The 72089-nt window shown below is 40.1% G+C and overlaps 1 long non-coding RNA gene across 3 annotated transcripts; it reads left to right on the top strand.

Moving 5' to 3' along the window:
- The first annotated feature begins 14982 nt into the window (after nt 1–14982).
- On the top strand, nt 14983–60777 carry LOC132400693 (uncharacterized). Of its 3 annotated transcripts, none has more exons than XR_009514340.1 (5): nt 14983–15407; nt 18249–18296; nt 35756–35824; nt 44362–48359; nt 60347–60777. It is a non-coding gene; the product is annotated as an uncharacterized LOC132400693 (long non-coding RNA). The 3 variants fall into 3 exon arrangements; XR_009514339.1 differs by lacking the exon at nt 35756–35824 and having other exon boundaries at nt 15002–15085; nt 15239–15407; nt 48295–48359; XR_009514338.1 differs by lacking the exon at nt 35756–35824 and having other exon boundaries at nt 48295–48359.
- Nucleotides 60778–72089: the final 11312 nt, after the last annotated feature.

Raw genomic sequence — 72089 nt, 5'->3', positions numbered from 1 at the left:
CAGTCAGAAACAGGTGAATTGATCATAGGGAACAAGGACATGGCAGACCAACTGAATAACTACTTTGGTTCTGTCTTCACTAAGGAGGGCATAAATAATCTTCCGGAAATAGTAGGGGACTGAGGGTCTAGTCCGGGGGTCGGCAACCTGCGGCTCCCGAGCCATTTGTGGCTCTTTCACCTCTGTGCTGCGGCTCCCTGTGGCTTTGGGAAATAATTGGTCAGTATTTAATTAAAATGTATTTTATGTTAGTTTGTTAGCTTTTGAAATGTAATTCTAAATTTGAAGATTATGGTGATCTTGTACAATGTAAGTGTGGCGACACATTTTCTGACACATCCGAAACGGCTCTCAATTAGCCAGCATTCCGGCTAAGGGAGATTGCCTACGGGGGTTTGTGAGTACGTGTCTTTTGCAGCATCTGCGTCCATGGGGGCTGGGTTGAGGGAGGCTTAGAAGCAAGGCTGTTTAGTTCGAATAAAGTTATTCGACTGCAGTTTACTGACTGCCTGAACACACCGCTGCAACGTGTTTTTATCGCTATTAATATACGTCAACACTGCCAATACCTGACACCCGCCAGTGCGCGATTTCTTTAATTTTTCGATCCAAGGTAAGCCAACTATGGAGAATTCTAAAAAAAGAAAAGTGACTGAAGAAAACAGAACGTTTAATGATACGTGGACAGATTCATTTGCTTTCACTGTTGACGAGACTGGTTTACCGGTATGCTTAATATGCAATGAGAAACTAGCAAACAACAAAAAGTCAAATGTCGCAAGGCATTTCCAGAGTAAACACGCAGCCTTTGCTCAAAAATATCCGGATGGAGATGAGAGAAAAAAAGCCGTTTCGGAACTGATGCAGAAGGTTGATCTGAGCAAAAATCATTTCCAGAAATGGATGAAGTCAGGAAAATCAACGACATACGCCAGTTATATTGCCGCTCAGGAAATAGTCAGGCACGGGAAGCAGTTTACAGATGGTGAATATATAAAAGAATCTTTCATTAAGATTTCAGAACATCTATTCACGGACTTTAAAAACAAGAGTGAAATTGTGCAGAAAATCAGGGATATGCCCCTCTCTGCAAAGACTGTCAAAGACAGAACCATAAAAATGGCAGAAGACATCACAAGACAGCAAATTAAAGACATCAATTCAGCTGTGGCCTACTCGATTGCCTGTGACGAGTCTAAAGACAAAGGCGATATTGAACAAATAGCGTTGTTCTGCCGGTATGTAAACTCTGCCGGGCCACAGGAAGAACTGATTGAGTTGATACCTCTAAAAGACCAAACACGGGGGGAGGACATCTGTGAGGCTGTCTTGAATTGTTTAAGAGCCAAAGGAATAAAGACCACCCATCTGGTGTCAGTAGCTACTGATGGGGCTCCGAATATGACGGGAACGCACAAGGGATTTGTGGCTTTACTGCAGAAGTCGCTGGACAGAAAGCTGCTGACTTTTCACTGCATCTTGCACCAAGAGGCACTGTGCGCTCAAACATTTCCTCCGGAATGCACAGAAGTAATGGATGTTGTCATTCAGATTGTCAATAAAATAATGGCAAAAAGTTTAAATCACCGTCAATTCCGTTTGTTACTGGACGAGATGGAAAGCGCATATTCTGATCTCCTGCTGCACAACAAAGTCCGGTGGCTGTCCAAAGGGGAGGTGCTGAAACGCTTTGTCGCGTGTCTGGAAGAAGTGAAAACTTTCCTGGGCAGCAAAGGGCTCAACTTTCCTGAGCTGGAACAGCCAGAGTGGCTGGAAAAGCTACACTTCATGGTAGACATGACAGCGCACCTGAACACGCTGAACACAGCTCTTCAGGGGAAAGGACGCACAGCCCTGCACATGTTGGAGGATGTCTTGGCATTCGAGCGCAAGTTGACAGTGCTTGCCAGAGATTTACAGAAAGGCACTTTGTCTCACTTCCCCAATTTGAGAGAGTTCAAACAAGGTCACGACATGATAATTTCGGAGTATTTACATTCTGCAATCATCGCAATGCAAACATCGTTTGGGAAACGCTTCTGTGAGTTCAGAGAGGAAAAAAACACATTATCCTTCCCGGTCACTCCCTTAAGCATCGATCCTTCCCTACTGAATACGACTGCATTGGCAGGTGTGAGTCAACCTGATCTTGAGATGGAACTGGGCGACATAGCCGACAAAGACATATGGGTGTCCAAGTTTAGACGCTTGACAGCAGACCTTGAAGATGTTGCCCGTCAGAAGGCCGTTCTTGCTCAGAATCACAAATGGAGTGATAATGAAAACCTTCCAAATCCGGACCAACTTGTGTTTGAAACATGGAATGCTGTGCCCGACATTTATGTAAACATGAAAAAGTATGCGCTTGGAGTCCTGTCGATCTTTGGATCCACATATGTATGTGAGCAGGTGTTCTCCAACATGAACTTTATTAAAAACAAACATCGCGCATGCTTCACAGATGACAGCTTGCGATCCTGTGTAAAGATGAAGGTGACGTCATACAGCCCTGATGTGCAGACGCTGTGCGCTGAGGTCCAGGAGCAGAAATCCCATTAACCAAGTATGATAAATATTTTAATTGCCTATTATTTTATGTATATTCATATTTTTTCATTGTTCAGTGAAATAGTCCTTTTATTTTTCAGGCTGACAGCTGGCTGATGATATTTTTGGTTTGCTGCTGGCGGAAAATTTAAGTTCGGCGTTTTTCATAAATACAAGAAGGACTCAAATAGACATTGAGTATTTTACTTAAAAGTAACTTTCAACCCAACGTCTTTTTTTCGGAGTTCAAAATGTTTTTGTTGCATGCAGAAATGTAATTTCGTTTTCTCTGCAGGAGTTCATCAATTTCATAAATGCAACACATTATAGTTTGTTTATACATAGCATAAAGGCAAAAAAAACGTTGTATGCAGTGTTATTTCATTTTAAATGTCAAACGGGTTTTGCGGCTCCCAGTGTTTTCTTTTCTGTGGGAAACGGGTCCAAGTGGCTCTTTCAGTGGTAAAGGTTGCTGACCCCTGGTCTAGTCAAATGGAGGAACTGAGGAAAATACATGTTAGTAGGGAAGTGGTGTTAGGTAAATTGAAGGGATTAAAGGCAGATAAATCCCCAGGGCCAGATGGTCTGCATCCCAGAGTGCTTAAGGAAGTAGCCCAAGAAATAGTGGATGCATTAGTGATAATTTTTCAAAACTCCTTAGATTCTGGATTAGTTGCTGAGGATAGGAGGGTGGCTAATGTAACCCCACATTTTAAAAAAGGAGAGAGAGAAAAACTGGGAAATTATAGACAGGTTAGTCTGACATCGGTGGTGGGGAAAATGCTAGAGTCGGTTATCAAAGATGTGATAACAGCACATTTGGAAAGAGGTGAAATCATCGGACAAAGTCAGCATGGATTTGTGAAAGGAAAATCATGTCTGACGAATCATGGAATTTTTTGAAGATGTAACTAGTAGAGCGGATAGGGGAGAGCCAGTGGATGTGGTATATTTAGATTTTCAAAAGGCTTTTGACAAGGTCCCACACAGGAGATTAGTGTGCAAACTTAAAGCACATGGTACTGGGGGTATGGTACTGATGTGGATAGAGAACTGGTTGGCAGACAGGAAGCAAAGAGTGGGAGTAAATGGGACCTTTTCAGAATGGCAGGCAGTGACTAGTGGGGTACCGCAAGGCTCAGTGCTAGGACCCCAGTTGTCTACAATATATATTAATGATTTAGACGAGGGAATTAAATGCAGCATCTCCAAGTTTGTGGATGACATGAAGCTGGGCGGCGGTGTGAGCTGTGAGGAGGATGATAAGAGGATGCAGGGTGACTTGGATAGGTTAGGTGAGTGGGCAAATTCATGGCAGATGCAATTTAATGAGGATAAATGTGAGGTTATCCACTTTGGTTGCAAGAACAGGAAAACAGATTATTATCTGAACTGTGGCCGATTAGGAAAAGGGGAAGTGCAACGAGACCTGGGTGTTATTGTACACCAGTCATTGAAGGTGGGCATACAGGTACAGCAAGTGGTGAAAAAGGCAAATGGTATGTTGGCATTCATAGCAAAAGGATTTGAGTACAGGAGCAGGGAGGTTCTACTGCAGTTGTACAAGGCCTTGGTTAGACTGCACCTAGAGTATTGTGTGCAGTTTTGGTCCCCTAATCTGAGGAAAGACATTCTTGCCATAGAGGGAGTACAAAGAAGGTTCACCAGATTGATTCCTGGGATGGCAGGACTTTCATATAAAGAAAGACTGGATTGACTAGGCTTATACTCACTGGAATTTAGAAGACTGGGGGGGGGTGGATCTTATTGAAACGTATAAAATTCTAAAGGGATTAGGACAGGCTAGATGTAGGAAGATTGTTTCTGATGTTGGGGAAGTCCAGAACGAGGGGTCACAGGTTAAGGATAAAGGGGAAGCCTCTTAGGACTGAGATGAGGAAAAACTTCTTCACACGGAGAGTGGTGAATCTGTGGAATTCTCTGCCACAGGAAACAGTTATGGCCGGTTCATTGGCTATATTTAAGAGGAGGTTAGATATGGCCCTTGTGGCTAAAGGGATCAGGGGGTATGGAGAGAAAGCAGGTACAGGGTTCTGAGTTGGATGATCAGCCATGATCATACTGAATGGTGGTGCAGGCTGGAAGGGCTGAAAGGCCTACTCCTGCACCTATCTTCTATGTTTCTATGTTTCCACGGGCTTGTAGCTTGTTAAGGCACTTTGCCAAAAGCTTTCTGAAAATCCAAATGAATAACATCAACCAATTCTCCTTTGTCTATCCTGCTTGTTACTACTCAAATAAATAGATTTCCAACAGATTTGTCAGGCTAGATTTTCCCTTGAGGAAACCATGCTGACTATGACATATTTTATCATATGCTACTAAGTTCCTGAGACCTCATCCTTAATAATCAACTCCAACATCTTCCCAACCACTGAGGTCAGACTAACCGGCTTATGGTTTCTTTTCATCTACCCCTCTCCCTTCTTGAAGAGTGGAGTGTCATTTGCAATTTTCCAGTCTTCCGGAACCACTCCAGAATTTAGTGTTTCTTGAAAGATCATTTCTTATGCCTTCACGATCTCCTCAGCCACCTCTTTCAGAACTCTGGGGTGTACACCATCTGGTTCAGGTGACTTACCTACCTCCTTCTCTCTAGTTATGGTAACTTCATACACTTCATGCCCCATTTCACCTGGAGCTTCCACCATACTGCTAGTGTCTTCCACAGTGAAGACTGATGTAAGATACTTATTCATTTCATCCACTATTTCATTGTCCCCGCATTACTAATTCTCCAGCATCATTTTCCTGTGCTCTGATATCCACTCTCACCTCTCTTTTACATTTTCATGTTTCAGAAGAAACTTTTGGTACCCTCTTTAATATTATTGGCTCGCTTACTTTCTTATCCCATCTTTAACTTTTTAATGACCTTTTTAGTTGACTATTTTTTGGTTTTTAAAAGCTTCCCAATCCTCTAACTTCCCACTAATCTTTACTCTGTTATATGCCCTCTCTTTTACATTGGCTTCAGCTTCTCTTGTTAACCAAGGTTATGTCATCTTTCCCTTAGATACTTCTTCTTTGGGGTGCATGCTAATCTGAAACTGTGCTGCAAGTTCATCTATCTTATTCTGTATACTGTGCAGATTCAGATACAACACCTTTAGTCCAGTATTCACCCTGTTTGATTTAGTTGCACCATGCTCAACCTTTTGATTCCTATCTTTGTCTGAGCTCTGACCAACTCTCAACAACCTCTCCACTAACTGTTCTAGCATCACTATGATATTAGTCCCCCTCCAGTTCAGGTGCAAACCATTTCTGTTGTACAGATCCAACCTTCCCTCAAAGGGTGACCCATGATCCAAAAATCTTATATCAACTCCAATACCAACTCCTTAGCCATGTATTAAACTGTATAATCTTCCTAGTTCTAGCCTCACTAGCATGTAATATGGGTAGCAATCCTGAGATCACAACCCTAAAGATCCTGCCATTTAACTTAGCACCTAACCCCCTGAACTCCCCATGCAGAACCTCATCACTTGTCCTATTCATGTAATTGGTACCTACATGGACCACAACTTCTGGCTGTTCACCCACTGTCTAAGAATGCAGAGGACTCAATTTGACATAAACCAGACCCTGGCACCTGAGAGGCAACATACTATCCAGGAATCTTGTTCTTGCCCACGGAACCTCCTGTCCATTCCCCTAACTAACAAATCCCCTATCACCACACCTTGCCTCTGTTTCCCCCTTCCCTTCTGAGTCATAAAGGCAGAATCAGTGCCAGAGATCTGACCACTGCAACTTTCCTCTGTTATGTCATCCCCCTCCTCCTGACAGTATCCAAAGTTGAAGGGAATAGCCACAGAGGTACTCTGCCCTGGCTCTTTAACCCTTTTCCCCTTCCTGACCATCACCCATTTTCCTATGTCGTGTACCTTGGATGTAACTACCTCTCTATGTATCCATCTGTCACCCCCTTCGTCCTACCGAATGACCCGGAGTTCATCCAGTTCCATCTCCAACTTCCTAGTGCGGTTTGTTAAAAGCTGCAGCTGGATGCACTTCTCGCCGTTGCCATAGTCAGGGATGCTGGAGGCCTCCCTGCTTTTCCACATCCCGCAAAAAGAGCATTCCACTAACCTGCCTGGCATCTCTATCTAACTGAGCAGGCATAAAGAAGAGAAGGAAAAAAAATTGAGCATTTCTTTCCTGTGCTTTCTCTGAGTGAAGCCTCTCTTCACAAAAGCTTCGAAGAGATTAAGACCACCACTCAGACGACGGTCTTGCCTTCCTTTAATTTGCTCTTGCCAATTAATCCCAAATGCTGATTGGCTACTGGTCAAAGATCTATTATGCGGTCATGAACTGCTTCAGCCATTTATCCTGGGGCAGTGGATCTGATGAAAGTCCCCTCCTCTCCAAACTCTGATGACCAGATTGACTGCTGGTCAAAGCTTTATGTGAATTCTTCCTCAGTAGCAAGGGTACTTGATAGACAGCATCGGTGAGGTGGCTAAGGGAACCCTTTTCAGTGCCGGATGCCTGTGTGACAAAGGCATTGTGACATGTTGCATTTAGTATGTACATTAGGTAAGGTCTTCTAGAATAGTAAGAGATGCCTACAAAGTTGTTGATAGCCCTGTAGGTTAACTAGAGATAAATCCTGGGTATAATTTGTGTACTGATCTGTTGTACTTGCCTGCCACCTGCCAAATGCGTTTTGCTGTTAGTGATTTACAAATGAGCTTATTCAGATAAATTGAAACATTTCCTCTTTACATCACTGCTGCAAGTGAGCCTATTATTCTTTTGCATCTGCAGATTCTTTGGATCATTTTAACCCACAGAAGGGGACAGGAGAGGAATCTCATTTTTACTGATCAATTGCTTAATCATTAAACATTTGCCTTTGTTTGAGTCATGAAGGAAAAAAACTAGGTGGGATTCAGAACTTCTAATATTCAACTTGCTTGCTTGCAATAGGCGTTTAATTCAATTGTGATTAAATCATACTTCAGAACACTCTTCTATGTGTGTTTTTCACAAGAATACCATGGTTGATACAGTCTGAGTCAACCCGGCATTATTGCACGTTTGGTTGGTTATGTAATGTATGTGAGCAGCTATATTACACTGCTATGCAAGTCTCTGAGCAGTGGCTGAGACTTTGGTACAGTTGTGCATTTCTGTTGACATCTTTGCTGATTGACAACATAGATAACATCAAAATGGAGATGAGAAAAGCTGTCACCCCACAATACCAGCTTCACTCTACAATTGAAGATTGGTACCTCCTGGATGCCTGTAGAATGCTTCGCACCACCAGTGCGGGTAACGTGACCCAAGACTTTGCATAATATATGGTGCAAAAGATGGTAGATTAGGAGGTAATCTTTCAACTGGGTGATAATCTATTAGAATGAAGCTGTTTGCAAAATGCACATTATCAACATCAGTGGGATAGAGAGTAGGCAGATTCTGCAGCTGGTGGTGAATTAGCCCGATATGAATGAGTACCCCAGAATGAAGATGCAAATTGGGCTAGTATATATAATTGAATTAAGGACATTATCTGAAATAGATCAATGTCATCAGGCTCCTGAACTAGCATGGATAGTTTCAACTCAATATGGAATGGATTTTATAGCTTATGGACTCACTTTCAATGACTCTACAACTTACGTTCTCAGCACTTTTTAGTTAGTGGTTATTATTGTGCTTTTGTTTCTTTTTTCAGCTCAAGCTGATAAAACCTGAGGCACGGACAGAGCCAAACATGCTCATGTCTCATTTGCCTGGTTAAGTAATCAGATTGAGCTAAACTGCTGCAGAATCCTGCAATATGTTGGATTGTTTTTGGCTTCTCTTGGCATTTTCTGCATTTATTGTCTTGAATTTTAGGTCCTTTATTGTGTATATTTGATCATGTTTTTTGTGTTAACTACCTGGCTCTGTATTGCCAAAAGGAACCCCATTGTTGCTGGGAAGAGATCTGCAACTCTGAGCCAGGTGTTTGACACTTCCTCATCAACATTTCGTCTGCTCAGATGATGAGGTTGTCTTCCATGGAAAGCCATGCTCCTCTATTGCTAACTTTTTTCTTCTGTAATGATAACTTCATTTTTCTTGGTTGTGCTTTCCTTTAAGTTTAGTGGTGTTTACTTCCTATCAGAATTGCATATGCTCGCATGGAGAGCTGAATCCTGTTTTCATTGATGAAAATATGTCCTTAGAAGGTTTATTTGATTTGTATAAATTCTTAATGTCTGTTATTCTTCTTCTTCCTTATTATTATTTTTACTTGTCATTTAGATTCCAGGAAGTGAGCACATAGTTGGATGGCCTCGATGTGAAGAAACTTCAAGATGGGCGCAAGGAGATGTTCGACTCCATTTTGCTGTTTAAAGTATCTATTAATTGCTGATTAAAGTGTCAAGAAAGACTGAGATACTGAGGCAAATGCAGCAGGCGAGCGGGAGTTTCAGTGCCGATTGCCTGCCTTTTGATCACTGCCGGAGAAGGAGCCGCTGAGCCAGGTGAGTAGGCCTCTCTGCCTCACGTGGTGTCCCTCTCCACTGATGACTGTCAGTGATATCATAGGATGGTATTGTACTTCTGCGTTTATGGACTGTGGACATTTTCAGACTTGTGGTTTTTATATTCTGTGTTTTTCCGTTTAGTTGTGTGAATGGAGGGTGTTTGGGGGTTGCTGCTTCGGTAGGTTCTGTTAGTTTTTTGTGTGGGGGGAGAGTTTTTTGGGGGTTGATGTTCCTGTTCTGTTTTTGCAGGGTGGGGGGTTTTGGGGTGGTTGATGATTGGGGTGCCATTCTTTTTTGTATGGGGAAGGTGTGTTTGATAGTTCACTCTGAAGGACTTTCACATTCTTTCTTTGTTTCGTGGCTATCTGGAGAAGACAAATTTCAGAGTTGTGTAAGGATACATGCTTTGATAATAAATAAATTAACCTTTGAGCTTTTAACCTTTATTTTTTCTCAGCTCAAGCTGGTAAAACTTGAGGTTTTGGCATAGCCAAACGCACTAATTTCTCAAATGCAAAGAACTCTTGTTGGAGTATTCTAGTGGTGTTTAATATTGTGGCTTTCTGGAAATTTACATAAATATTGCTGTGTAGGCCTAATTGTTTAATGCTATTGTTAGTAACTTTGGGATGATACCAATTGTAGATATTACTATTAGGACAATATAATGGGACCGGCTGGTGGTGCAGTGACATCTGTGCTGGACTCCAGAGCAAAGGTCCCTGAGTTGGAATCCAGTCAGGCTGATCCCAGACACGCTTTCCATCCGTGGCAAGTTGAGTGTGAAGCTCGCAATACAGCCTTGTAAAAAAAGCACTGCGCTGTGAGAAGGACGTGGGGGACCACTCACAGAATCTTTCCTCCAAGACAACCACTTGAAAAAATAAGTGGTCGCCGAGGCTCTGGCTGAGTATGGCACATGAAAAAAAAACCCTGTTCATGTTCCATAATCCCTCAATTTCCTCCTTTAATTCTGGTGTTTTTCACTTATTGACTTCTGTATGTTATGTGTGTTTGGAATGGCTATAACTATGATGCAAGTTGTTCCGGCTTATACCTGGACTATTATTGTGGTTTGTCCTCTCTGTAATAATGGTTCAGCTGTAATATAATTTGTAGGACTCTGACTTCAAAACTGGAGCAAACTGGCATTTATAGTAAGGTTAGTGTCTCATATGAGTTTGTATTTTAAAGCAAGATTTTGGGAAATGATGTTTGCCACTTGATTGTGCCTGTGTAAGTAATCAGATTGAGTTAAACTGCTGCAGGATCTGGTGTTGGATTGCTTCTGGTTTCTCTTGGCATTTCCTGCATTTATCATGTTGAATTTGTTGGTCTTCTATTATGTATTTTTGATTTATCTTGTGTATTAACCTCCTGGTCCTGTACTGCCAAAAGAACTCCTCTGTTTCTGGGAAGAGATCTTCAACTCTGAGCCAGGTATTTGACATTTCCTTATTGACATCTTATCTGCTCAGATAGTAGAGACGTCTTCCATGGAGGGTCATGCTCGTCTATTGGCTAACCTTTTCTTCTATAATTATTATTATTATTTGGTTAACTTTTTGTTAACCTTTGGTTAATTTTTTATTCTATAGTTATTATTAATATTACTTATTTTTTTCTCAGCTCAAGCTTGTAAAACCTAAGGTACGGGCATAACAAACCACACTTATTTGCCAATTGTTGGCAACTTTCGGACTACTCTAGTGATGTTAGTAATGTCTCTTTCTGAAGATTCATGTAGCTATTACTGTGTAGTCCAAATGGTTTAATGCTATTGTGTAGTGTGTTTGGGATAACACCAGTTGTAGATATAACACCTTGACCCACAGTCTTTCAATTTCCTCTTAATTCAGCATATTTCTGGTGTTTTCCACTTATTGATTTCTGTAAGTTATGTGTGTCTGCAATGGCTAGATCTATAAATTAAGTTGTTCTTGCGTTTTTTCTGTATTATTATATCCAAACAGATATTATGGATTGTTCTATCTGCAATAACTGATCAGTTATAATATAATTTGTAGTGTTCTGAGTCTAAAGCAGGATTAGGCTTGCATTTATAGTAAGGTGTGATTTCGCTTATGTGTTTGTATTTTAAAGCAAGCTTTTGATGACTTATGTTTGCCACTTGATAGTGCTTGTGTAAGTAATCAGATTGTGTTAAACTGCAACAGGATTCTGTAATGTGTTGGATTGTTTCTGTATTTTCTCAGCATTTCTATATTTATCATCTTGAAATTGTTGTCTTCCATTACGTATTTTTGATTTTTTTTAATGTTAGCGACCCGGTCCTCTATTGTCACATGGAACCCTTCTGTTTCTGTAAAGAGGTCTCCAATTCTAAGCCAGGTGTTTGACGCCTCCTTGTCGACATCTAATCTGCTTAGATTGTGGTCATGCTCTTCCTTTGGTAAATTTTTTCTTCAGTAGTGAATATGTCTTCATTTTTCTGGGTGTGGTCCCATTTAAGTTTAAGTTTTTGCTTGTTTGTAGTTTTTCATTGATTCGATTGTATTTCTTTATTTTACTGAGAATGCCTCCAAGAAAATGAATCTCAGGGTTGTGCATGGTGGCATATACGTACTTTAATAATGAAATTATATTGAACTTTGAACTTTGAAATGTAGATCTACATAATCCATTTGAGATAAAATAAGAAATTGAATTGGATAATCTGGAGCAGAGTTCACTTTCAATGGTATTTTTGAGTACATTATTTGCTTCTAAAATATGAGCACTTACCAGGAGCACTTATTAATTCAAAAAGCATCTCTATGGATATTATTCATGTATAGAAACTCACAAGTGGTGGTCAACAAATTTACAATAAGCATAACACCTGGAAAAGGTTTGAAGTAGAAAATCTACCCCTTAACAATTTAATTACCCCATCCCCAATCCAAGGAAACCAGCCCTGCATTTAATCCTATGTTATGAGACTTGGTGCAGCTGAGGGGTTGGAAAAGCAATTTGGAGGGCTTGTGTATTCCTGAATACTTCAGCTTGTGCCATATCATTTGTGAATTAAATATGATGTATGTATTTAACACTTATATTGCAAAGAAAACTTTCAAAATACAAGGGCAATCTGTGAATTATTTTAAACTTATAGAAGGTCGTAAGGAAAACTTTAGGCACATTTTCTTTCATTAATCAATGTATCGAAGACAGGAGATGTAATGTTAAGTTGAAGTTGTATCAGACGTTGGTGAAGCCTAATTTGGTGTATTGTGTGCAGTTTTTGGTCACCTACCTACAGGAAAGATGTAAACATGGTTGAAAGAGTATAGAGAAAGTTTACAAGGATGTTACTAGGTCTGGAGAACCTGAGTTATAAGGAAAGATTGAATAGGTTAGGACTGTATTCCTTAGAAGGTAGAGGATTGAGAGGAGACTTATTAGAGATATACAATATTATGAGGGGTATAACTAGGGCTAAAGCAAGCAGACCTTTTCCCCTGAGATTGGGTGGGTGGAGGTCATGGGTTAAAGGAGAAAAGTGAAAAGTTTAATAGGAAAATGAGGGGAAGCTTCTTCACTCAGTGGTTCATGAGAGTGTGGAATGAACTGCTAGCACAAGTAATCCATGCAAGCTTGATTTCAATGTTTAAGAGAAGTTTGGATATGTACATGGATGCATGGATGTTAGGGATATGGAGGCTAAGGTCCTGGTGCAGGTATTGGGAGTAGACAGTTTAAATGATTTTGACATAGACTAGATGGGCCAAAGAGCCTGTTTCTGTGCTGCAACTCTAAGGAATTCTGTATGGTTTATAATTAGATGGTTACAAAGTTTCTAACTCAAAGCTGCTTAGGACATTGTTTTGATGATGCAAATCCCCAAAGCACATAATTGTTCATTTTTTACGCTGTGGATTATTGGCTTTGTCACATTACCATATAACACAAACACAAATACTGATAACAGCATTGAATGCCTATGATCATATGGAGGCTATTTTAAAAAGTCCTAAAACTTTGATCTCACTTTAAGGACTCTTTACCTCATTATCTCATGTTCTTGTTATTTTTTTGCTTATATATTTATATTTGCATTTGCACACTTTTGCAGTCTTCTGCACTCTGGTTGATCTTTCATTGATCTTGATTTAGTTACTATTCTATAGATTTGCTGAGTATGCCCACAGGAAAATTTGAACCTCACGGTTGTACATGGCGACCTGTATGTACTTAGATAATAAAATTTACTTTGAACTTTGAAGAAGTCTTCATCAAGGTCTGCTATGGCAATTGGAATGTAAGAAGCTGCAGGGAGTAGTCCAGCATTTCTCAGGCACGTTCCTCCCCGCGGTGATATCTAGAGGAGGCACTCGCTGCCTTAAGGAGGTATCATCACCATCTAGGTCACACAATCTTTTTGTCGCTATCATCAGTTGGAGATACAGAAGCCTGAACTCCCACACCACCACATTCAAAACCAGCTACTTCAGTTCAACCATTTAGTTCTAGAAGCAACAAGCCAGCCCAACCCTAATCACTTCATCTCTATGACCATTTTTTATCATTTTGCGCTAAAATGGGCTTTGTGTCTTTTCTGATAATTTTGCTCTTTCTTGTAAAAACTGTGTACCATTATGTTTTTCTAGTGGATGCTCCTTACATGTTGCTATGTGCCTGTAATGCTGCTTACTTACCCACTGCCCATTACGCCCCTGGTGGTTAGGGCATCAGTGAAGGTCCTCCATCTCTGGTGGTGTTTATCATGTCAGCAGCTTCCTCTTGGTTTTCATTACTGTCAGTCATGCCAGTCCCAAGTGGAGACAGGAATACCATCACACTTAGATATAGAAGGAATCTTCCTTGCTGTTTCCATAATAATCTTACTTTACCATTCAGGGTTGACATCTTTGAGCTGAACCCCTGAACCTGGAGGACCGGTGGATCACTATTAGTCTAGACTTTACCCTTTGACTTGTTTGGCATTAGTGACCCTACCAAAAGCCACAATAGAAAGCCCTGACTCCAGCCAATATCACTCTCAGTGTCAATGAGGCATGAAAGCCTCCAAACCCCGACAAGATAATGCTGTTGTAATTAAGTTTATTACTGCACCTGTGCAAAAGTGTACATGTGTCTATGACAATGAATTTAAACTTGATTTTGACTTTAATTCATGATGAATTTTACAGCTAATTTCTAGTAAATTTTTGACAATTAAGCAGACTTAATTCCCATTTTAGGGGGAACACTAAGTGCCAAATCTGAAATATCAGAAGTATTACAGGTGGAGACTCTTGTGCCACTATTATATTTTAGCTTGTCCCAAAAAGTTAATATCATACTACAACTTGATTTTAGTATCTTCTGTAACTATTTTCAAAACACATCTTAGATGTTGTTTATCTTATTTTTTTCATAATTGCATTTTCCCATGTGATTGGGTTGCTCATACCAGTTCTGTTTGATGTTTGGTCACGCATAAACTGAGCAATTCCAGACCAGTAAGAATTTGCATCCAATGAATACAGTAGCCAGAAATGAAAGTAGTTAAAAGATAATTTGTTGAGCTGCCACATTAATAAGGAGAACCAGATCAAACTGGTCATAGAGCCAGATGTAGACCAACCAGTAGCTATGGGAAATGGTCTGTATGCCTGTGGTGGATCATAAAGTAAAAAAAGGTTAATTATTAATATCCAAGTTCAGAGTTGGCAAATGACCTAAATTACAATGCAACAGAAGCCTGTGCAAAATGGATTGAATTATGAGCTCAGGCAAATTGTCCACATTTGTTATCCCCTCAGAGCAAAAAATATTAGGGGCATTGTAAATTATGTATTTTAACTTCAACAAATGATGTAATGGGACAGGTGGAGATTAAATATTTTATCTTGTAAACACGCCAAGGACGAAGGGACACAATCTTAAAATTAGAGGCAGACCATTAAGGCAATGCAAGGAAGCGTTATTCACACAGAAGTTTGGAACTCTTTCTTATAAGTCAATTGAATGGTGAAACTTCAAAACAAAAACTGTTAGATTTGTTTTTCATTGAGGTTATTATTATGAGTTACGAAGCCAAAGTTGATACAGTTAATTTATTGATTGGGGCATGATCTATTTAAAAGACAAAATGTTTGAAGGTCTGCTCCAGTTCCTATGCTTCCTAAATTAATGAATATCTGTCTCCATTGTCCTCCTGGTAACAGACTTCGACATGTATATCCTGCTGGTGACTAGAGCATTGTTGGTTGATTATATGGAATAATTAATGCTTGACAACTCTTCAGCAGCTGAATTCTCAGGAGCGGCCCTTATTCATTATAACTGTTCACCCATTTGGAACCTAGTTCTGGAAGCTGAGTGAAGAGGAAGAAGGTAGGAAAATTCATTATAATAGCTTCAATGCTTGCACAAGATTACATAGGATATACTGGAGTGTGCATAAACTTGAGTATGGCTTTGTTGTTATAACTAGGTTTTATGCAACATTTTATGGGATCTTTGATTGACTTCAAAAGATTTGTTTTTAAATGAAGGTGGATTCACAGTTCTGAAATTCAACATATGAAAACTTTTTCATTGTTAAACCCTTTTCAGGTAATCTTACACAAGTGCATTCCCATGGAGATCACCTAGGATCACATTTGCCAAGTTTGCCTGCCCCCATCTTTTTTGTCAGTCTTTGATCATAATTCCCTTTAGCAACTCTGACCACCCTTTCCATGCAGAATAGCACTCTAAGCAATTGATCTTCAGTTTCTCTATTGTGAGGGCATAGTCAGTGTGGATTAGTAAAAACATTTTCTCCTTGCTGACAATCATCACGGGTGTACCTCAAGGATGCATTTTTGACCCACTGCTCTACTCTCTCAAGACTGTGTGGCCAGGTAGTACTCAATTGCCATCTATAAATTATCCAATAACGGAGATAAAGAGGCATGCAGGAGTGAGAAAGATTGGCTGGCTGAGTGGTGTGACAACACCAATGGCAGAAATGGGAATTTGGGAGAACACACGCCAGCAGAGGAATGGGTGAACAGCTTCAAGATCCTGGGGATCACCATCTTGGAGGATCTATCCTGAGCCCAACATATTGATTTAGTCATGAAGAAGGCATGCCGGTGGCTCTAGAAGTTCGAAGAGACTTAGTATGTCACCAACGACGTTGTGAGTTTCTAGGTACAGTATGTATGGTGGACAGTATCTGACTGGTTGCATCACTATCTGGTATGGAGGCTTCGATGCATCGGATTGAAAGAAGTTGCATAGGGTTGTAAGCTTAGCCAGTTCCATCAAGGACATTTTCAAGAAGTGGAGCCTCAAGAAGATAGCAACTATCATTAAGAACCCTCACCACCTGGGACATACCCTCTTCTCGTTACTACCATCAGAGAGGGAGTACAGGAACCTGAAGATCCACACTCAACATTTTAGGAAAAGCTTCTTCCTCTCTGAACAGTCCATGAACCCACAGATGCTACTTCATTATTTCTCTTTTGCACTATTTCTCTATTTTTGTAACTTACAGTAAGTTTTATGTCTTGCACTATACCACTGCAGCAAACAAAGCAACAAATTTCTCCACATATGTCAGTAATAATAAATATGATTCTGTTTGCTCTAATGGCATTTGCATGTCAAATTGATACATAATTATAAAATTAGTTTAAAAGTTTATAAAATGAATGTTATGGTTGATATAATTACATACCACAAAATTTCATTTCACAAAAATCATCCAATGTGGAGGTATTGCCAGAGGAATGTCTTCCCAGTGCTCTGGCAATTGAAATTAATGCTTCAGAAAATTTAGCTTGTTAAAATAATTCCCTGAACCTGCTTCACTATTAATATCCCTTGACTAATGTAACTCTTCATAAAATGTCATAAAGTCTGCAATTAAAAGTGTGGGGACAGCATTAAAAGCCCCATTGGCATCTCCAAATAAGTTGATTTTTTTTTTTGTAAATTTAATGGGCAATAATCTCATTATCTTGAGCAGGAAATGTCACTAAATATAAAAATTTAAACCCTCAAATGCCAAAAATATTCTTCAAACCTAAATCCTGGGTTTAACTAACTGCCTGACTAGGTTGGAAATTCCTACATTGAAGCCAATGGAGCAAAAGTTGAGCAGAGTATGATTCAGTCTTTCAGTAGACCCAGTCCATCTCCACCAAGCAAGGTTAAGTAGCTTAAATTCAGGATGATGATGGAACATCTTGAAATTTCAACAATGTTATGGGAGGAGCACTATTGTCAACAAGTCACAGAGGGATGGCTGAAGTGACTTTGGTGAGTGAACAGACTTCTGGGCCACTTGAAAAAGATATATATGTGCTGTTAGTAATTCCATTATTTCAATCCAGTGTCACCAGAAATAGACAATTTACCTTGGCAGATTGTTTTGAACATTTCTCACATGTCTGTACTGGCATACATCTTGTGGCCAATGGAAGAAGTCTGTGGACTTCTGGATGATGATTATTAAATCCATCCATTCCTCATTTGTTCCCTTTGGGCCAAACAACTGATGCAGGAGTAAAACCCAGACCAATTGACAACCATGCCATGAACCCGATGAAAGAAATATGTTCATACTGACTGGAAGATTTTGAATAAAAATTGAAATAATACAAAATGGACCCAACTGCTGTTTCCACAATATGTGCATTCAAAACATGAACCGCAGTTATTCTCTTTGAGCTTGCCCAATGATAGAAGCACGCAATCATAACTGAATTAGGGAAGTCTGAAGTGTTAAGAGAAGTGATAATTTTTTACAATTCATAAGTTACTTCTAAGTTAGCATAATTATTGGAATTTATTTCCTGATCTAAAAGTATATTCAGTCACCTGGAAAGATTCTGGGCAGTCAAGAGCTTTGACATATGGTGAATGCCCATAGTATGATACAGAATCAAAATTTTCCAATTTACCAAAATTTGATAAGATTGTCATTGTTACAAAGAGATATTCAAACAGACATTCTGTTGAAGGTGTAAGCACAACATATTCTTAAAACTTAATATAAACCATGAACTCGTCTTCTGAAGCTTGATGTTGGCATGCCTGGATTGTAATGTGTATAGAAATGTTGTCGGAGCTACATATTCTGATTCCAAAATTTAGTTCCTTTTTATTATCCAATTTTGCTGTATGTTAGAAAGTAAATCACACTTCTTACGGTCAAGTTTTCTTTTACTTTAAACACAGGAAATTTTCATTGGTGCAGTGAATCCATCCACGATTGCTTTTGGGAAGGTATGTTGAGTTGCTTCATTTGTTGTTCTTCCTTGGTTCTTCTGTTCTTCTCAACTTTAAAGATGGAAAATGTTGTTAAAGACATCTTTTATATATTATAGCAGTGCTTGTGGTAATGGTGCAGTTGTCATGGTAGGGTAGTCATGGTTACATTTCATTATAGATTTCTGGCTTCAATGAGAGGATATTTCCAGGATGTGGGAAAGCAGTCTAGTTCGCATTGAACATCACACTCCAGAAACAACCATTCTTTTCTAATTAACAATACATATTCATTTCTGAGTAACACATACACAAAACATCCTGATGAAGAGTCTCAGCCCAAAATGTTGACCTTCCATAGATGCTGCCTGACCAGCTGAACTCCTTCAGCATTTTGTATGTGTTACTCCAGTTTCTGGAATCTTCTGTGGTCATGCTTTTCTGAGATCTATTACAGCAAGAGAGTACCAATGGACAAAGGAAATATTCAAGGCCATATTTGAAGCACTCTTAACATCAAAGGATTTACTTGGTATCGAAAGGACAGGCAGGAAGGCATAGGCGGTGGAGTGGCTCTGTTGGTAAGAGATGGAATTACACTTTTAGAAAGAGGTGACATAGGGTCAGAGAATGTTGAACCTTTGTGAGTAGAGTTAAGAAATTGCTAGGATAAAAAAATCATTATGGGAATCATATATAGGCCTCCAAATAGTAGCCAAAATGTGAGGCTGAGATTGCAAAGGAAGCTGGAAAAGGCTTGTAATAATTGTAATGGGAGACTTCAATATGCAAGGGGACTGGGAAAATCAGATTGGTGTCAGATTGCAAGAGGGGGAATTTGTTGAATGCCTATGAGATGGCTTTTTAGAGCAGCTTGTGCTTGAGCCTACTCGGGGAAAAGCTATCTTAGATTGGGTGTTGTGTAATGACCCAGATCTTATTAGGCAGCTTAACATAAAGGAACTCTTAAAAGACAGTGATCATAATATGATTGAATTCATACTGTAATTTGAGAGGGAGAAGCATAACTCACATGTACCAGTTTCGCAATGGAGTAAAGGGAACTACAGAGGCTTGAGAGAGGAACTTGCCCAGGTGGATTGGAGGAGGATGCTGGCGGGGATGATGGCAGAGCAGAATAGCTGAGTTTCTGGGAATAGTTCACCAGGCGCAGGATAGATATGTCCCACAGGGGAAGACGTTCTCAAATGGCAGGGGCAGGCAACCGTGGCTGACAAAGGAAGTTAAGGACTGCATAAAAACCAAGGAAAGGTAGTAAAAGTGAGTGGGAAGTTGGATGATTGGGGAAGCTTATAAAACCAACACAAGGCAACTAAAAAAAGCTATAAGAAGGGAAAAGATGAAATCTAAGGGCAGACTAGTCAATAATATAAAGCAGGATACTAAAAGCTTCCTCAAATATATAAAGAGTGAAAGGGAGGTGACAGTTGATATTGGGCCACTAGAAAATGATGCTGGTGAGGTAGTAATGGGGGAACAAAAAAATGGCAGATGAACTTAATTGGTACTTTGCATCTGTCTTTACTGTGGAAGACACTAGCAGTATGCCAGAGGTCCATGAGTATCAGGGAGCAGGAGTGAGTGCCATTGCTAATACAAAGAAAAAAAGTGCTAGGCAAACTCAAAAGTCTTAAGGTGGATAAGTCACCTGGACCAGATGCACTATATCCCAGAAATGGATGCACTGGTCATGATCTTTCAAGAATCACTTGGTTCTGGCATAGTCCCAGAGGACTGGAAAATTGCAAATGTCACTCCACTCTTTAAGAAGGGAGGGAGGCAAAAGAAAGGAAATTATAGGGCAGTTAGGCTAACCTCATTGGTGGGAAAGTGTTGGAGTCTATTATTAACGATGAGGTTTTGAGGTATTTGGAGTCTAATGATAAAGTAAGTCAAAATCAGCATGGTTTCTGTGATCTTGCCTGACAAATCTGTTAGAGTTCTTCGAGGAAGTAACAAGCAGAGTGGACAAAGGCAGTGAATGTCATTTACTTGGATTCTCAGAAGGCGTTTGATAAGGTGCCACACGGGGCTGCTTAACAAGATAAAATCCTGTGGTGTTACAGGAAAGATACTGGCATACATAGTGGAATGGCTGACAGGCAGGAGGCAGCGAGTGAGAATAAAAGGGGCCTTTTCTGGATGGCTGCCATTGACTAGTGGTGTTCCTCGGGGGTCAGTATTGGGACCGCTGCTTTTCACATTGTTTGTCAATGATTTAGATAATGGAATTGATGACTTTGTAGCAAAGTTTGTGGATAATACAAAAATAGGTGGAGGGGTAGGTAGTACTGAGAAAGCAAAGCAATTGCAGCAGGACTTAAGACAACTTATAAGAATGGGCAAAAAAGTGGCAGATTGAATACAGTGTCAGGAAATGTATGATTATATATTTTGGTAAAAGGACAATAGTGCAGATTATTATCTAATTGAGAAGTTACAAACATCAGAGGTGCAGAGGGATTTAGGAGTCCTCATGTATGAATTCCAGAAGGCTGAGTCTGTGGTAAAGAAGGCAAATGCAATGTTGGCATTTATTTCAAGAGGAATAGTGTATGAAAGTAAGGAGATAATGCTGAGCCTTTATAAGACACTAGTCAGACTGCACGGAGTACTGTCAACAGTTTTGGGCCCCGTATTTCAAAAAGAATGTGTTGTCACTGGAGAGAGTCCAGAGGAGGTTCACGAGGATGATTCCGGGAATGGAGGATTAACACATGAGGAGTGTTTGGCAGCTTTGGGCCTGTACTCACTGGAATTTAGAAGAATGCAGGGGAATCTCATTGAAACTTACTGAATGTTGCAAGAACTAGATGGGATGAATGTGGAGAGGATTTTCCAATGGTGGGGGATGGGCGTATCCAGAACTAGAGGGCACAGCATCAAAATTGAGGGGCGACCCTTTAGAACAGGGGTAAGGAGGAATTTTTATTAGCCAGAGAGAAGTAAATCTGTGGAATGCTCTGCCACAGACTGCGGTGGCGGCCAAGTCCATGTGTATGTTAAAGGTGGAAGTTGATCGTTTCCTGATCGGTCAGGGCATCAAAGGATATGTGTGGAGAAGGCAGGGCTGAGTGAGATCAGCTTTGATGGAATAGCAGAGCAGGCTCGATGGGCTGAATGGCAGAATGGTCTGCTCCTATGCCTTATGGTTTTGTGGTCTTAAGTGAAACAATACTGCAGACTCATTAGAATCCTTGGCCTATGACTGCTCAAAATGGAGAAGGAACATTCAGAATGCCATTGAAAACCTTAAGCTCATTCACCAAGAGCACACAGAAGCCCAGCACATCCCCTTTCATATCCTTTCCTTGTTAAGCACCTACTGTTCCACCAATCACAGAGTCTCCAGTGACCACCTCAGAAATGGAAATGAAAAAAATTCTTCATCAATCTCAAAAGATTCTCCGTAAACAATAGAAGCAGAAAGTATTCCATCAAATTTATGTTTTGTCTTCCAGATAGTGGAATTTTTTTGGGAGCATGGGCTAGAATTTGGTGCAAATTATCTCACATATTTTATCATGATTCTCTCATTAAATATGAAACCGTTTTATTTGATCATCAGCCACTATTGTCACATACAAGTGCAGGATTCTTACAGTTATCAATTCTATCGACCTAGCATAGTAAGAACCAGAGTAGTTCGTGCACCATTACTGCTCATCTCAATAAGTAGTAAGCTGTCTTATTGCTTCTCCCCTGCAGTGGCTCTATGGTCAGTGAAATGGCTCCTGATTGGTGAGGTCCTGCACAGCTATGTACCAAAAATCCAAACCCATCCTTCAGAAATGCCCAATACTGTCAGTCTTCTCCATCAAAATCAAGGTTGAACCCTGAGTGCCTCTGATATTCACAGCCATTAGAAAGTGTGCAAACATAATCAGATTAAAATAATTAAATTGTTAATATTCTTAAAATAATAAGAATTAGAAGTAATTAAAACCCTTGTACCATTTAGAAAACACATGTCAATCAAATGAGTTTACATTAACCTCATGGATATAATTTGCCTGAAACGTTGTGTCTCCTATGCAGCTATTCCTCTCTATTGAAACAAGTAAAGTTGTTGCACACTGACCATCTCCCCTCTCCATGCTCAGTCCTGACGTAGGGTTTAACCCAAACCATTGACAGTTCCTTTCCTCCCACAACTGCTGAGTTCCTCCAGCAGATTGTTCACTGCTGAATCTATATCAAGTTTATCTTGGTGCAGATTCAGTGCCTAAATTTGCCAACATAAATACACAAAGAGCGACTGAAAATTGCATTAAACATTGTGGTTCCTGGGGAGTCTAGCATCAAGGAACGAAACGAATGACAATGTAGTGAATCTCCCTAGAAATATAGAAGTTGTGTTTTTGACATGAAGTGCCCTCAGAAAAAATGAGGATCCTCAGTCTGCTGTTTCCTATAAATGTCATGGTCCCTCCTGGCAATCACCCACCTGGCTACTTCCCTCAGGAATTGGGCATCAATCACCTCATTTAGTTCCAATCATTCCCAGGTTCCACTAACTACAAAGACCTGCTTTCCATCAGAAAATGCAGTGTAAACATCCTGTGATCACAACAAAGAGCTGCCAGTTTGTTGACTGACTCTGGTGTGAGTAACCTTGTGTCATGGTTCTTAGGACTGCCAGTTCTAAGTCTAGCATTGCTCCTGGATACCGACTCCATGCCTGCTATGTTAATAATGCCTTCACGCCTGTATTCTATACTTGGGTTTGTCCACCTCCATGCTTCTGTAACAATAAAGAAGTTGGTTTGTGCCATCCTATAGCAATCCAAAAGTTGGTTCAGACAGCGCCAATGTGTTATTAATCCATAATGTATATCCAATACCTTCTGTAAAGCCTTTGGTTGTAAGAACTGATTGCTAAGCATAGATGGCTACGAAGCCTCATTTACTTCAGAACACAATTAAATGCCATTCAAATGTGGTACTAATGTAAAATAAATCAAATGCTTGTAAATATGTAATCCAGTATTTTACTGAATGATGAAATACAGAGTTTATTGTATGTTGTGTAACTCAAACATCTGCTGAACATCATCTTCCTCTGCCAACTGGACAGTGCAGTAATTTTCAACTAGAGGATCTGTACAGGGAAGGGCAAATATTTAAACAATGTGTTGCTTTGTTAAAAACAAAGCATGAATAAACATGTTTTATTGTCAAAACCAGAAATCTTCTTATTCAGTGACTTACGTTTATTCTTTTGAGACACCTGCTTCCCCATCCCCCATTATTGCATCATGTCAAGGTGTTTTTCTCATTTCTCTTAATGCAGTTGTTAGCGAATTAGCTGGACATTCCTGTGTTGCCCTTATATTTATAGCATCACATGAACCTATGTCAATGCCAACAGTGAAAAGTTATTGGAGCTTATGTAAAGCCTCAGAAGTTACAATTCCTAACCTGTTTAATATTTATTTTGTAGTTTGAAGTTAAGATCTTTGTATAGACCTCTCATTTTTCACGGATCTCGAACACAGAACAAAACGTAGAACAGTACAGGACAGGCCCTTCGATCTGTGATGTCTGCACCAAAAATGATGACAAATTAAACTAATTCCTTTCTGTGTACATGAACCATATCCCTCCATTCTTGCACAGTATTGTGTTTAACAACCTCTTCAACGCCAGTATTGCATTTGCTGTCGCCACTACCCTAATCAGTCTATTCCAGGCATTGACCACTCCATAACACCATAAAACCATAAGACATAGGAGCAGAATTAGGCCATTCCGCCCATCATCGCTGAACCCAGATCCCACTCAACCTCATACACCTGCCTTCTTGCTATATACTTTGATGCCCTGACTGATCAGGAAACTATCAACTTCTGCCTTAAATATACCCATGGACTTGGCCTTCACTGCAGTCTGTGGCAGAGCGTTCCACAGATTCATCACTTTGTGGCTAAAAAAATTCCTCCCTACCTCTGTTCTAAAAGTCAACCCTCAATTTTGAGGCTGTGCCCTCTAGTCCTGGATACGCCCACCATTTAGAAGCATCCTCTCCACATCCACCTTATCTAGTGTTTCAATATTCCGTTGATTTCAATAAGACTTCCCCCCCCCCACTACATTCTTCTAAATTCCAGTTCAAAGCTGCCAGACACTCCTCATATGTTAACCCTTTCATTCCTGGAATCATCCTCATGAACCTTCTCTGCACTCTCTCCAATGACAATATATCCTATTTGAGATAAGGGGCCCCAAACCAATGACAATCCCTGTGTAAAAGACTTGTCCTGCATATTCTCTTTAAACCTCTCTCACCTTAAATGCATGTCTTTTAGTATTTGTCATTTCTACCCTGGGCAAAAGATTCAGACTATCTTTTTGAAAAGGCTCTACGGAAGTCTTCTTCTTCATGTGTCTAACTGAACCTAACAGCAAAGACTATTTTACTTTTGCCCCACCACTCATCTACAACCCAGCTGCTTGATAGTTTAACCCACTCCTCGCCAAATCATTTATTAAAAACCAGGTGTTATCAAATATCCTTTCTATTGTGAAGAAATGACACACATTTCACACATTTCCCAGGAGGATTCCACATGAATGAAACTGCCTCTTTCTGAGTAAAAGACTTTTCAGTGATTTCTTTCCAAACTTGACGGGCACTTGTGGCGTTCACGTTATTTTTGATGAACTCTGGTTTTCTGAACAGATCCATAGTTGGAAGAAAAAAAATTGCCTTTTGTGGCTCTGTGGTTTTAACTTTGCAGCACTTCAGCTGCTGAGTTAGCTTTGATCAACTAATTCAGTCCAGATCAGCGATTGTAACAGGGAGGAGTGCAGAAAGCTAATTGCAGAGCGGGAGTCTGGATAGCTGAAGGCACTTTAACTCAAGCATTTCAGCTAATCACCAAATGACTCACAGGGAAAAGCAAAGAAGGCATTCTTTAAAACAGATTTAATTTTCAGCTAATTTACAGTGATCTTTGCAAACGTGTAACTTACCATGTTTTCTCCCCCAGAAAGAGAATAGATCTTTGATGTAATCTAATTGCAATAGATAAGCAAAATGCTGACAGGACACCCTAAAGTAACCTTCGTGAAGGGTAGGTTAAGAGCAGTAGGAACGTGCACATTGCAGAGCTGCTGTCACACTCCTTTAGCCCACGCAAGAATAGAGTTGCATTGTGTGGATTGTTACCGGCAAGATCTAAAAGCTTACAACTTTAGAATAAAGTGCAACTTAAGGTACTTTCTGATGGTGCACCAAGACACTTGATTCTCTTTCAAGCCTACTTTCAAATAGTCTCGAAATTGGAATTCAGCAACTTTTGGTCTGCTAATGGGACGTTGTGTTTTGCCCTAATGCCAAATCAATGTTAATGAACAAATGCTGAAGTAGGGTATCCAAAACTTTAAGAAGTTGCTCTGGATGGCAGATAGGTGCCCACTTATCCTGGAGTTATCAATGTATGAGTTTTGTGTACACAGATGATGTTTGTATTTGAAGAACCTTTCACAATTGCTATCCCTGTTAGTCCTCATCAACTGGAAAATTCTGGCCTCTAGATACATTACTGTCCATACTGGAGATTCCTCTACAAACGACAGGCATTCCTGGCCACCTCCCTACTTCAACTCCTTCTTTGGGAATCAGCAGCATCTCATCCTTGACTTTTCTCCCCATGCCTTGTTGTTAGAGATCAAAAATATGCAGCCAAACCAAGACTAAAGCACCACAATAAGGATCTTTGAAAGGCAATTTTGACCTCAGCACTAATCTGGATTTATTACACACTCTTACCCACTCTATCACTGTAGTATTTGCCTTCCTGGAATTAAGGAACTCTCCTCCAAGTAACTCCTGAAATAGTCTGTGAAATGATGGCCCTTATAATAGTGCAGATGCACTACTGCTAAAGCATGCAAAGCTGAGTGTGTTCACATTGGGTGTAAATTATCTATTCATGATTCATTTTTACAGTGAGGCACCCAGTTAGGTATTGACTGTGGATTGACATCTTTCAGGCTGCAGCAGTTTATTGAAGACTAAATTTTGTGCTCAAACTCTGATCATAATTATGCTTTATGATCAGAAGTTAATTGCATGGCACTTGAAGAAAATGTGCAATGTAATTGAATTTCAAAATGCATGAACTACTGGATGTTCAAGTTGCTGTGGGCACTTCAGATATGACTGGTCCAGAACTTATAACATTTTTGTTGACTGAATATGACAGAAGACAAGAATCTGCCCTATTCGTCCAATTATTTGGTCTGAAATGTATTTGGTCGGGGTCTACCATGGATGTTGTATACCAGCTCTCTACATGATATGCAAACCAGGGCAGGATGATATAAGGAGCAAGCTGTAGCCCATGTAGCAGGCTCCACTGCCAAGCAGCTGATGAATTCAAAGGAATGGCAGAGAACAATACAGTTTAACACTAATGGTGTTGCAAAGTTGTCAAGCAGCATAGAACTCAACATAGGACTGCCTTAGATCTGGATTTTTCCTCAGGGTTTACTCCCAAAGCCCTCTCCATGAATGGGTATGGGCAGCAGAGGTTTCCTTCTCCTTGATGAGTTATCAACCACGGCTGATGAGCCCCATCTGCCCGAAGTGAGTGGTTTTAAGGCACCTGTAGCACACCTTTGCCCCTCCTCCTGTCAGTGGAAATGGTTCCACTGAACAGTCCTGCTGAAGAGTCTCAGCCCAAAATGCTGACTTTAGTCTTTCCCATAGATGCTGCCTGGCCTGCTGAGTTCCTCCAGCATCTTGTGTGTGTTGCTCTGAATTTCCAGCACCAGCCAATTTTCTCTTGTTTGTGTACGGTTCCATTGAACTTCGTAGCTAAGCCACACACAAAGGCCAGGAGATGGACTGGTTGTCAGAGGCTATCTGGGGCACATACTACTGGGAGCATTTAGTCAGATGAGGGGTTCATTCTCACTACCAGCTCTGCCTATAGCAACCTTAAGGAAAAGACTAAATGTGACAAATGGGATATGGATGCAGGGGTGCCAGAAGTGACACACATAAAATGTTGGAGGAATTCAGGAAGTCAGGCAGCATCTGTGGAAGGGAATAAACAGTCAATGTTTCAAGCTGAGGCCCCTCATCAGGACTGGAAGTGAAGAGGGTAGAAGCCAGAATAAGGAGTGGGGAGGGGAAGCTGGCAAGTGATAGGTGGGACCAGGTGAGGGGGAAGGTGGTGGGTAGGGAATTGGGGATGAAGTGAAAAGCTGGTGGGGATAGATTGAAAATATAAAGGGCTGAAGAAGAAAGAATCTGACAGGAGAGGAGACTGGATCATGGGAGAAAAGGAGAAGTAGAGACACCAGGAGGGAGCTAATGGGCAGGGGAGCAGAAGAGAAGAGGTAAGAGGGAAGCCAAAATGGAGAATGGAGAGGAGAGAAGAGGAGGGGGAGTAATTAATGGAAGTTAGAGAAGTCAATGTTCATGCTGCCAGGTTGGAGGTCACTCAGATGGAATATGATCTGCTGCTCCTCAAACCTGAGAATGGCCTCATCGTGGCAGTAGAGGAGGCCATGGAATGACATAGAGTGGGAATGTGAACTAATATTAAGATGGGTGCCACTGGGAAATTCCACCTGTTGAGGCAGAGAGAGTGAAGGTGCTTTACAAACCTTTCTCCAAATTTATGTCGGTTCTCACCGGTGTATGGGAGGCCTCACCACGAGCACTGGGTACAGTAGGTGACCCCGACAGTCTTGCAGGTGAAGTGTCATCTCATCTAGAAGGACAACTTGTGGCCCTGAAAGAAGTGAAGGGTAGGTGTATCTCTTGTCCTGCTTGCAGGTATGAGAGCCAGGAGTGGATAAGGGGGGAGAGATGCGTGGACAAGGGAACTTTTCCTCAAACAAATGCAAGCCTTTTAGTGGCTCTTCTGCACACCATTGGTGCAACACATGGTTATTTGAGATACTGTCACCTTCCTGGCCATTTTCCTCTGACTTTTCTCGGCTGAATAGGTAGTGGAGTTAAGATGGCGCCAAGTGGCTGTCTCTTTGCGCTCATCTGCTTAAATTACTCTCTTTAATGTCTTTTTTTACTTTTCAAGGTGGCTTGGGGTCTATCAAGGTCCCTGGTCTGCAACAGCACTCATAAACTGTGGTTTTTCACAGCAGATGAGTTCCAGCTCCTGGCTGGCTATTTTCCAACAGTCCCCACGTGCAGCTTGGAAGATAGTGCCTCTGGGACACAGCCCTGCTCAGACGTGTGATCGACCGATTCCAGGTTGGAGTTGCCAACTGAGGCAGTGGGGAGAAGGAACATCAGGATTTTGCTGCGGCGGATGTGTGGTCGGACATCTCTGTGGTCGAGCAATTTCTCTTCTTCTTCTCAATGATGGGGAGAGATTTCTGCTGATTCTTGAGTCAGAAAAAGCAGCGCGGCAGACCATAACATCATAACAGCAACTGTTGTTGGTCTCCCCCTTTGCTGTGAAATGGGTGACATCTCTCTGTTGCGTGGCATGTCGAACTGCCAGGAAAACAATAGCTTTTGTTGACTGCAGAGTATAGTCTCCCTTTGCTATTGCTTGGTGGGTGGTGGTGCTGATGCTTTTTTGCTGAAATGGGTGGGATGGGGGGAGGTTGAGCTTTGGTGCTTTGCTGCTGTTTGTGCAGGAAGGGGGAAGAAGGAGTTTTAGGGTTCTAATGGTTTTCTGTCATTCATTCTTTTGTGGGTTTTCTGTTTTCACAGATGCCTGTGAAGGTTACATATTTCAGGTTGCATACCGCATACATGCCCTGATAATAAACAGAAACATTTGAACTCTTATTAACAAGGGATTTTCACCCACAGAACTGCAGCTCACTGAATTTTTTTTTGTTTTTCACACCGTTCTCTGTAAACTCTAGAGACTTTTATGTGTGAAAATCCCACGAGATCAGCAGCTTCTGAGATACTCAAACCAAAACTCTTTCCACTGTCAAAGTCACTTAGATCACATTTCTTCCCCATTTTGATGTTTAGTCTGAACAACAACTGAACCTCTTGACCATGTCTACATGCATTGGGTTGCTGCCACACAATTGGCTGATTAGATATTTGTATTAATGAGCAGGTGTACAGGTGTACCTAATAAAGTGGCCACTGAGTGTACATTCATATTCAATATCCTACAGAAATGTAAAAAATATCTGGCTAATGTAAAAATGATCTTTCCCCAATAATTATCCAAATTAGTATCTTGGTCAAATTTCAGCATACCATTACAGGTCAATGAAACAATACATGTGAAATAAGCAGTGGCTGCAATAACTATGCATAGGATTGCTGCCAGCAAAAATATTCTACAATTATTGGTTAAGGTACAACAATATTACCAGATACTGATTTTGGAAGGAAAATCTTCCTTAAAAACTATAAACAAGTTTGTTACAGTAAATAGTTTTAATCAATTTTAATTTGAATACTGGCAAGAATCAAATTCACTTAGACCAACTAAAATATTAATCAGAAATAATTCAATGGCAACCATTTGGTTGAATTAGAAAGGACAACAAAGTCACAAAATTTTACTCTAAGTGTATCAAATAATAATACAGGATATCTACAGAACAAAGCATGGTGACAGTCTTCTCACTCGATCTCAGATTCTGCTCAGGGTAGTGCTTTTAATGTGATTGCTGATAATCTCACCTTCTTAGACAAGCCAAGGGACACCTTATTTAAAATAAACTTGGAGGCAAGGAAGCTATCAACAGATACTCAAGGGCTTTGCTCCTACTGTTGAAAGCTGGGAGTTAGAATGATGGCTGCGACTGCACGATGTTCTGAGTTCATTGAAAGAGAGGCAGAAAGCAATCTACTGTCAAAAGCCCATGTCTTTCTGCTTGAAAGAAACCCAGATCCTTTGTGAATATCAGAGAGTAGTGTTGATATCAAGTGTGGGTTATAAAAGGAACTGAGTTGTGTGATTTACAGTACTCAAAGCATGGAGTATAAGAAATAAGGTGGATGATCTTGTTGTACTATTATAGATTGTCAGGAATAATGTTGCAGCCATCACTGAGTCATGGCTGAAGGGGTTGTAGTTGGGAGCTGAATGTCCAAGGCTACATGTTGCATTGGAGAAATAGGAGGGTAGATAGAGGGGGTGTTGTGGCTCTGCTGGTAAAGAATGGCATCAAACTAGTAGAAAGATACGACATAGGATTGGAAGATGTTGAATCCTTGTGGGTTGAGTTAAGAAGCTGCAAGGGTAGAAGAATTCTGAAGGCAGTTATGCACCGACCTCCCAACAGTGGCTGGGATGTAGACCACAGATTACAACAGGAAATAGAAAAGGCGTGTCAAAAGGGCAATGTTATGGGAGATTTCAACGTGCAGGTCAATTGGGAAAACCAGGTTGGAAATGGAGCAGAACAACCTAAAGGTTACCTTTGCAGGACGAGTCAGTGGTGAGGAAGGCAAATGCAATGTTAGCATTCATTTTAAGAGGTATAGAATACAAGAGCAGGGAGGTGATACTGAGGCTTTATAAGGCACTGGTGAGGCCTCACCTTCAGTATTGTGAACAGTTTTAGGCTCCTCTTCTAAGAAAAGGTGTGCCGGTATTGGAGTGGGTCCAGAGGAGGTCCTCAAGGATGATTCTGGGAATGAAATGGGTACATATGAGGAAGGTTTGATAGCTCTGGGAATTTAGAAGGATGAGGGAGGTTCTCATTGAAACTTTTTGAATGTTTAAAGGCCTAGACAGATTAGATGTGGAAAGGATATTTCCCATGGCGAGAAAGTCTAGAAAAGAGGTAGAAGGGAATTCATTTAAAACAGAGATGCAGAGAAATTTATTTAGCCAGAGAGTAGTGAATTTGAGGAATTTATTACCACAGGCAGCTGTGGAGGCCAAGTCATTGGGTGTATTTAAGTCAGAGCTTGATAGTTTCTTGATTGGACATGCATCAAAGGTTACAGGAAGAAGGATGGGGAGTGGAGTTGAGGAGAAAAAAGCATCAGCTATAATTGAATGGCAGAGCAGACTCGATGGGCCAAATGGCCTAATTCTGCTCATATGTCTTATAGTCTTATTTTATTTATCATTATGGAATTGTTGTTTGATTATTTCTGTGCTAAAATCAATGCCAAATGTTTGGATTGAAGGAGGGAAAATAGTTGCTTTTAGTATGAAGGGTTGGACTATGAAAGATAGGATTGCTTGTTTGTATTGGAAATTTTTAGGATTGCCCTGAACTTCTTCATGGTTCTCAGATGGATGGTCTAGGAAACCCAGTGAGAAATTGCAGAAACAATCAGTTACTTACTCTCTCCTGTGGTTTCACTGTGGTTTGGGGAAGAGATGTGAGATTTCTGTGGAAGTGCAAAACTCTGTGTGAATAAACATTAGATTTGTTCCTCTGTTGTTTATTGACAGCAGTGCACTTATGTCTTGATCTTTTATGAAAAGGTTTTAGAAGGGAGATGAGAATTTCTTGTCCACATGTGATATTACTGTTCCACAACTTACTGGACCACTACATACCAAGCTATTAAGGCAAAGACAGAAGTTTGACACGTTTCCTCAATACTCTGGAACAGTGCTTTCAAAGAGAAATGTACCAACCCTCAGGGCAGCACTAGAGTAATTGCTATCTGGTACCATTCTCGTACAATCTCTCTCTCTGAAGTCATGGGTTAAGTAGGACTATTCCTCTGTAGTTCAATTCCCGTCTAGTCAAAGATATTAGGCCATCCTTCTTTGCTTCCTTCTTATCCAAAGATTTCTTCTTTGTTTTAGGTTATTTCTACATGCTCTCTCAGCTGCACAATGTAGAACAAACATGATGTTATATTAAGCACTAAGATGGACTTCAGATGTCATGTGACAGAGGAACAAAGTTGATTTTTCTGGTTAATATCAGCCACCTAAAATGTGAACTATTTTTCACTACACGAATGTGACTGAACTTCCAGAATTTGGGGGGGGGGGGGGAGGTGGTTCTGTTTCAGCATCTGTAGTATCTTGCTTCTCTGCACAATGTGAATTGTTCTGCCAATTCTGTTTAACTGAAGCCCCTTCCATAAATTTCTCTGCCCTGTTATATCATTTTTCTTTGAAGTTACTTCTTAAAATAATTTTCTGTCATCTTCCCTCCTGTCTCCTTGCAAGCTTCAGTGTCAAATTTTGTTTGATAATACTGTGAAATATCTCAAGTAATTTTGCAATGTAAATGTTGTGGTTGTTGTTTGTGCCTTTGTTGTGGTTCAGCATGATGTGTATGTGATGACTGCAGTGAGGGAGATAACCAGGTATTACAAAGAAGCCACACAACTGGAGCTCTTTCACCCAGTCGTCTGAGACCTGAGGAGTCCAGATGAAGGATCTCAACCCAAAATGTTGACTACCCATTTCGCTTCACAGATGATGTCTGACCTACTGAGTTCTTTCAGCTGTTTCTTTTTTGCTTCAGTTTCGAGCATCTGTAGTTTCTTGTATCTCAATATCCATGTGATTCAGGGATTTAGCTAATTTAATCTTAGAATTATGACAAGTTGGCAATATATAAAGCCTTGTCTTTGGTATGATACAGTGGTGTAGTGGCTAGTGTATCGCTTTACAATGCCAGCAATTGCGATTGAGGTTTAATTCCCACTGCTGGCTGTAAGGGAGTTTGTATGATCTCTTTGTGACCACATGGATTTCCTCTGGCTGCAGCAGTTTTCTTCCACATTCACAAAGATGTACAGGTTAGGGATAGTTCATTGTGGGTGTGCTATGTTGGTGCAGAAGCTTAGCAATGCTTTCAGGCTATCCTCACTAAAATCTTTGGACTGTGCTGGACGTTAATGCAAACAACCCATTTCATGTATGTTTTGATTACATGTGACAGATAAAACTTATCTTTAATCTTTTAAATCTATTATAGTCCACTGCTTAAAGTTACCACATAATAATAACCTTTGGCTGATGCAATCAACTGTGGTTTGCTTCTATTTCTCATTGTAAAATTAAATAGTAGGTTCTAATAATATTCCAAGCAGTTCAGAGTCAAAACATGATTTAAATCTGATTTAAGGCTTGATAATCCAACTGTTTGTGTTATCAGATTAAACAAGGGTTTTCCCTGGACCATAATAATTGGCTGAGGACAAACTAATGAAATACAAACGTTTGTAATAAAAGGATTAGAGAAGAATGGAACAGTTAATTATGATCCAGGAACTATTGCATTAAATTGATGTCACGGTGAAGCAACAGAAAAAAATTGTGTGTGTTACCCAAAACTGGAAAATTCAGTATTCATATCTTTGGGTTATAGATGATGCAGGCAGAATATGTGGTGCAATCTTTATTTTCTTCTGAAAAAAAGAGGAAAAATAAACTGTAGGGTTGAAGGCAGTGTTTCTGTGACTCTGTGGCCCTGTTTCTCAATTGATATCAGATATACAGGGTTAAATTGGTCCAATTTTTTAAAAACAGCCTAGTTATATTTAGTACATTAGAGATCCTCAAAGAAATCATCAGGATCGATACTGAAAGGCAATTTCCTTAGCTTGGAGAATCTAGAACCAGGTGATATGGTGTTAGGATAGGAACTCAAACATTTGGAGTAAAATAAGGTGAAATTTCTGATAGGAAGGCTTGTTAGTCTTTAGAATGATCTGTCATAGATGATTGTGGCAACTTATTTACTGATTGTAAAAACTGTGGGAGATACTGCATTTTTGTATCCAGGCACATGGAGGCTCATAGAACAGTGATACATTATTAGTATTAATATTATATTAATATTAATATAATATTAATATTAACAGTATTACATCAACCACTCTTCCACTGAAAGAGGGATCAGACAACACAGAGCACACAACTTATTTCTGGTCCAATTTCTTAATGTTTCTTTGTAAGAAGTGACCACCATTCTGTATTTTGTGTGATGATCCAAGAAATTCTAAAACAGCAAAATCTCACCTGCTGATAATCTACTTCAGCTTGCAGGCATGAGGAAATATTTTGCCAGATATCTGTACACTGTGGTTATTTTCCCACTCATCTATAAAATTTTCTTGTACTTTTCTAGGCAGGATATTTTCCTCTTTTTCTTTTGTCTCACCTGTTCAAAAGTCTTTCAGTCACAAATTTTGTAAATCTCCTAATGTTTTATCAAGCTACAGATAAACCAAATGAGTTTGTCAAGGGTGCCATTACATGTTTTAATTAGGTTCTCCTGTTTATTGCCATACTGCATTGAACATGTAAGTATTATTAATAATACAATCAAAGAAATAGGACACCAGGATCATGGGATTCAGAAGATTTGTTAGGTCCCTGCTCTGGAAAGCAGAATCATAGAATCATTGTAGCACAGATATCTTTTTATCTATCACACCCATGCTGACTTTTCAGAGAGTAATCCACTTAATCCCATTTCCTAACCCTTTCTCCATAGCGAAACAAATATTTCTTCTTCCACTAGTTATCCCAATAAACCGTAAGCGAAAATGCTTCTCCTTCCTTCTAAAGCATATCTAGTGTGTTGAAACAGATTTTCCTCATGTCTTCTGCCAGTCACCTTAATTAAATTGTTTCTCAATGTATGCAGACCACTTTCCCACATTGCCTGGTCCTGTGACGAGTTTTTGTTCTTTTACTCAATGAGATTATATTTGGACCTTTCACACCGATGATGCCAGTGTTTATTCCGATTTCTTACCCTGATTTCCTAATGCAAGTCCTAGTTTTCAGTGCTAGTGTGGGCCTAAACCTTCTGCTCTGCCCCATCGACTGTAGCCATCTTGTCTTGCTTCATTGGAATCTTCAGAGTCCAACAGAACGGAGTGAATTCCTAGCTCACAAGCTGGGAAGGCTGCCTTCAGACCCGTGTTAAACCTGGTGAAAACACAGGGGTTGCCACCTATTCGGTTGACTAAAAGAAATACAGTTCCAGGATAAAGTTCAAAAGTTCAAAGTTCAAAGTACATTTATTATCAAAGTATGTATAAATTATACAACCTTGAGATTTGTCTGCTTACGAACAACCACAAAATAAGAAACACAAAAGAACCCAATTTAAAAAAAGACAAGCACCCAATGACAAAGGTTAGTAGTAGTTGCAATATACTTAATTGATATTTAGTGCCTGATTGCATTCCTTTTTACTGTCTTAAATGTATGGAAAAAAACCTTTTATTCATTTTTAATATTTAATGAGATCTCGGCATCAAAGACATTTACAGTCAGTAACTGTGATGGCTTGTGAGGCTAAGACAAGACATCAACAGCTATCAAAGCTGTTCTGTGCGTACAGCAGCTGCTTGCAATGATACAGACCCTTGGCTGGACTGGGTCATACCAAAGTGCTGGTAGAATTCACTGAGTCAATGATGGAACACATGGCATAGTCCAGAGGCAGAGAGTCAGGGATTTCATGGCAATGGAAAGTCAGCTTAATAATATATTTACTAGATTCTTTAAGAATACAACTGACTTCAGATACTTTCATTTTTTTACTCCCAGCGTTCCAGGATTGGAGGAGTTTCTATTTCTGCACCTGGATCAGGATGTTAGGATTTACTGTTGATCACGGTGGGTGTTGTGTCCTAGCTGTCTACAAGAAATGCAAGTCAGTGCAGTGTGATATGGAGAACAGGAAGTTGCCCATGTAGCGGGCTCCCCCTCTGTATCTGATGAACCCAGAGACTGATAATTTTGTTGTTTAATGGAAGATAGCACTTATGTTTGAAAAGGACACAAAGTTTCAGTAATTGGCAGAAAAGCTAGAGAAAATTACAGACTAGCATCGCTGCAACACATAAGGGCTGGAGAAACTCAATGGGTCGAAAAGTATCTGGACAGTCAACAACTTGGGGGGAGACCTTTCATCAGGACTGATGGATCCTGATGAAGAACATTGACTTAAAACATCAATAGTCCATTTCTTTCCATAGGTGCTGCCTGAGCCATTGAGTTCCTCCAGCAGTCTGTGTGTTGCTCCAGATTTCCAGCATTTGCAGTTTCTCTTGTGTCTACATGCACAGCTATTCTGGTTATGGAAATTCACCCTCACAGAATTCACAAATCACCGTCAAAAATTTGGAATAAAATTCACTCATATTCAGTTGGTGTGAGAAACCAAGTAAATTAATTAACACAATTTTTTATTAACTCAGTATGGACAGATAACATATCTTTGTGTTGTAGAATATTAAAATATGGACTGATTTCTAGGAATGCAATTGCTCCACCCAGAAAAAGTGGCTGTTTTCTTCATTGAGATGAGTCATAGTGTTAATACAGCAATTGGAAGGCAATTGGATTTACCATAAGGCAATAAGATATAGGAGCAAAATTAGGCCACTCGGTCCATTGAGTCTGCTGCGCATTTCAATCTCAGCTGATTTATTTCTCTCTCAACCCCATTCTACTGCCTTCTCCCTAAAGCTCTTACAGGTTAAGTACTTAACAACTTCTGCTTTAAATATACCCAATAACTTCACCTCCACAGCTGTGTGAGGCAATAAATTCCACTGATTCACTCACACTTTGGCTAAAGAAATTCTCACTAATCTCTGTTACAAAAGGATGTCCTTCTATTCTGATGCACTGCCTCTGGTTCTAAACTCTCTCACACTGGAAATATTCTCTGCATGTCCACTCTATCTGGGTCTTTCAGCATTCAATAGGTTTCAGTGAGATCCCCCCTCATTCTTCGAAATTCCAGTGAGTACAGTCCCAAAGCCATCAAATGTTCCTCATACGTTAATCATTTCATTCCCAGCATCATTCTCCTTACCCTCCAGCGGACCCTCTCAAATGTCAGTACATACTTTCTTAGATATGGGATCCCAAACTGCTCATAATACTCCAAATGAGGTCTGACGAAAGCATTATAAAGCCTCAGCATTACATTCAAATCCACTCAAAACAAATCCATTTCCCTTCCTTACTACCAACTCAATCTGCACTAGGATTCCCTTTGCATTTCTAATTTCAGAATTTTGTCCCTGTTTAGAAAATAGTCTGTCTTTATTCCTTTTGCTAAAGTGTATGACCATATATTTCCCTACACTGTCTTCCATTTCCCTTTTTTTTGCACATTCACCTAATCTGTCTAAGTCTTTCTGCAAACTCCCTGCTTCCTCAACACTACCTCAAACAATTGTTGTATCATCCACAAACCTCGCTAGAAAGCCATTCCTTCCCCCATCCGGGCCATCAACATATGTGAAAAGTACCAGCCACAGCAGAACACTATCGTTCGCCGGCAGCCAACCAGAAAAGTTTCTCTTTTTCCCACTTTTTAGCTTCTGACAGTCAACCAATCTTCTGTTCATGCTAGCAGTGTTATGTGCAGCACTTTCGTCAAAGACCTTCTGAGAATCCAAATAAACAACATCCACTGACTTTCCTTAGTTATTTCCTCAAAGAATTCCAAAAGGAAGATATTCCCTTAGGAAACCATGCTGACTTCTACCTATTTTATCATGTGCCTCCAAGTACCCTGAAACCTCATTCTTAATAACGGCCTCTAACATCTTACTGACCATTTAAGACAGTCTATCTGACCTATAATTTTCTGCCTTTTCCCTCCCTCCCCTCTTAAAAATTAGAGTGTAGTTTGTGATTTTCTAGTCCTCTGGAACCAACCCAAAATCTAGTGATTCTTGAAAGATTACTGCTAATGACTCCCGACTACCTTTAGCTGCCTCTTTCAGAAGCCAGGGGTACAGTCCATCTGGTCCAGGTGACTTACCACCTTCAGACCTTTTAGCTTCCCAAGCACATTCTCCTTAGTTCTGACTCCCTAACATTCTTGAGATTCTGGCATGCTGTTGGTGTCTTCCACAGTGAAGGATGACGTAAAGGATGAAGGATGCTTGACTAATCTGTTGGAGTTTTCTGAGGGTGTAACAAGGATGTTAGACGAGGGTAAGCCAGTGGATGTTGTGTACCTAGATTTTCAGAAGGCATTCGATAAGGTTCCACATAGGAGATTGGTGAGTAAAATCAGAGCTCATGGCATTGGGGGCAGGGTTTCAACATGGATAGAAAACTGGTTGGCAGATAGAAAGCAAAGGGTAGCAGTGAATGGGTGTTTCTCGGACTGGCTGGAGGTGACTAGTGGTGTACCACAGGGCTCTGCATTGGAACCACAGCTCTTTACGATTTATGTCAATGATTTAGATGAGGGCATTGAAAACTATATCGGCAAGTTTGCTGACGATACTAAACTGGGTGGCAGTGTGACATGCGAAGAGGACGTTAGGAGAATACAGGGAGACTTGGATAGGCTGAGTGAGTGGGCAGATACTTGGCAGATGTCATTCAATGTGAATAAATGTGAAGTTATCCACTTTGGAAGCAGGAACAAGAGGGCAGAGTATTGTCTGAACGGTGTCGAGTTAGGTAAGGGAGAAGTGCAAAGAGACCTAGGAGTCCTAGTTCACCAGTCAATGAAGGTGAATGAGCAAGTGCAACAGGCAGTAAAGAGGGCAAATGGAATGTTGGCCTTTGTTACAAGGGGAATTGAATACAAGAGCAAGGATGTCCTTTTGCATTTGTACAGGGCCCTGGTGAGACCACACCTGGAATATTGTGTCCAGTTTTGGTCTCCAGGTTTAAGGAAGGACATTCTGGCAATTGAGGAAGTGCAGCGTAGATTCACTAGGTTGATTCCTGGGATGGCAGGGCTGTCTTACGCAAAGAGATTGGAGAGATTGGGCTTGTACACGCAGGAATTGAGGAGATTGAGAGGGGATCTGATTGAAACGTTTAAGATAATTAAAGGATTTGATAGGATTGAGGCAGGAAATATGTTCCAGATGTTGGGAGAGTCCAGTACCAGAGGGCATGGATTGAGAATAAGAGGTCAGTTATTTAAAACAGAGTTGAGGAAGAGCTTCTTCTCCCAGAGAGTTGTGAAGGTGTGGAATGCACTGTCTCGGAAGATGGTGGAGGCCAATTCTCTGGATGCTTTCAAGAAGGAGCTGGATAGATATCTGATGGATAGGGGAATCAAGGGATATGGGGACAAGGCAGGGACTGGGTATTGATAGTGAATGATCAGCCATGATCTCAGAATGGCGGTGCAGACTCGAGGGGCTGAATGGTCTACTTCTGCACCTATTGTCTATTGTCTATTGTAAAAGACTTTTTAGTTTGTCGCCCCTTGTCTCCCCCCCCATTACTAACTCTTGAGTGTCGTCCGATGTCCACTCTCATTTCTCCTTTACTATACTATATATCTGAAAAATGTATTTGTTATCTTCTTTTATATTGTTTGACTAGCTTACCTTCATATTTCATCTTTTCTCTCCTCATGGCTTTTTAATTGCCTTCTAGTGGTTTTTAAAAGCTTCTCAATTCCCTAGATTCCAACTAGTTTTGCTTTTCTGTTGTCATTAACTTCTCTGGTCAGCTGCAGGTGTCTCAACCTCCCTTAGTATGCTTCTTCTTCTCTAGGATGAACCGATGTACATCTTCTGAATTATTCTCAGAAATTCCACCCAGTGCTTCTCTGCCATCATACCTGCTTGTGACGCCTTCTAATCAACTTTGGCCAGTTCCTCTCTCGTGCTTCTGTAGTTATATTTATTTAATTGTAATACCAACAGAACCATCCTTGGTTCTCCCTCTCAAACTGCAAGTTGAGTTCTATCATATTGTAATCACTGCCTCCTAATGGTTTTTCACTTTAAATTCCCTAATCAAACCTGTTACATTACACATCACCCAATGCAGAATTGTCTTTTTCTGCTATAATTTGCATTCCATGTCCTGGCTACTGTTCAGCGGGTCTGTATATAACTCCCACCAGCGTCTTTTTACCCTTGCAATTTCTCAACTCTATCCACATTGATTCTACTTCTTCTGATTCTATGTCACTTCTTTTGAAGGATTTGATTTCATTTTTTTTACCAACAGAGCCACCCAAACCCATCTGCCTATCTGCCTGACCTATCAGTGTAATGTGTATGCTTGAATGCTCAGCTCCCAGCTGTCATCTTCTTTCAACCATGACCCCCACAACATCGTACCTGCCAATTTCTGACTGTGCTACAAGATCATCCACCTTATTTCATATACTGCATGCATTTAAATAGAACACCCTCAGTCCTGTGCTCACCAGCCTTATTTTCAAATTTGGCTCCATGATGCCTGAAGTTAATTTTTTTTGTTTTAAAACATTTTGTTGTATTTATTATTTATTCTGAAGACTTCAGTGACCTCTCCTGGATTCTCCTTCCCTTTTACTTTATCTACACCTTTCCAAGCTTTTGAACCACCCCTACCTCCTCTTCCCCCCCCCCCCCAATTATTTAGTTTAAGGCACTATCCACAGCCGATAGTTATGTGATTCACCTGGACCCTGGTCTCAGTATGGTTCAGGTGGAGACTGTCCCATTGGAACAGCTCTCTCCTTCCCCAATACTACTGCCAATGTCCCACAAACTCAAACCCATTTCTCCCACACCAATTTTGAGCCACACATTTACCTCTCTGATCTTATTAACTCTCTGCCAATTTGCTTGTGGCTCAGGGAGCAGAGATTATGATCTTTTTGCCTCTACATTTAATTTAGACCCCAACTGTTCAAATTCCCTCTTTACACCCACTGCTTGGCTCATCCCAGTTACAAAAATCAATCTCTCTATCGCTGCTTGTTTATTTCCCTACTGCTTGATGAGGAAGAAAATCCTTCCTTATGTCTTTCAGCATTTAACACAATCATTCCTGGAGTTCTGATCGAAAAGTTTCAGAACCGGGTCCTCTGTATCTCCCTTTGCAAATGGATCCTTGACTTCTGAAATGGAAGACCACAGTCGGTGCGGATTGGAAATAACATCTCCACCTCACTGACAGTCACACTGGCACACCTCAGGGGTATGTGCTTAGCCCACTGCTCTACTCTCCCTACACCCATTATTGTGTGGCTGAGCACAGCTCCAATGCCATCTATAAATTTGCTGATAATACAACTACTTTTGGCAGAATTTCAGGAGCAAGATAAGCCAGCTAATTGAATGGTGTTGCAGCCACAACTTTGCACTCAGCGTCAGTAAGACCAGAAGAGTTGATTTTGGACTTCAGAAAGGGTAAGATGAGGAAACACACACCTGTCTTCATAGAGGGATCAGAAGCGGAGAGAGTGAGCAATTTCACATTCATGGTTGTCAATATCTCCAAGGAACTAACCTGATCCCAACGTATTGATGCAGGTACGGAGAAGATACGTCAGTGGCTATATTTCATTAGGAGTTTGAGGAGATTTGGTATGTCACCTTAAACACTCACAAGTTTCTAGAGATGTACCATGGGCAGCATTCTAATTGGTTGCATCACTGCCGGTAGGGTGGGGTGGGTTGGGGGCTACAGCACAGAGTTAAAGTAAACAAGCTGCAAAGAATTGTAAACCTAGTCAGCTGCATCATGGGTACTAGCCTCCAAGACATCTTCAAAGAGCAATACCTCAAAAAGGCAGCTTCCATCATTAAAATCCCCCATCACCCGGGACACTCTATTCTCATTGCTACCATCAGGAAGGAGGTAGAGAAACTTAAAGTCGCACACTCAATGATTCAGGAACAGCTTCTTCCTCTCTGCCACCTGATTTCTGACTGGACATTGAACCCATGAACACTACCTCACCACTTTTCTATTTCTAATTTTGCACTACTTATTTAATTTAACTATTTAATATATATACAGTATACTTTAATTCACAGCTTTTCTTTTCAATTATTATGTATATACATTGTACTGCTGCTGCAGAGTTAACAAATTTCACGACAGATCAGCTGTGCTGATTGAGTCTAAAGCGACAACCTCTTCAAAGCCATCTTCAACCTTAACTTTGTCATCTGGTGATTTCACTGCCAACCTTTTAATTGTTAATGTCTGTGATTTCCGTAAAATCCTTGAAGTTTCTGGGGTGAGATTCAGAGTGGAATATGTGATCATGGATACGTTTTTCCATGTGTTGCCAATCCTCATTGCATCTTTAGAACTTTGTCCTGGACAGTGCAATTGAAAGGTATTGCAGACATTGCAGCTTAGTTGATAATATTCTTGCTCTGAATCAGAGTTACAGTATGTGAGATTAGATCCCACTCTGGAGACTTGATGATAGCATTTAGCCTGATGCACAAATGCTGTTCAGAGTGCTACTGCCTTTTGGTTGAAGTATCAGACCAAATTCCATGTGCCCTCTCAGTGGTGGTACACGGTTCCCTGGAGTTATCAGAGTTAGAACAGGAATAGCTGTCCCAAGTGTCCTGACCATTTGCTAAAATGATATTTGGAGGAAAGATGAATATCACGAGAAAACTTTGTCAAGTGCAAGACTCACACTAAGTGAACCATAATCAGAATCCTGTTTAATATCAGTGGTATACAGTATGTCAGGAAACGTTGTTTTGCTACAGCGGTACGTTGCAATGTATAATAATAAAAATTTACAATTAGAAATATATAGTATATTAAAAATTGAATTTATTAAGTAGTGCAAAAAGAGAGAAATAATCTGAGGTAGTACATGGGTTCGATGTCCATTCAGAAGTCTGACGGCAGAGGGGAAGAAACTGTTTCTGAAATGTTGAGTGTGTGAGTCTTCAGGTTCCTGTACCTCCTCCTCAATAGCAGCAATGAGAAGAGAACATGTCTTGAGTGACGGGGGTCCTTAATGATGGATGCCGCCTTTTTAAGGCATCATCTTTTGAAGGTGCCCTTGATGCTGGGAGGCTGGAGCCCATGATGGAGTTGTCTGAGTTTACAACTTTCTGCACCTTTTTCCATTCCTGTGCAGTGGCCCCTCTGTACCAGTCAGTGATACAACCAGTTAGAATTCGCTCCATAGTACATCTGTAGAAATTTGTGTCTTTGGCCGAATACCAATTCTGCTCAAACTCCTAATATAGCCATTGTTGTGCCTTCTTTGTAATTACCTCAATATGTTGGGCCCAGGATAAATCCTTAGAGATGATGACATCCAGGAGCTGGACATTGCTCACATTTCCACTTCTAATCTCTCAATGAAGATTGGTGTGTGTTTCCTTGACTTCCACTTCTTGAAGTCTACAATCAATTCCTGGGACTTATTGACGTTGACTGTAAAGTTGTTGCTGTGATACCACTCAACCAGCTGATCTATCTTCTTCCTCTACACCTCTTCATCACATATGAAATTCTTCTAAGCATGCATCCTTGAAGTGAGCCAGTGTTGATTGTCAGTGAGAAGGAGATGTTATTTCTGATTCACACTGACTATGCTCTTCCAGTAAGGAATTTAAGAATTCAGATACTTGCTTAAACAGAAGCTTATTCTGGTCACCGGACACCTACGATGTTATTCTGTGATGGTCAGGCAGTGTGTATTTGCATTTCTTTAGGGAGTGATGACAAAGGTTCAATTGAATCTCTGTGTATTTGAGCTTCCTATTTGAGAGATCAGCAGTGGAAAAGATGAGCAGCTTCAAGTTCTTGGGTGTCAACATCTCTGAAGATCTAACCTTGTCCCAAAATATTCAATCATTTACAAAGAAGACACAATAGTGGCTATACTTTGTTAGGAGTTTGAGGAGAATTGGTATGTTGCCAAAGACTCCTGCAAATCTTTACAGATGTACCGTGAAGTGCTTTCTAATTGGTTTCATCACTGTCTGGTATGGAGGGCCAACAACACAGGATCAGAAAAAAACTGCAGAAAGTTGTAAACTCTGCCAGCTACATCATGGGCACTAGCCTCTCCAGCATTGAGGACAATTTCAAAAGGCAATGCCTCATAAAGGCGGCATCCATCATTAAGGAACCCCATCCTTAGAACACACTACCACCAATGAAGACACACACTCAATGGTTCAGGAACAGCTTCCTCCCCTCTGACAATGAACCCTTGTACACTACCACTATTTTTTAAAACTTTTCTTTGCTCTTTTTGCACTATTATTTAATTTAATTATATATTTAATAATTTATATGTTAATTTAATATATATTATTTAGTTTATATTGTTTATTATTCTGTATTGCTATAAAACAACAAATTTCATGACATATATCAGTGATATTAAACCTAGTTCTGATTCTGATTTATTTTGATAATCTTTTTATCTTTTCTCTCCAAAGCTTACAGCTTCCATATCATATCAGTCAATCAACCATGGCAGGCACATCATCTTCACGCATTCCAACACACTCAGCGCAACTGGCAAGCATAGCATTAAATCTGTTTCCCCACGGCCAGTGTCACAGGCTGCTGCTGTAGATACTTCCAAGCTCCACAGATGATGACTGCACTACCTCTTTCAGAACCAATTTTGTGAACACTGTTGATTACATTAAATATGTATGTTGGAAATTCATGAACTAAGTTGAAGGTACTGATGGTGATAAGCCTGCATTCCATAGACCAACCTTAAAAAGGCTATTACCTTATAATTATCATAGATACTTCATTTATTGACAATTCTAAATTTGTTGAAAAACATACTGGGATATTCTAAGGTTTCCTTGTTTATACATCATAGATTATTTAAATTAGGAAAATTAGAAATTGGCAAACTGAGAACAGGAAACGCTGGAAAAAAGTGGCAGGTTAGGCAGCATCCGAGGAAAGAGAAGCAGAATTAATGTTTCAGATCTTCATCAGAACTGGGAAAAGGAGAAAACCAAATTAGCTTCCAGTTGCAAAGAAAGTTGCAGAAGATTATGTTAAACAAGAGGAATTTCTCTGATAAGAGGAGAGTAAATGGTTTAAAGGGGTAGTTTGAAACACATTATCCTTCTCTATTTATGTAACGTGTTGTTAACATTATTATATTGGCATTAAAATTATAATACTGTGATATTCCAAGAATAATTATATTGCTCACAACCTCATTGTCAACAATGGATTACATGAATGAAACTCTTTCTGAATTCTTTTGGACTCTGATTAAAAATCAGACAGCAGTAAGGTGTATTGTGGTCATACTACTGCACACTATAAGGCACAGCAGTATCACATGGATCCATGTCTCTTTATTTCCAATACATATTATGATTCTGGCTTTATATATATGGAAAACAATATAAATATCAAAGAGGTATATAGGTAAAATAAAGTCAAATTAAGAAAGAACAACAGAGGATTAAAGAGCATAAGTCGTCAAAGCAGCAGGATATTTAGGAAGAGGTATTTCATCATAATCTTATGTACAAACGAGACAATGAAAGCTGTCAAGGTGATTTATGTGATTGCATTTGCAAGCTCCTTTGAGAGGCGATGCCCCTTAGTATCATTCGGTATAATGCAACCTAGCTAGTAATGAGGCTCCAGACCCAACAATAGCTTCTGGGGATTCAAGCTCAGACCACCAGGAGGGTTATAAAGCTCGCTACCAAACTACTGAGATGATACACAGACCAACCTGAGTCTGACAAGGAATGAGACAGAGATGTTCACTATCAGTTGCAAGCCATCAAGAAAGAAAGGTTTCACCACTGGTAAAAGAGAGTGGAAAATATATTATCTATTTATATGGCACGATATAAGCTTGTTAAAGGGCACTTCCTCTTCAAATATTCAGGCAGGTTTCTTTTACTTTCACACTTAGAACAGGAATTCTGTATACAGTGGATTCCAGTTAATTGGCCAGTTGGTTAATCAGTGTAACCATTTATTTGGGGTAACTATTAAAGAACAAAAAAATCAGTAAAATAGCTGGGATTCCCTTCATTTATTTGGGACACCAAGCCACTTAATTGGGACAGGAGACCTTTGCCAAACAGTTTCTAACTAGTGCACTTGAGTGGCTGTTAGACACTACATGGTACTTAAGTCATGTTATTACATCGTATAATTTTTTTTAATCGTGTCACTTGTGTGTGTTTGTGTTCAAAAAGCTGTGATTTTTGTCACATAAGTGGTGGGAGATAAACAGAAAGACAATTTGGACTGTTTTGCTCACCGTGATTTCAAGCACTTAGGCTTGGAGATGCCAGAAACACCTGGAGTGAAAATGAAATGATTTTATGACTTCATCAAGTTAGGTTAGGAATGACAAAGAAGTTGAAAGTATCAACAAATATCATGAATGTTCAAATGAGAATGAAGATTTGGAGGGTCTCATCTGAAGAATGTGTATGAAAGCAGTCCGTTATCTGCACTAGATGTCTGCTCTGATTTTGTTCATTTACAGTAAATCAGAAGGGCATGGCAGATAAGTTCCTCCATCGATAATTATTAGGAAATAATATACAGTTTTATAGTACTGTAGATAGTGTTTTAATTTGTTCTGTATTTCATTTAAATGCATAAACAATTTATGAGTTAAAAAGTTGTTTGTCTCTTAAATTTTTAACTATTTCCATGAAACTTTGACTAATTGGGGTAGCCAGTTGGGCCAAAGTGTACTGGTCCGAATGTGTTCCAATTAACTGGAATCCACTGTATTTTACTTGTGTAATGTAAACCAAGGTTAGTGTGGCCAATATTGACAGCTATTAGAATACAGAAATTCTGACATGCATACAATGTCAGATTAACCAGAATACATCTATATTGATGTGCTTTTGATGTTCACCAACTATGGATTAAGGTTATCAAGAATTGTTTTTGCTGATGCCCATCGTTCTCCATGGAAAGTCGCAGAAATGCTTTCCTGACCATTGCGTCTCACGGTAGATCTCCACCAGAGCTGACTTCACATGCTAGAACAGGAGTGTCCCTAGCTCGTTCGGGTATGAGGCCCACCAGCTGCACTCACCTGGTTTAGCCCACCTGTCGATGTGGCCGTTGTCGCATGCAAATAGCTACTTGGAGTCTCAGTGAGAGCTGAGTTTCTGGTGAGGACGAAAGGTGAGTGAGCTGCCCCATAGTGGAAATGACAAGTCCCTTCACCAGAGGTGTTATTCCTATACACCCCATTTCCAACTTTATATAAATTCCTAGAGAAAACATGGCACTTAATTAAAAATGGTAATAAATTAGGTAATAAGGCAATAAGGTAATAAGGCAGAATGAAATGCTCCATGATTGGCAGAATGGGACAAGTGGCTGTCCTCGGGGATCTGCACAGAGCTTTAGCACTTTCCTATACATATTAATAATGCATAGGAAAAGGAATAGTAAGTTGTCTATCAGACTTTGCAGATTGATCGGAAGGCAGAGAAAAATGTGCCAGTACAGACATGGAAGTTACAAAGGGTTGAGGAGAAATTTGAAATATAGGTAAAACTAAGTCAGTCAGTGTTCAAAATCAGGAAATATGTGGCCTATTTTAGATACAAGAAAGTACTATCATTTTCCTAATGGAAATGAGGTTAAATGAAAGCAAGGAGATGTGTGGGTCCATCTAAAGAAATCACATAGTGGTGGTGAACCGATACTAATAAAGTCAAAAGGGCCAATGCGCTGTTGGCAATCTCAAAAATCATGAAATTAATCCTTTATACATACAGATCCTTATTTAAAAAACATCAGGAGCATTGCACTGCATTTTAAATAGAATATCATAAACCCTTGGTCTTGTTTCTCAGGCTTGTACAACATGCAATAATTTTAGCAATGTGATACAAAGGCTTAAAAGGTTAAGTTAGCAATTTTCAAAATATGTTTTCCAGTCTCTTAAACTCAAAAGTTTGAGAATGGTCTAACTGAACTCATTCAGAGAAACTATTGGCTCAAATGGGAAAGCCAGAAATAAAAGTGGAATGGCTTTTAAAGTTTAGGCAGGCCTGTTAGGATTGGAATCAGAAAGCTCTTTCAACCACTAAAGGTAGGAGAAATGTGAAAACTTCTATTCCAAAAAGTTCAGGACCCCGGGCCAAAAGATAATTTCACACCTGAGACTATCAGAATTTTATTAGCACTTGGGGTTTTATGATATGGACCGGAAGCAGAGTATAGGTTTGAAAGAGCTGAACTTGGAACAACAGTGAACTCTCATTTACCATGCAGCCAGAATTCTAATTACACTGGCAAATATGATTAAGAACAATAAGCAATTTCATAAATTTTATTTCAGATTTTATCAAAATGTGGAAAGAATTTTTTGTTTATGTATGTTTATGCATTAGAGCAGTGCAGTTGCAGACTGAAGAGCAGCAACATCCTCTTTGAAGTATCGGCACTTCACATGATGGTGAGCAGTTATTCATTTGATTTAGTTTTGCTGTGTTTTACATTAATATTGTTTAATCATAAAATATAGACTTGCAGGTTAAACGTTATTTTATGTAAGAAGATGACCAACTGTTCAGTTAATGTTAAGAATTACAGAATTCTTCTGTATGATGTACAGGATTTTTGAACAATAATCATGAAATTTGCTTATTTATGCAACAGCCATCCCCATACATACCAGATAGCTGAGAACATACAATAAATGTACTCAAATGACTTGTTTTATTTTGTAAAGGGATTACAAAGTCATGGAGATTCCTCCATTGTGGTTACCATGATGATTATTGCATTATGAACTTAAGCATTGTTTGTTTCATTCTTACATTTGTTAGAAAGCAATATTTTAAATATTGTTTTGTGAAAACAACTGTGTCCTGCCAAAGAACATCTGAATGTTAACTGGAACAATATAATTCTTAACAGCATTTAACACAAATAAACAGAAAATGTAAACTAAAAGACAAATCATGAAAATTATGCTCTAAGATAAAAGCAGAAATGCACGCATCTAAATACGTAATTCTGATAAAATTTTGAAAAAAAAACTGGAATTGATATTCCATACAGATTTGCTAACCCTCCCTTACAAATGCTGGTAGAAAAAAATGATTGCAAGGAACAGAATCACAATGGGAGGTAAAGCAAAATCATTTATAAATGGTAAATCCTGTCATAAAATGGGGTTCAGTGCACAAGGTTGCAGGTGTGATTTATGAGGCACTAAACTGGTCATAAATCAAGCCATGTGTTCCAAAAACAGTATTGTTTAAACATGATATATCAGCTTACATGAATAAAGCAACATGAAGAATGGTAAATTCCACAATCTACCTCAACTACATATTTTTGGATTTCAGCAAAGCATTTGACCTAGTGCTGGATGTATTTTTGTGCTCTGTTACCATTTAAGATACCATTTGTATTAAAACTTTATTTTTGAGCATAATAATTTACCGTTTCTTGGATTGTGTGTTTAGAACAAGAAATTGCTTCTTTAAATGTATTGAATTTTTATTAAACAATGTAACTGACAATCTGATATATTTCATGTAAAATTTGATTTTGTATGTTCATCATGCTTTCTATGAATGCTTGCTCACATGTAAGTCTGGATAAAATGATTCTGTCATATTGCGAGATGTGCAATAAACTAATTTTCAAACATTGGTTGTACTAAAATCCACACATTTGCAACCATTCATTTCAGTGGGACCAAATGTGCAGAAGGTGAGTACAACTGAGAGACTGCAATTCTTTTGCACATTTCGTACTGAGGGATTTAATTTCAAGGAGATCTTATTGTGCAGCAATCTATTATTTAATCAATCAGAAAAGGTGATACCTGACAACCAGCAATCCAAAGCACTCATTACTAACATCAGATACTGGAAAAGTTATTTGGTCCCATGTGCCTGTCCATCTTCACCTGGGAGTTCATTTTCTCATCCAGTCCCCACAGTTCTCAGTTCCCATGAAGTCCAAAAAGGATTTGATCTCAAATTTGAATATGAACGGAATCCACTACAATTTTGGTTTGAAATTTACAAAGATGAACAACCAGTAGATTAAAGGTATTTTTCGTCATCTCGGTCATAAATGGCCAAACTTCGTCCACAAATTGTCCCCTGGTTCTAGATTTGTATAAGCTAAGTGAAATAAATAGAAGTAAAGGATTTAGTATGTGCAATAGTTTGGGTTGACATTTTGCTGGAAAATGACAGCTGCCAAAATTATGAAGTTGTTCTGTAAAGTTATTCATTAAAGGAAATAATTTTCCTTGCGCCCTGTAGAAAACTACTGACTGTACAGGTATTTAAGATTTATATTTAAAGCTGGTCAAGATTTTTATAGATAGATTGAATTATTATGGCTACAAATTCCGCCATAGCTAATATTCTCAGTTTAAATATGACAGAGATGAATCTGCTTCAAGCCCATTGGAAAGCAGAGCAGACTATAGATTCACTAACAAGGATTATTCATCTCATGTTCTCGATATTTATTGCTTATTTATTTATTATATTTTTTGTATTTGCACAGTTTGTTGTCATTTACAAGTTGTTTGTTTGTCCTGCTAGGTGTGATCTTTCATCAATTCTATTGGGGTTCTTGGACTTTAGGACTTGTGGACTTCTTGGACTTGTGGTTCTTTAGGAAGACAACTCTCAGGGTTGTACAGTAAATGGTGACATATATGTACTTTGATAATTAATTAACTTTGAACTTAAAGAAACTCCTGACCCCAAGGGACCTTGCCATGAGATCCAACTGACTTAAGCAGAGTCTAGGGAAAGCTCATTGTTTTTCCTGTGCAGGACTCACCGGACTACTGCCCTGGTATCCAGTGTTTCTCAGAATCAGAATCAGGGTTATTATCACCGGCATGTGACGTAAAATTTGTTAACTTAGCAGCAGCAGTAAAAGGCAATACATAATACATAAAAAAACACAAAATAAAATAATAATAATAAATAAATATTCAAATCAATTACCGTATACGTATAAGGAATAGATTAAAAATCGTGCAAAAACAGAAAAACTATATATTAAAAAAGTGAGGTAGTGTTTGTGGATCCAATATCCATTTAAGAATCAGATGGCAGAGGGGAAGAAGCTGTTCCTTAATCACTGAATGTGTGAGTATGGATTTCAGCAAGGCAGTTGATAAGGTACCCCATGCAAGGCTTATTGAGAAAGTAAGGAGGCATGGGATTCAAGGGGACATTGCTTTGTGGATCCAGAGCTGGCTTGACCACAGAAAGCAAAGAGTGGTTGTAGACGGGTCATATTCTTCGTTGAGGTCGGTGACCAATGGTATGCCTCAGGGATCTGTTCTGGGACCCCTACTCATTGTGATTTTTATAAATGACCTGGATGAAGAAGTGGAGGGATGGGTTAGTAAATTTCCTGATGACACAAAGGTTGGGAGTGTTGTGGATAGTGTGGAAGGCTGTCAGAGGTTACAGCGAGACATTGATAGGTTGCAAAACTTGGCTGAGAAGTAGCAGATGGAGATCAACCCGGATATAAGTGTGAGGTGGTTCATCTTGTTAGGTCAAATACGATGCCAGAATATAGTACTAATGGTAAGACTCTTGGCAGTGACCTGATATAGGTGTATAAGACGACGAGACGCATTGATTGTGTGGATAGCCAGAGGCTTTTTCCCAGGGCTGAAATGGCTAGCATGAGAGGGCACGTTTTAAGGTGCTTGGAAGCAGGTACAGAGGAGATGACAGGGTTAAGTTTTTTTATACAGAGAGCCGTCAGTGCGTGGAATGGGCTGCCGGTGACGGTGGTGGAGGCAGATACCATAGGGTCTTTTAAGAGACTCCTGGATAGGTACATGAAGCTTAGGAAAATAAAAGGCTATGGGTAACCCTAGGTAATTTCTAAGGTAAGGACATGTTCGGCACAGCATTGTGGGCCGAAGGGCCTGTATTGTGCTGTAAGTTTTCTATGTTTTTCTATGCTTCTGTACCTTCTACCTGATGGTAACAGTGAGAAAAAGACATGCCCTGGATGCTGGATGTCCTTAATAATGGACGCTGCCTTTCTGACACACCGCTCCTTGAAGATGTCCTGGATACTTTGTAGGCTAGTACCCACAATTGAGCCTACTAAATTTACAACCCTCTGCAGCTTCTTTCAGTCCTGTGCAGTAGCTCTCCCCCAAACCAGACAGTGATGCAGCCTGTCCATATACTCTCCACAGTGCATCTATAGAAGCTTTTGAGTATAGTTGTAGACATGCCAAATCTCTTCAAACTCCTGATGAAGTATAGTCGCTGTTTTGCCTTCTTTATAACTGCATCAACATCTTGGGACCAGATTAAATCCTCAGAGATCTTGATACCCAGGAACTTGAAGCTGCTCACTCTCTCCACTTCTGATCCCTCTGTGAGGATTGGTATGTGTTCCTTGGTCTTACCCTTCCTGAAGTCTACAATCGGCTCTTTCGTCTTTCTAATGTTGAGTGCCAGGTTCCTGTCCATTTGGCAAAAATTACAATAGTGGAATAGCTCTGGAATTTCAGCTCTCCAGCAAAAACACTGAACAGCAATTGTGCTATGTACACCAAATATGAGAGATAATTTTCTTCTTTGAGCTGGCAAAGTCAGGAATGTTTGTCAAGTTTAGGAATGTGCTTGCTGGGGTTGTGGTAGCAAGATGTGAATTGTACATAATTTCTACGTACAACATGATACCGGCCTCTTGTGGTGATATCATGCTCTCCAGTGTGGAGGGGGTGAAGGGAAGGGGGTTTCAAAAACTAATTAAAAGATTGGAGCAGTCATTTTAAATATAAGTATGCTTACACCAAATTAAAGCTTGTATAGTTTAGAAAGGTTTTAGAATTACAAGTGCTTGAATTACAACTCTCCTTCTAAGAGAGTTGCTTAGGACAGATGATGATTTGATTTGTGAGTTCTGAAGCGACTGATGAGGTTAATGTGGGAACCTCAGATTGGGCTGTGGTTGGCTTGTGCAGTGGGCAGCTTGGTAGGTTGTAAGGTGGTCTGCTCCTTCCACAGCTAATCCAGGGCTTCTGATGTATGGACTTGAGGTTCTCAGCATCCAGGTCTCCTTCTCCACCCTGAATGGGCACGGGACAGATCCAGTGGAGATACTGCACATCATCAAGGAAACTTTGAGCATATCTATAAATCGGTTACTCTAATTGACTGGTCATTCCCTCAGTATCGGATGTCTGTTTTGGAAGATGACATGGCCTATCCTACAAAAGTCAAGTAAAGAGAGGACTGCTCTGTTTGATACTCTCAGGTACCAGCACTGCAGGAGAGGAGTTCAGTTTTTGTCACCTATCTACAGGACAGATGTAAATAAGTTTAAAAGGGTGCTGAGAAAATTTACAAGAATATTGTAGGGACGAGGGCCTGGGTTATAGAGAAAGATTGAATGGGTTAGGATTTAATTCCCTAGAGCATAGCAGATTGAGTGGAGATTCGACAGAGGTATACAAAATTATGAGGGGTATAGATACGCTGAATGCAAGTAGATTCTTCCAATCACAAGCAAGAGAAAACCTGCTGATACTGGAAATCCAAATAACACACACAAAATGCTGGAGGAACTCATCAGGCTAGGCAGCATCTGTGGAAAAAAGTACAGTCGATGTTTTGGGCTGAGAACCTTCGGCAGGGTCTTGCCAAATGGTCTCGGCCCAAAATGTCGACTGTACTTTTTTCCATGAACGCTGCTTGGCCTGATGAGTTCCTCCAGCATTTTGTGCGTGTTGCTAAGCCTTTTCTAGGTTCCGTGAGACTACAACTAGAAGTCATAGGTTAAGGTGAAAGGTGAAAAGTTTAAGGGGAACATCTTCACTCAGAGTGTTGAGAGTGTGGATTGAGCTGCCAGTGCAAATGTTGGATGTGCAGTATTTCAACTTTCGAGAGAAATTTGGATAAGTAAATGGATGGGAGGGTATGGAGGACTATGGTCCGTGTGCAGGTTGATGGTACTAGGCACATTAATGGTTCACCACAGACTAGATGGGCTGGATATTCTGTTCCTGTTTTGTAGTGTTCTATGACTATAAGTGTAAGTTGTGCCTGTAGGAGACTGTGGTCAGAGTGAATGCAAATGTCATCACCCCAGAGAACAGAGACAGGAGAGGCAATGTTTTCAGAAATGACAGTTTGACTATCCAGTTTGGCACAGTGAATATGCAATGCCTGCATAGCTTATGCAATGTTTAATCTTTCATTCAGCATTCAATATTCAGATTTGCCTGGCAATCACTTCAAGTCGAGAAAACATTCTGTGTATCTCAATAATCTGTACAGCACAAGACGAAGTCATTCTGAGCAATGCCCCATGTCAGCCCCATGGCAGAGTTATCACTGCCCCTGCAGTTTACTTATTTACTTTATTTAGAGAAACAATGAGGAGTAGCCTCTTCAAACAACGCCGTCGCAGCAATCCCACAGCCCTGACTGACCCTAGCCTAAACACTGGACAATTTTCAATGACCAGGGAACCTGCCCAGTTCCTCTTTGGAACTGTGGAAAATCCATGCATTCCACAGGGAGGATGTACAGAGACTCGTTACAGAACAGCACCGGAATTGAACTCCGAACTCCAGAACTCCCCGAGCTGTAATAGCGTTGCGCTAACTGCTACACTACCACACACTCTGCAAATATCTCTGATTCAAGTACATATTCATTGCAAAGTCTCCATTCAATCTACTTTTTCTCCCAGTTTTGACAGGGAATTCTAGATTACAATTACCTGCATATAAAATGCTCTCCTTATTTACACCAAGACATTTTGTCAATTAGTTTTGAGTTGCTGCCCTCTGATTTAGAACATAGAACATCAAACAATTCAGCACAGGAACATGCTCTTTGGACCAAGATGCCTGTTCCAAACACGATGCCAAATCAAAATGTCTTTTTGACTTGCACATGATCAATATTCTTCCGAATCCCTGCATGTTCATGTATGTATCGAAAAGCCTCTGAAACAACACCTCTGTATCTGCAGCCACTGCTACCCATGGCGCAGAATAGAATTATATAACATTACAAATAGTGAAGATTATTCCGTTGTTGCCAAGGTCTTACAATATGTAAAGGGGATATTACTGAGTAAAGTCAATATTTTAAAAATGTAAAAATGATTTAAAATTTTGTAAGAAGTTCTCAGTGCAAATGCTGCAATTTTTCAGCTCAGTGCTCCTGGTGAAGGGGTCTCAGTGTTCCGCATGCAAGGTAGACAATTATAAGACAAATCCAATACAAAACAGCCCTTACACTTCATGTCAAGAGTCATTGCATCATAGAGAAGTACAGGCCCTTCGGCCCTCCTGGTCCAGAATCAGAATCAGGTTTTTTATCACCAGCATTTGTCGTGAAATTTGTTAACTTAGCAGCAGCAGTTCAATGCATTACATAATATAGAAGAAGAAAAATAATAAATAAGTAAATCAATTCCGGTATGTGTATAATGAATAGATTAAAAATCGTGCTAAAACAGAAATAATATATATTTAAAAAGCGAGGTAGTGTTCGTGGATTCAATGTCCATTTAGGTATTGGATGGCAGAGGGGAAGAAGCTGTTCCTGATTCGCTGAGTGTGTGTCTTCAGGCTTCTGTATTTCCTACCTGATGGTAACAGTGAGAAAAGGGCATGCCCTGGGTGCTGGGATCCTTAATAATGGACGCTGCCTTTCTGAGACACCAATTCTTGAAATGCCCTGGGTACTTTGTAGGCTAGAACCCAAGATAGAGCCGACTAAATTTATGACCCTCTGCAGCTTTTTTCAGTCCCGTGCAGTAGCCCTCCCCCATACCAGACAGTGATTCAGCCTGTCAGAATGCTCTCCATGGTACATCCATAGAAGTTTTTGAGTGCTTTTTGTGACATACCAAATCTCTTCAAACTCCTAATGAATTATAGATGCTGTCTTGCCTTCTTTGTAGCTGCATCAATATGTTGGGACAAGGTTAGGTCCTCAGAGATCCTGATACACAGGAGCTTGAAACTGCTCACTCTCTTCACTTCTGATCCCTCTATGAGGATTGGTATGTGTTCCTTCATCTTACCCTTCCTGAAGTCCACAATCAGCTCTTTCATCTTACTGACGTTGAGTGCCAGGTTGTTGCTGCAATACCACTCCACTAGTTGGCATATCTCACTCCTGTACGCCCTCTCGTCACCACCTGAGATTCTACCAACAATGGTTGTATCATCAGTAAATATATAGATGGTATTTGAGCTATGCCTAGTCATGGGTATAGAGACAGTAGAGCAGTGAGCCAAGCACATACCCTTGAGGTGCACCAGTGTTGATTGTAGGTGAGCAGGAGATATTATCACCAATCTGCACAGATTGTGGTCTTCCCATTAGGAAGTTAAGGATTCAATTGCAGAGGGAGGTACAGAGGCCCAGCTTCTGTAACTTCTCAATCAGGATTGCGGGAATGATGGTGTTAAATGCTGAGCTATAGTCGATGAACAGAATCTTGATGTGGGTGTTTGTTTTGTCCAGGTGGTCTAAGGCTGTGTGAAGAGTCATGGAGATTGTGTCTGCCATTGACCTATTGTGGCAATAGATAAATTGCAATGGGTCCAGGTCCTTGCTGAAGCAGGAGTTCAATCTAGTCATGAGCAACCTCTCAAAGCATTTCATCACTGTAGATGTGAGTGCTGCTGGGTGATAGTCATTCAGGCAGCCCACATTATTCTTTTTAGGCACTGGTATAATTGTTCCCTTTTTGAAGCAAATAGAAACTTCCACCTGTATCAGTGAAAGGTTGAAGACGTCCTAGAATACTCCTGCCAGTCGGTTAGAACAAGTTTTCAGAGCCTTTCCAGGTACTCCAATGGGACCTTCTGCCTAGTGAAGGTTTACCCTCTTTAAAGACAGCCTAACATCAGCTTCTGAGACAGAGATCACAGGGTCACTGGGTGCAGCAGGGATATTCACAGCTGTAGTTATTTTCTCCCTTTCAAAGTGGGCATAGAAGGCATTGAGTTCATCTGGTAGTGAAGCATCGCTGCCATTCATGCTATTAAGTTTTGCTTTGTAGGACATAATGTCTTGCAAACCCCGCCAGAGTTGTCGTACATCTGATGTCACCTCCAATCTTGATCAAAATGATTTCTTCGCCCTTGAAATTGTCCTCTGCAAATCATACCGGTTTTTCTATTACAGGCCTGGGTCACCAGACTTGAATGTCACTGATCTAGCCTTCAGCAGACAACATATCTCCTGGTTCATGCCGAAACCATTTAAACTGCCTACTTATATCGACATGTACCAGGGCCATAGCTCTCCGTAACCCATGCACCTGTCCAAATTTCTCTTAAACTTTGAAAACGAGCACGCATTGACCACTTCTGCTGGCAGCTCATTCCACATCTCACGATCCTCTGAGTGAAGAAGTTTCCCTCATGTTCCCCTTAAACCCCTCACTTTTCACCCTTAACCCATGACCTCTGGTTGTAGTCCCTCCCATCCTCAGCTGAAAAAGTCTGCTTGAATATACCCGATCTATACCCCTCATAATTTCGTGTACCTCAATCAAATCTTCTCTTAATATTCTACATTTTAAAGAATACAGTTCCAACCTAATCAGTCGTTTTTTTTTTAAACTCAGGTCCTTGCAGACCTGGCAACATGCTGAATGAGCAAGTGCAGCAGGCAGTGAAGAAGGCTAATGGAATGTTGGCCTTTATTACAAAGGGAATTGAGTACAAGAGCAAGGAAATTCTTTTGCATTTGGACAGGGTCCTGGTGAGACCACACCTGGAGTATTGTGTATAGCTTTGGTCTCCAGGGTTAAGGAAGGACATCCTGGCTGTAGAGGAAATGTAGCATAGATTCACAAGGTTAATTCCTGGGATGTCTGGACTGTCTTACGCAGAGAGGTTAGAGAGACTAGGCTTGTACACACTGGAATTAAGGAGATTGAGAGGGGATCTGATTGCAACATATAAGATTATTAAGGGATTGTACAAGATAGAGGCAGGAAATATGTTTCAGATGCTGGGAGAGTCCAGTACCAGAGGGCATGGTTTGAGAATAAGGGGTAGGTCATTTAGGACAGAGTTAAGGAAAAACTTCTTCTCCCAGAGAGTTGTGGGGGTCTGGAATGCACTGCCTCGGAAGGTAGTGGAGGTTAATTCTCTGGATGCTTTCAAGAAGGAGCTAGCTAGGTATCTTATGGATAGAGGAATCAAGGGATATGGAGACAAGGCAGGAACTGGGTATTGATAGTAGATGATCAGCTATGATCTCAGAATGGCGGTGCAAGCTCGAAGGGCCGAATGGTCTACTTCTGCACCTATTGTCTATTGTCTTTTATCCTAGTAAATTTTGTCTGTACTCTTTCAACCTTGTTTGCATCTTTCCTGTAGGGAGGTGACCAAAACTGCACACAATACTCCAAATTAGGCCTCACCAACATCTTATACAACTTTAACATAACATGCCTTCTCCTGTACTCAATATATTGTTTTATGAAGGCTAATATGCCAAAAACTTCCTTTATGATCCTATCAATCTGTGACGCCATCTTCAATGAAAGTGCTAAGACTGATCTGATTGCAGCTGCTCTGTCATTAACTCATCAAGTTGACAAGAAATCACTTGTAACCTGTGACGAAATGAATTGGGAATCAGTAACTTCCCCATTCAGGTATTTGAATTCTTAATTTGCACATCAATCAAGCTGCAAAACAGATTTTAAAAATAAATGTACATTTTTCCATAGATGCTGCCTAGCCTGCTGAGTTCCTCCAGCATTTTGTGTGGGTTGTTCGGATTTCCAGCGTCTGCAGATTTTCTGTTTTTTGTTGAAAGTAACTGTGTTGCCATGTGTCAAATTGTTGGCTCGAGACCACTAGTGTAAATTGGCTAAAGGAAGAAGCACGTTCTAGGATACAATGGACTTGATTCCAGATTGAGTGTTAGCCTATTTGAAATTAATTGGTTTTTATTCTGTGAAATTCAACACAATTTTATCAGGGAGGCAAGCCACATGAGACCATGCCCTGCTGTAGGTGTAGAGCAAACTTTCATCAGAAAAGCAAATAGTTGATTAACAGAACAATGTGATTCATAGCACTTTCAAAAACCTACATAATAAAAGAAGGATGCTACAAATTAAGGTGGGTATCTTTGCTCTCATTTTTCTTTTAGAAGTTGTAATCAATTAGTGGAGTACGGTCTTCCCTTCAGTGCTGATATCTCATTGGGCTAGAGAAAATCTACACAGGGTATTGGCCAAAATTGACCACTTTGGTGGATTGGACATATATCAATTGGATTGGCTGGTGAAGTTGGCTTTGTGTCTACTGTAACCTGTGATGTGATTTGGGGCAGGTGGTTTTGAAGGGGGAGTTCTGTTTGTAAGGTCATATGCAGTCATCACTATTTCTATCATGATCATCTGGATCAGCCATCAAAGAGAAAGAAATTTATTTAGTATTAGATGGGAGCTAAAGGAAAAATATTTCATTGTATGGCTGCCTGAAGGGAGTCAGGAAGCATTCTTCCTTTTTAAAAGGTACCAGGAACGGCATTTTTGGTCCATAATCCACGTGGACAGGTGTGAGAATGGGACTAACCTACATGAATGCAAGATCCAAGTTGTCTCTTTTTATGGTGTAATTTCCATGATTCTGTAATTCCAGAGCAGTCAAATGGCTCAAACTATTTAATACCAGCAACTTGCTTTTGCTGGGAGTTCACTAGTAGCAGATATTTAAACATTTCTTTCATATATACAAGTACGTTTGAAACCAACCAACATCTTGCTAACAAGAAGTTAAAACCACAGAGATATAAACAAACCAAAACATTAAAGCAAGAGCTTGACTGGTGGAAGGTGCCAGTAATCTGAACAGATTACCCTGGAGACCCTGCATGGTGTTAAGCAACAGTTTGGGGGCTTTCAAAAATTACAGCAGGTAGTATTTGTTGTGTCTTTAATATTTCAATGCTATTTGAGAAATCTTGAGCATATATTGGCTAATTAAAATTTTTGTTTGTATAAATAATTATTACAGATTATATACAAATGTTTATATATTGTTACATACCATGTGGGTATCTTGTTACTGTCTCATGACCATGATGTACTTGCATATCTGGTGAGTGTGATGTAATGGTCTTGTGATGGTGGAGTGGTGTATGTTCCTGCCAGTATGAGGTCACATGATGTAATTTTCCCGCCAGTGAGTCATGTGATTGCCTGTTCCAACAGGTATAAAACAGGGAAAGCCTGTTGGGATGCAAGAGTTTTGTTGGGATGTCATTTAAGTCATCCATTACTTCATTATGCTGTGTATTTGGTCTCATGACACAGTTTTGTTTTAAAGTGGAGTTTTAATTCTTACTGTAAGGTACATTGTCATTGTGCTGGCAGTTTTAAAAATCACTGCTTGATGTTATGTTTGATTTAATTTTAAAGTCTAAACATTGGACAGTGAAGATTTATCGAGGTACGGAAACCCGAAGGATCGAGTAAAGTTGGTGTCGTTGGCAGTAAAACAGGATTGACCTTATTGGATCTTCGTTCTGGAGATAGTAACCTGCATCCGAGATAGCCCCTGCTGTAAGAGCAGAAAGGGTTCGGTGCAGTGTTATTCGTCAAGGAAAAAGTTAGTTCCTTCAAGCCGTTTTTATTTCCTTCATCGTGAATCCTTCTGGTGAGGCATATTTCGTCCGGGATCAGCAGTAACGTCACTTCTTCTAGGAATTTGTTACTTCAGGAAAGTCTCTCCTAATTGACTGTATAAATCATTTGGACTTCCGCATTTATCGCTTTAAGAACTGTTCAAGTTGCCAATTAGCAGTTAATTTCCGGTTAAGTTAGTCATTTGTTTATTTTTAATTTTTATTGAGCAGAGTTTAAATAAATGTTTATTTGTTTATAAAAAACTGTATTCTATATTCATTGTTGCGGTATCGTAACAGTACAAATACGTGAATTGTATGCAACATCATGCTATCACATGATAAGTGCGGGCCTTGCTTAAAGTATGTAATCTCAAAGATAGACCTGCATTCCTGGACTCCAGTATCTTCTTTCAAATTAGTTTAATGTTTTGAAGTTACAAAACATAACAGTATTGAATTTTTCATGTTGTTGCTTAGAACTCTGCAGAGTCACCTTCAGCATTTACCTCCATGCCCCTCTCCACCTCACCTGTACTGTAGTCTCCAAAACTGAAATGAATCTTTCTTGAATTTCTCAATACCTTGAGCTCTGGGTAATCTCTTCCTGCCCCAGTCTTAGGATGGTGGCCGTTGATGATCAAGCATGGCTCAACATACAGGTTTTACCACCATCCACTGTAAAACCTTTTATCTGTATCAGTTTCATTTCTATATTTTTCTGCCTGATATCTATAATAAGGATGCAGCCCATGGCTAAGCTTCAAATTAGTCAATAATACATGGGTGGAAAAAGTGGCCTATGATTACAAATTGCCACAAGATGTTGGCTGATTTGCCTATTCCATCATTAATCTTGCAGCAAAATAGCATTGTACCATTGACCTCAATATAAACTTTATAATTATCACAGTTTTCAATCAATTGTCTGTTAAAAACTACTATAGGAGGTTAAGACCAGTAATTAATAGCGCAAGAGATCGTTTAATAATGTAAGAAGATTTAATAACAAACAATCAACATTTCTCGTGCAGAAATGTAACAGTTAACAGCCTAAAATTTCATTCTATGGGATAGAAAATTATTGTTGGAGAGTTTTAAACATACAAAGTTTTCTTACTTCTAATTGGACACTTTTTCTTTCACTTGTTTCATTCATAGTTCTAATACCAGCAAGTTGAAGGGCAAAAGGGAAATTAGATGCTCTAATATAGCAAATTTTAGCCATTAGAAGATATATTCACCACTGGACTGTGTGCAAGGGATGAGGGAAGGAGAGAACAAGCGGCTGGAGTGTGAGAGATTAGTAGAGTGCTTGGAGAGGTTGCACATTGCATCTTAAAATCAAATTAAAAATATTGTCACAGAAATGTCACTTTCATTGTCCTTCCACTAACAGAAAATTACATCTGAGCTTTGTTCTTTTACATTAAAGTAATCAGATGGAAAATTTGTTCCAATTTTAATATCTGTATGTTAATAGAGAAACAAGAATGCTTTGGCTGATGAAAACAACTTTTTGCAGAGAACAGCCCTTTAATTGCTCCTCTCTGAGTTCATATTAAATGGTGACAGATTTGGAATCATTGTGGTTTCTTGTGAGTATGAGAACTCCCTGTGCTAGGAAGATGTGCTTTCACATGGTTTCCAGCTCAATCTATGAACATTTGGTTATTTCAAACCAGCAAGCATATTTCTAACAAAAATCTTTCTTATCACCTTTAGTATTTCTTAAATTGTGCTTAGCAAGCACAATGTTATCTGAAATTAGTCTAAAAAAGTCTAATATAATTAGAATGCAAGGCTGAGAAATACAGACAGTGTTCTCTATAGCTAAAACTTAATGAGGAAGAGAACCATACAAAGATGGTACCCTTGCATCAACAGGAGTTGGAGTACTCATCAAAGTCAGAGTCAAAAGGCAAAGTTGAATTTATTATCAACTGCTCAGTATTGAGGCAATCAAGTCAAGTCAAGTTTATTGTCATTTCAACCACAAACTACTGGTACAGTGCATAGAAAAAACAAAACAACGTTCCTCCAGGACCCTGGTGCTACATGAAACAACACAAAACTACACTAAACTATGTGAGACAGTACAAGGCTACACTAGACTACATAAAACAACATAAAAACTGCACTAGGCTACAGACCTGCATAGGACGACGTAAAGTGCACAAAACAGTACAATAATTAATAAACAAGACAATAGGCACAGTAGAGGACAAATTACAATATAATAATAAATGATGTAGATGGTGTAGTGTGATGGTGTTGGAGATGCTGCTCCCGATCCGGACTGACTGAGGTCTCCCAGTCAGGAAGTCTAGGAATTTTATGTATTGTACTGTACTGCTGCAGCAGAGAGAGAAAAAAAAATCATGACATAGGTGAGTGACAATAAATCTGATTTCGATTTGAGTCTCTAATGGGGACTGAGAGTAGGAAGGGGCCAGGGAGTGGGAATCACGGTTGGGAAAAGGGAAATGGAGAGGGGAGCGAAGCACCAAAGAGACATTCTGTAATGATCAATAAACCAATCATTCGGAATCAAATGACATTGCCTGGTGTCTCAGGGTTGGGTGAGTCTGCACCCAAGCCAACCCCACCCCACACCGTCCCTGGCACTTCTTCTTTGCTGCCTGATCCCATCTCCTGCGGCCCTCCAACCTTATCATTGCCGACATCCTTTGCTCCCGCCAGATTTACAAACTCGCTGTCCCCTCCACGTTGACAAATACAGTACTGTGCAAACGTCATAGGCACCCTATCTGTAGATACGTTCCTAATGCTTTTGCACAGTACCATACATATATGTGCAGGTACAATGCTAAACTCACTTACAGCAATATCATCGCCACATAGCATCTTATTGGCAGCATTCACAAGAAAAATAGAAAAAAAGGCAAGAATGAACACAATTGGGAAAAAAAATCCATTCTAGTGCAAAATGATCAATGTAGTCATAATGTTCCTAAACTCCAGTCATTAGGATTGTGCCTGTTGGTTAAATAAATGAGTGGTTGAAGGAAAGTAACTGTTCTTGAACCTGGTGGTGTGGGACTTCAGACTCCTATGGTTCCTGCTCGATAGTTGCTGCAAGAAGGATGAATGGATCTTTGAAGGTGGATGTTGCCTTCTTAAGGCAGCACCTCTTGTAAGTACTACCGCTGGTAGGATGGGATGTGCCTGTAATGGATTAGGCATGGGATCCAGGGTAATTCCGAAAGTGGCAGAGAAGGCTGTGGGTGAGAGTGACAGAGTGAATGTGGTAAAATGGAGGCTACACTGGGTTCTCAGTGGAGAAAATAGAAACACCGTGCTCCTGTATGGCAAAAGACAGCAGCCTGTGAATCAGCATCTTTCCATTAAAAGATAACAGTTTGGGTTTTATTAGTCATAGTTAAAATTCCAAAAGGAATTTGGAATTATTATTCACATGCTGATGAGTTAAAATCTAGCACTGGATGAGTTCTGTGGACAGCTGTGGAAACGAAGGCAGTTTTGTGCAAGGTCCTTTCTAAAATTTCACTTTCCAAATCCCCAGAGGGTAGAACTGTGTCACAGGCAGAAGAACACCTCCATTTGCCCTGGTCCAATCCTACCCTTCTGTGATATCAGTGAGGAGTTTACACATTCTCCTTGTGAATGTGTGGGTGTCTTCCACATCCCATAGGGGAAATTGATGGAAATGTGGAAAGATTAGATTGCATGGAAAACTTTCTGGATGACATGAACTTCGTGAGACAATCAGCAAATTAGAGGGAATGCACCTTACGTTCTACCTGAATCGTCTCAAATCTGGTGGCATGAACATCAAAATCTCAAACTTCCATTGGCTGCTCCCCTTCTGTCTACCTGCTCCCTTTACTTCGTTTCTCTCCTATACGGATATAGCTGGCACCACCCACCTTCCTCCCTTTCCATGGTCCAGCTTCCCTGCCTATCAGATTCCAACATATTCATCCTCCCAGCTTTTGCCATCACTACCACTTCACTCTTCCATCAACTGCCAATCACCTCCTCACGTGTATTCATGTGTCATTCACCAGTTCTTGCTCCACTCTCTCTCCACCTTGTTATACTGGCTATCTCCTCTCCTTCATTCAGTTCAGGTGAAGGACGTTGACCCAAAACTTTGCCTCCAGCAATGTGCCGAGATTTCCTCCTTTCCTCCATCACTTTGTCTGGCACTCTAGATTCCAGTAAGTGCAGTCTCTCATGTCTCCAATTATACAATATCATTAGAAACATAATATATGAATGGACATCCTTAGTTCAAAATCGTCCAAGAAATTCCTATCCGACAGTTCAGCAGGCACATTTTAAATTAGCCATGAAAAACAGAATATATTGGAAATGTGCAGAAGGTCAATCAGAACTACAAAATGGGAGAATGGACATTTTACTGCTCGAACTTCAACTTGTGGCAATTTGTCTTCAGAACTCTATTCAAGTGAAAGCTCTCCTCCAAAGCAAAAAGACCTTTTTTTTGTCTTTTGAGATGCTGACAAGCTTGCTATGCATTCCTGATGTGTTTCATTCTGTTTTGGATTCAAGCATTCGTTTTTTTTTTGATAAATTCATTTTCCCTTTACATAAGTCTTTTGTCACACGAGAACATGGAGCATTTCTGATGGCTGTTTTTTTTTGTGTGAATGCTTGGTCCACATTTGATGGAACTGATTAAACAGAAAAAACACCACCATCTGCCCTTTCTTCCAAATGAAATTGCTCAGGCAGATGCTGACATCCCAGTGGATGATTGATTCACTTTTGACGAGTAAGGGGGCTCTCCAAGGAATTCAGCTGCCTAATGCAAACTGTGTAAACTCAGCTCCAAGTGTTTTGATTTGGATGCAGCAGGTGAGCAGAGGACAACATTAATAACAAGCAGCCATCCAATTCCCAGGAGCGAGCAACACCTGCACTGTCAGAGGCTGTCTTTTATTGTTAAAATTGTTATCATGGCTGCACTTTCATCTCAGGATGAAAACCAACAGCTTGCAACTAAAATTAACCAAAATATGTAATAGATAACTCCTCCAAAACCATAAACATAACCCCTTACAGGGCTAGCGACAGACACTAATCTGAGAGCAATCTTTCACTTATTCATTATGGCAGGGCTTGGGCTTTAGTAGTTGGGGTCAGTAAAGTGTTCCTCCACAGTATTTTATTTGAACCACTTTTTCAGTAATCAGAAGAGGTTATCTCATCCTTGTGAGCAATCTTATCCATTGTTGTGCCATCTGGGCCATGACTTGAAGCTGCTCAGAACACATTTTGTCTAAGTGGACACTTATGTCTCCGGGTGAAATGGGACAATGTACATCTGCTGTTGGAACAGAAAGCTATGGCAGTTTGTCCTTGGAGCTCTATTTTCTGTGCTCATTTTGCACATAGCTATCCGTGCCTCTCTATATCATTATGATTCTGAGTAGGGATGAGCTAATGCTCCGCCATTAAGGCTGAGATTGGACATCTTATTCTGATTAGTATGTGATCTTCCTAAAGGACCTTTATGTAAAGGTTTTGTTTCCTTAACCCCCAGCAGCTAGGAAGTCATTAATGTCTGTGTATGCAAAATTTAATAGAATAAAATTACATAGTGATTTTTTTCAGAATTTAGCACACCCTATAGTATTAATCCAAGTCACAGTTTACAACAGAGGCTGCTCCCAAAATTAATAGCAACAGCAATGTAGTTGCCTTAGGGGTGATAATTATATCAATGAAGCTCAAGAGCTAACCAAAGGCATTATCATCCAAAGTGGAAGACAAGCGATCAGTTTAACTGCATTTTCTAAATGTTGGATTTTAACAGTGGCTTTGATGCCAGTAAATAAAAATGTATCACAGTGCCAAACACATGAGATAAACATAAAAAAATTAACAACTTAGTGTAGATACATGAAAAGGACACAATCTCAATGGCTCTTCACATGGCCTTAGATCACCTGGACAATACTAACACCTATGTCAGGATACTGTTCATTGACTGTAGCTGAGCATTTACACCATCATTCCCACAGTCATGTTCAATAAACTACAGAACGTAGGTTTCTGTACTTCCCTCCGCAACTGGATCCTTGACTTCCTAACTGCAAGACTTGCTTGAGAATTCCAGTTCAATTAAATCATAAGAATATAAGAAATAGGAGCAGGGGTAGGCCATCTGGCCTGTCGAGCCTGCTCCGCTATTCAATAAGGTCATGGCTGATCTGGCCATGGACTCATCTCCATCTTCCTGCCTTTTCCCCATAACCCTTAATTCCTCAGCTATGCAATAATCTGTCCAACCTTGTCTTAAATATATTTACTGAGGTAGCCTCCACTGTTTCATTGACAGAATTCCACAGATTCACCACTCACTGGGAAAAGCAGTTCCTCCTCATCTCTGTCCCAAATCTTGAGGCTATGTCCCCTAGTTCTAATCTCACCTATGAGTGGAAACAACTTTCCTGCCTCTATCTTATCTATCCCTTTCTTAATTTTATATGTTTCCATAAGATCTCCTCTCATTCTTCTGAATTCCAGCGAGTACAGTCCCAGGCATCTCAATCTCTCCTCTTAGTTTAGTCCCCTCATCTCTAAAAATCAACCTGGTGAATCTCCTCTGCACTGCCTCCAAAGCCAGTATATCCTTCCTCAAGTAAAGGGACCAGAACTGCACACAGTACTCCAGGTGTGGCCTCACCAGTACCCTGTACAGTTACAGCATAACCTCCCTGTTCTTAAATTCAATCCCTCTAGCCAACATTCCATTTGCCTTCTTGATAGCCTGCTGCACCTGCAAACCAACCTTTTGTGATTCATGCACACACACTCCCAAGTCCCTCAGCATGCTGCAGTTTCTTTTATCATTTAAATAACAATCTGTTCTTAAATCTAAATACTATGGTAGTAATGATTACAAATCAGTTAAATCTGTACACCATGGCAGCCTATTTCAATTGATTTGATTCATGACAAGCTGTTATCCAGAGAGTAAAGAGTTTGTCTCTTGTAGAAATGCAACAGAAAAATATCACATTTAAGCAGAACCTATAAATATCATTTTTAAAATAATTGTTCGTCTACATTTCTTGTGGGTGGTCACCAGCCCATGTGAAAAATTGAACCCAAGATAACTTCAATGAAGCATCCTAAGAGGAAAACAGTAAAAGTTGTAAAATATGAGTTACCATATTTGTATTAAAATATTTAAATAAGAAATAGATATATAATGCTTGGAAATATTTATAAAATCTTCAGAGTTAGAAAGAAGTGTGGGAAATAATGCGGAGGATGGGGCAGTTGGTTTATAAATAGGAGTGAGTAGTGAGACTGCCAGCATGGAGAGGCTGAAATTAGGCAAAACTGCAGGCAACAGAATGAGTTGCAATGTTAAAGGCAGTTAAAATCATTAAGGGTGAATACAGGACTAAAGATGGTACATTTGAGTATGAGGTAGATGAACTTGTAGCACAGCAATAGATTGGCATGTATGATGTTGTGGATATCACTGAATCATGACTGAAAGAAGATTTATAGCTGGGAGCTTAATGTCCAAGGATGCACATTATATTGAAAGGACAGACAGGTAGGCAGAGGAGGTGGCATAGCTCTGTTGGTAAAAAAAATGAAATAAAATCATTTGGAAAAGGTGACTTTGGATTGATAGAGCTAAGGAACTGCAAGGGTAAAAAGACCCAGATGGGAGTTTTATACAGAGCCCCAACAGTAGAAAGAATGTGGTCTATAAATTACACTCGAAGATAGAAAATGCATGTCAAAAAGGCAATGTTACAATGGTCATGGGAAATTTCAATATGCAGGTAGATTGGGAAAATGAGGTTGATGCTGGATCCCAAAAGAGGGGTTTTTCTAGAATGCCTATGAAATGGCTTTTTAGAGTAGCTCATGGTGGAGTCCACAGGGGATCAGCTATTCTTGATTGGGTTTTGTGCAATGAAATTGAGTTGATTAGAGAGTTTATGGTAAAGGAACCCTTCAGGGAAAATGAACATGATATGATTGAATTCACCCTGCAATTCAAGAAGGAGAAGCTAAAGTCAGATGTATTATTTCAGTGGAGTAAAGGGAATTACAAGAGGCATGAGAGAGGAGCCACACAAAATTAATTGAAAAGAACACTGGCAGGGATGGCAGCAGAGCAGTAATGGCTGGAATTTCTAGAAGCAATTTGAAAGGCGCAGGATATATATGTACTAAGAGTGAAGAAGAATTCTAAGATGACACAATCATAGCTGACAAGAAAAGTCAAAGCCAACATAAAAGCTGAAGAGAGGGCATATAATAGAACAATTAATGAGAAGTTAGAGAATTGGGAAGCTTTTAAAAACCAACAGAAGGCAATTGAAAAAGCAATTAGGAAGGAAAGGATAGAATATAAAAGTAAGCTAGCCAATAATATTGAAGACTACACCAAAAGTGTCTTCAGATACATAAACTGTAAAAGAGAGGTGAGAATGGAGAAGTAGTAAAGGAAGACAAGGAAATGGGGGACAAACTGAATGTATTTTGAATTATTCTTCACTGTAGAAGTCACTAGGAGTATGCCTGAAGTTCGAAAATTCCAAGGGGCAGAAGTGTGTGAAGTTGCCATTACTAGGGAGAAAGTTCTTGGAAAACTGAAAGGTCTGGAGGTAGATAAGTCACCTGGACCAGATGGTCTACACCCCAGGGTTCTGAAAGAGGTGGCTGAAGAGATTGTGGAGGCATTAGTAATAATCTTTCAGGAATCAACTGATTCTTGCATTAAGAATCAATTGTTTCCTGGGAAAACTGCAAATGTCACTTGGTATATTAAAGGCAGTGGTTGATAGTTTCTTGATTAGTCAGGGCATGAAGGGATACAGGGAGAAGGGAGGAAATTGGATCAGCCATAATGAAATGGCGGAGCAGACTCAATGGGCCAAATGACTAATTCTGCACCTATATCTTATGGTTTTATAATTATTTTCTAAACTGACGTAGATTAATGAAGAGTTTTCAACTTAAAGCATTAACTCTGAAATATAGAAATATAGAAAATAGGTGCAGGAGTAGGCCATTTGGTCCTTCAAGCCTGCACCATCATTCAGTATGATCATGGCTGATCATCCAACTCAGAACCCTGTACCTACTTTCTCTCCATATCCCCTGATCCCTTTAGCCACAAGGGCCATATCTAACTTCCTCTTAAATATAGCCAATGAACCAGCCTCAACTGTTTCCTGTGGCAGAGAATTCCACAGATTCACCACTCTCTGTGTGAAGAAGTTTTTCCTCATCTCGGTCCTAAAAGGCTTCCTCTTTATCCTTAAACTGTGACCCCTCATTCTGGACTCCCCCAACATCGGAAACAATTTTCCTGCATCTAGTCTGTACAATCCCTTTAGAATTTTATACGTTTCAATAAGATCCCCCCTCAATCTTCTAAATTTCAGCGAGTATAAGCCTAGTCGATCCAGTCTTTCTTCATATCAAAGTCCTGCCATCCCAGGAATCAATCTGGTGAAACTTCTTTGTACTCCCTCTATGGCAAGAATGTCTTTCCTCAGATTAGGGGATCAAAACTGCACACAATACTCCAGCTGTGGTCTCACCAAGGCCTTGTACAACTGCAGTTTGTACGTCTTGATTTGACCACAGCATCTGCAGTGTACTTTGTGCTTGCAGTAGAACCTCCCTGTTCCTGTACTCGAATCCTCTTGCTATGAATGCCGACATACCATTTTCCTTTTTCACCGCCTGCTGTACCTGCATGCCCACCTTCAATGACTGGTGTACAATGACACCCAGGTCTCGTTGCACCTCCCCTTTTCCTAATCGGCCACCATTCAGATAATAATCTGTTTTCTTGTTCTTGCAATGAAAGTGGATAAAATCAAATTTATCCACATTAAATTGCATCTGCCATGAATTTGCCCACTCACCTAACCTATCCAAGTCACCCTGCATCCTCTTAGCATCCTCCTCACAGCTAACACCACCGACCAGCTTCGTGTCATCCAAAAACTTAGAGAAGCTGCATTTAATTCCCTCATCTAAATCATTAATATATATTGTAAACAACTGGGGTCCCAGCACTGAGCCTTGCAGTACCCCACTAGTCACCGCCTGCCAATCTGAAAAGGTCCCATTTACTCCCACTCTTTGCTTCCTGTTTGCCAACAATTCTCTATCCACATCAATACCATACCCCCACTACCGTGTGCTTTAAGTTTGCACACTAATCTCCTGTTTGGGACCTTGTCAAAAGCCTTTTGAAAATCCAAATATACCACATCCACTGGCTCTCCCCTATCCAGTCTACTAGTTACAGCCTTAAAAAATTCTATAAGGTTCATCAGACATGATTTTCCTTTCACAAATCCATGCTGACTTTGTCCGATGATTTCATCTCTTTCCAAATGTGCTGTTATCTCATCTTTGATAACCGACTCTAGCATTTTCCCTACCACTGATGTCAGGCTAACCGGTCTATAATTCCCTGGTTTCTCTCTCCCTCCTTTTTTAAAAAGTGGGGTTACATTAGCCACACTCCAATCCTCAGGAACTAATCCAGAATCTAAGGAGTTTTGAAAAATTATCACTAATGCATCCACTATTTCTTGGGCTACTTCCCTACTAACATGTATTTCTCTCAGTTCCTCCATCTCTCTAGACCCTCGGTCCCCTACTATTTCCGTAAGATTATTTATGTCATCCTTAGTGAAGACAGAACCAAAGTAGCTATTCAATTGGTCTGCCATGTCTTTGTTCCCTATGATCAATTCACCTGCTTCTGACTGTAAGGGACCCACATTTGTCTTAATCAATCTTTTTCTTTTCACATATCTATAAAAGCTTTTACAGTCAGTTTTTATGTTCCCTGCCAGCTTTCTCTCAATTTTTTCCCCTTTCCTAATTCAGATTCAGTTTATTGTCATTTAGAAACCACAAATGCAATGCAGTTAAAAAATGAGACAACGTTCCTCCAGAATGATATCACAAAAGCACATGACAAAAAGGACTACACCAGAAAATCCACATAACATTTGGCAATCCCCAATCCAGAGTCCAGAAAGGCTAATGCGTATTAATATCGCGCTACCGTCTTCGCACGTTCCCTAGAAAGGAGCTCCAAATCCACCAGACAAACAAGAACAAAAACTAAAGCTACAAGACTTGCACAAAACCACATAGTTACAACAGTGCAAACAATAGCATAATAGATAAAAAAAAATAGACTATGGGCACAGTAAAAATAGTCCAAAGATGTTAAAGGACTATAAGTTCAAAAGAAATCACCACACAGTTTCCACAAGTCCTCAGGGTCCCAACAGACTTGCCATCCCATGCCGGTGGCAGAAGGGAATACCCCCGCTATGGACTTCCACGGCGCCGCCCGACTCAGCCTCGCAGACGCAGCACACAGTGAAAGCTCCGTCGATCCCAGCCTTGCAGACGCAGCACACACCAAAAGCGACCTGACCGCAGCGGACTCCGAGTCTGTTGAACCTCCGAGCCGATGACCATCCCCTCCAGCACAGCTTCTCCGAGAACCA

The sequence above is a fragment of the Hypanus sabinus genome, chromosome 10 (assembly GCF_030144855.1).
Source record: "Hypanus sabinus isolate sHypSab1 chromosome 10, sHypSab1.hap1, whole genome shotgun sequence".
Classification (NCBI taxonomy): Eukaryota; Metazoa; Chordata; class Chondrichthyes; order Myliobatiformes; family Dasyatidae; genus Hypanus; species Hypanus sabinus.
This window is presented reverse-complemented; position numbering and strand designations above follow the sequence as displayed.